Here is a 70,734-nt window from a genome sequence, read left to right on the forward strand (position 1 = left end):
ACTACGGCCCTACAGCCCTCTTTGAAAAAAACAGTGACTCAGTTCTTTTTGTTTATTTGTTTGTTTGTTTTTCAAAACAGGGTTTGTCTGTGCAGCCTTGGCTGTCCTGGACTCGCTTTGTAGACCAGGCTTGTAGGCTTAATTTTTTTAACCAATACATTTTATTACAACTTATTAACAAGCGTACGTCACTTACAACCCGACTAACCAAACCAATAGGAAAAGAGGATTAAGGAACACAATTAAAAAACCGTAAGGATATCAGTTCTGAGGAGCGATTCTCCTGGCACATAATCAGAAAGATTTCTTCTGCTGGAACCTGGAGTAACCAGAACCAGGAACCTCAGCAGGAGCCGGAGCCCCGAAGCCTTTCCTCGAGCAGTTCTCTCTAGGAGTGTCTCGAAGTGCAGCGATCAACAGCCAAAACTATCCGAAGTCTCCAGTTCTGGGCTCGTTTATATATCTCCTTCCAGAGTCTGTTCACGGGATCTTTTCAGCTGGCAACAATCAAGCTCCCGCACAAGGTGATTGGTCTTTTAGTGGATTAACCTAGCCTGTTCTCTCACAAGACTGTTTCGATCCCACACTTGAGCTCATAAAGAACAGGTTTATCTCTCCTTCACAGCTGGCCTTGAACTCATAGCCATTCACCTGCCTCTGCCTCCCTAGTGCTGGGATTAAAGGCCTGCAGCCTGTGACTCAATTCTTGACCAAAGAACATTCAACAGAAGAAAACAAGCGCCCCCTGGTGGTCATCCTGGGTCTAAAGGAAAATACCTCAATCTCAGAAAACTTTAGCCAGGCTCTCTTTCTCAAGGAAGACAGAGGAAGGGTAATGGCTCCTCCAAGACCTTTATAAACCCACTGCCTTCAGCATACTAGTTGCACATTTGGTCCTCAGTCATTACACAAACATTACTCCTGGTTGCCTTGAGCCAGGCTTTAGGCGTGGCTGGTCATGCTGCCCCAGCGGAGTGCCCAGCTCCTCCAGGAAGCCCGAGGCTGTCTTCTCCCCTAAACCTGATGCCCACCCTGGAGGAGCCAAAGCTCTCTCTCTCTAGGATGTCCTCTCTAAAAGCTTGGTTTTGTTCTGACTAATGAAATCTGGACAGCGCTGTCCTGGGAGCAAGGCTAAGCAGATGTCTCTGGCAGGAAGTGGTCAGCTGTTGTAATGGTGGCCGCTGCATGAAGTAAGTAAGAGCAGGACCGCAAATTGCCTGCTGAACTCACCAAACAAAGGCCCCTGGAGAGTGTGGCGAAGGCTGTGTCCACCTAGTGCAGGAGGACAATATTTGACTAGACTGGGCTCAAGAGGAATTGAGAAAAATTAAAAGAGACAACCGAAGACTAAACCTGAATGTTGAGCACACACTCTCTTACTGAGCCATGTTCCTAGCCATATAGGAAGGGGGAAATATGGTAGAAAGGGAATTAGTGTCAAGAGAAGGTGGGTTTTTGTTTGTTTGTTTGTTTGCTTGTTTGCTTGTTTGAGACAGGGTTTCTCTATGTATCCCTGGCTGTCCTGGAACTTGCTCTGTAGACCAGGTTGGCCTTGAACTCAGATATCTGCCTGTCTCTGTGGTAGGATGAAAGGCACATGCCACCATCACGGTGTTAAAATTTTTTTTTTTTTAACTTGATTGTGCAGTTTTCGGTTGTGAGCTGTAAATGACGTCACAGTGTCCCAACCATCAGAAGGTTGCATGTGCCTGCTAGGCTCTAAGTTCAACCCTGTTTGTTTTTGTTTAAAGCCATTAGTACAAGATAGAGAACAAATCCTATATGTAAAGGTCCACCAAGTCCCAGAGCTGGAAGAAATTCAAGTAACCGATACCCACATCCACAGAATGTGAGGCCAGAGAAATGGCTCCGAAGTGAAGAGTGTAGGGCAGAGTGGCACAGGCCCTTAATTCCAGCCCTGGGAAGGCAGAAGCAAGTAGATCTCTGTGAGTTCGAGGCCAGCCTCATCTACAAAGAGAGTCCAGGACAGCCAGAGAGCTCTGTGTAACAGAGAAACCCTGTCTCAAAAAGAAAAAGGGGGTGGGGTGGGGGGAAGAAGGGCAGGTAAGATGGTTCAGCAGGTAAGGTGCTCGCCACCAAGCTGGGCTGCTTGATTGAGTCTGACCTCAGGACACACACAGGGAGATAATTCACTCCCAGGAGTTATCCTCTATTCCCATATGCACACTGTGACAGACACGTGTGTTAACCCCCACATACTAAATGGAGGAGGGATGAAAACCGGGAGAAATGGAGAAGGTGAGACTGCTGAGGAGGAAAAAAGGCTCCTGTGCTCAAGCCTGCGCACCTGAGTCTAAGTCCTGGTATTAAAATAATGGAAAGCGGGAATTGATTTTCCCAAGTTGCCCTCTGACCTCCACATGTGCACCATGATACATACATACACACATTCAGAATTAAAAACAGTATGGGGCTGGAGAGATGTCTCAGCGGTCAAAAGCACTGGCTGCTCTTCCAGAGGTCCCGAGTTCAATTCCCAGCAACCACCACATGGTGGCTCACAGCCATCTATACTTGGATATGCATGCAGATAGAGCACTCATACATTAAACAAATAAATCTAAAAATAAAAAAATAAACAAAGTGTGGCCAAGTGGTGATACACACCTTTAATGCCAACACTTGGGAAGCAGAGGCAGAATCTCTGTGAGTTTGAAGCTAGCCTGACCTACACAGAGAGTTCCAGAACAGCCAGAGCTATATACATAAAGAGACGCCTCTCTTTTCCTTTTCTTTTCCTTTTTTTTCTTTCGTTTTTTTTGGGGGGGAGGGGGGAGGGATTTCGAGACAGGGTTTCTCTGTGTAGTTTTGGCTGGCTCGGACTCACTTTGTAAACCAGGCTGGCCTCAAACTCACAATGACCCAGCTGCCTCTGCCTCCCCAGTGCTGGGATTAAAGGCATGCACCACCACTGCCCAGCTAAGAGACTCCTTCTCAAACAAACAAACAAGTGAAACAGAACGAAAAAGGGTACCCAGGCACACCCTTTAATGCCTGCACTTGGGAGGCTGAGGTTGGCGGATCTCAAGTTTGGGTTGCTGCTGCTGCTACTGCTTCGGGTTTTTGGTGACAGGGTGTTACATAGCAGCTAAGGCTAGAATGGAACTTACTAGGTAGCCCAGGCTAACCTCAAACTCACAGAAATTCTGCCTTTGCCTCCCAAGTTGCTGGTTTTGAACTCCCTACCTGGGTCACAACCTAGTGTGACTCAGTCCTACCATAGTAGTTCTTCTCCTAGGTTTTGTTTCCTGGACAGAGCTCAATGTTGGTGCTTTCTAGACCCCACCTCCCAAAACTTCCTTTGTAACCCCTCCTTTCTCATGCTATGTGAGCCTAAGTCTCCATTTTTTTTTTTTTTTAAAGATTTATTTATTTCATATGCAGTGTTTTGCCTGCATGTAAGTCGTCCTGCAGACCGGAAGAAGGCACCAGATTCTCATTATAGATGGTTGTGAGCCACCATGTAGTTGCTGGGAATTGAACTCAGGACCTCCGGAAGAGCAGGCAGTGCTCTTAACCTCTGAGCCATCTCTCCAGCCCTTCCATTTTTTTTTTTTAAAGATTTATTTATTTGTTATGTATACAGTCTTCTGCCTGCTTGTACACCTGCAGGCCAGAAGAGGGAACCAGATCTCATTATAGATGGTTGTGAGCCACCATGTGGTTGCTGGGAACTGAACTCAGGACCTCTAGGAGGAGCAGCCAGTGCTCTTAACCTCTGAGCCATCTCTCCAGCCCAAATCTCCATTCTTAGTGCCAACCCCTAAACTCTTCAGCTGCCTCCTGGAAGCCAGGTGACATCCCAGCAGACAGACAGCAAGTGGAGGTCAGGAGTTCAAGGGTGTGTGTCCTCAGCTACACTTGGAGTTTAAGATCAGCCTGTGGTACATACATGACCCTAGCTCAAAACTCATACAATCCCTGCAGCAATTTTTAGCTTTTGGCAAAGCGCCACCATGTGTTTGAGTCACATTCTGGAAATCTTTTTTTTTTTTTTTTTTTTTTTTTAATTTTATGTGCATTGGTGTTTTGCCTACATGTATGTCTGTGTGGTAGTGTCCACTCTTGGAGTTACAGACAGTTATGCACTGCCATGTGGGTGCTGGGAATTGAACCCTGGTCCTTTATAAAAGCAGTCACTACTCTTAACCGCTGAGCCATCTCTCCAGCCCCTGAAAAGTCATTTTTTAAAAAAAGACTCTTCCCAGGCTGGAGAGTTGGCTCAGTGGTTAAGAGCACTGTCAGCTCTTCCAAAGGTCCCGGGTTCAATTCCCAGCACCCACATGGCAGCTCACAACTGTCTGTAACTCCAATATCTGACACCCTCACACCAATGCACATAAATTAAAATAATAAAAAGACTCCTCCTTCCCCCTTCCACCTTACCTCTCAGTTATCAAGAGTCAAGAAAACAAAAACAAAAAAAAAAAAAAAAAAGCCAAGGCAATCTATTTTCAAAGACTCCTGAGGTTACTCCCTTCCTCTTGACCCTGAGGCCTCAGGCTCAGGATCTCCCAGTCAGGGACAGCCTTCTGCTGATTCCTCAGACCTTTCCCCTTTCCCAATCTCACAACAAAATGGATCTTGTTATCAACCATCTCCACACCCTTTACGGCCAAACCCCTTAGCAAGCAAGACCTAAGCCCTTCGAGAACCATCTCATCCTCCAACCTGGATCCCTCACAGCCACTCCCTGTTGTAACTCGGCTGTAATTCTGTGGATCTCAGCTGTGGATCTGCAGCTGCTCTTCTCTCTGCTCCTTAGACAGCCTTCCTCACCCTCATGTGACCGTTTTCTAGGAACTCACGCCTTCCTGCTCAGTCCCCTCTAGGAAGTCCTCTTTCCCTCCCCACAGGCCTCTCCTTCTGCCCTTCCTCGAGTCCCTAACATCTCCAAAAAAGGCAACCATTATGGTGGTAATCCCATTGCTCTAAGGATCCTGCAGGAGAATGTGGAAGAAGCCTGTGATCCCAGCACTCAAGAGGCAGAGGCAGGCAGATCTCTGTGAGTTCCAGGTCAGCCTGGTCTGCAAGGCAAGTTCCAGCTCAGCCAGAAGTACATAGTGAGATTCTGTCTCCAATTCTAGATAGATAGATAGATAGATAGATAGATAGAGGGCTCCTGATACTTAGCTGCAGTGACTTTCCTTGACTCAGACCATTTAATTGTATATATCTCTTGACTCCTATTTAAATTTTTTTTACATTGTATCTTTTTTAAAAAATATTTTATTTTATTTTATTTTATGTGCATTAGTGTGAATGTGTCAAATCCCTTGGAACTGGAGTTACAGACAGTTGTGAGCTGCCATGTGGGTGCTGGGAATTGAACCCAGGTCCTTTGGAAGAGCAGACAATGCTCTTAACCACTGAGCCATCTCTCCAGCCCCATTGTATCTATTTTTATTTTCTGTGTCTGAGCATTTGCCTAATTTATCACAACTCCTGGGTCTGGAGTTACGGATGGTAGTGAGCTGCCATGTAGGTGTTGGGATATGAACCCATATCATCTGTAAAAGCAGTCAGGGCTCTTAATCACTGAGCCATCTCTCTGCCCTTTTGCCCTTTATTTAGACCGAAAGCTCAGTGGAACGTGGTGGCTCATACCTGTACTCTCAGAATTCAGGAGACACAGGACTACTAGTGTTTGAGGCTTGGGCTACAGAGGATGAGAATCATGGCTTCTTCATTTCAAGCAGTGAGCTTGTTCCAGTAAGGACCAGACAGACCTGCAGTGCAGTGCAGTGGCAGAGCACTGGAGCAACAGTGCTAAGCTCTGCATTTGACCCCCAGCACCAACGAGAGAAAAACAAGTCTTAAGCATTTGTTGAATAAGTAAACGAACTAATGGGTGAGTGGGCTCATTAACTCATAAACAGTGGGCTGCTGAAGCAAGCGTAATTGAGGAGCTATTTAAAACAGGGAGTAGAGTATTTGATGTTGGGGGAGGGTCCTACACAGGCCATGTGATCTATGATGGCAGGAGAGCTACAGGGCCAAGGGTTTCTGGAGAAAAGGGGGCTTCCTGGTGTGGAGGCTGGTGAGGCAAAGAGGAGCTAAAGCTGGGAGGAAGGCTATTTCCTGTGAAACAGGCTCCTGGTGTGGAGCCTGGGGCCTCAGCCTGTCAGTCTAGGCCTGGGCACAGGGGTAAATCTCCATCACGCTGGGAGGGGGAGCATGAGTTTGAGGTTAGACTGGTGAAATCCTGTCTTAAAGGAAACCGCAAGCGTGTGCGCGCGTGCGTGTGTGTGTGTGTGTGTGTGCGTGTGTGTGCCCTTCTGAAGTGGTAGCACATTGGTGTAACACTAGCACTTGGGAAGGGTAAACAGGAAGATCACAAGTTTGAGGACGGGAGGCTGAAGGATCGATAGCTCATTGGTTGAAAGCTCATGTGCTTTTCTTTTCTTTCTTTTTTTTTTTCCATGTGCTTTTCTAAAGCACCTGAGTTCGATTTCCAGCACCTTGTCAGAGGCTCACACTACCTGTAAATCCAGCTCCAAGAGGATCCAAATCCTCTAGCCTGTACAGGCACTTGTGTGTGCATGCACACCCATGAGCTTTGTTGGGCTGTGATGGCACATGCCTTTAATCCCAACACTTCGAAGAAGGAAGCCTGATCTTTGTGAGTTCTAGGCCAGCTTAGGCAGCATAGTGAGACCTTGTCTCAAAATAAATAAGCAAACAAATAAATCAAAACAACAACAACAAAAGGCAGACAAATAAATAAATAAAAACAAAAACTCCTTGTATTTTGTATTCCTCTCCCCTCCTCCTTCACAGCCAACTTCCATGAGCACATTTGGAACCAACCACTTTGTTCCCAGCCAAGTCATTTCTTTTCAGGTGATGAGTAGCTGAAGGTTCATCAGAAAACATTCCATGGCTGCCCATCCCTTTTCTCTTTTCTAGGCATCCACACTTTCTAGCGTCAGCAGCTTTATTCAGTCTTCCCATTCCCAGTCAACTGTGTATAATAGTATATTACACATTGTATGAATAAACATTGAAATAATTAAAAAAAAAAAAAAACTACCTTTGAAACAGACACTCAGGAACTCCTTTTTGCTAAAAAGCATTGTGTCTTCTCTTGAGTCTACAAGGTGACTGAAGCTGAACGGAAGCCTGGCGTTTCTGCCTTCACAGTGGAGGTGAGTAATTGGTTGTCCTTACTCTCTTTCTTCTGAGACACCCTGGATCCCTGGAACAGGAGAACTTCATAGGACAGACCCCTACGCACAAACACCACGAGCAAGACAGTCATCCACGAGGGTGGGACTGCCCTGGAGCAGAAGGAATCTTCTTCCAGATTGGCCCCTCAGGGATGCTGTGATGGCAGGTTAGCAATTTGCAGAATGCCGGACAGTGATGGGCAAGACCACATCTTAATCTGCTTCATCATGCATTCTTGCCCTCTATTTAAACCTAATTCGCATGTCAACACCCCAAGACAAACTTGAGGTCAATGGACTCCTTTTTATCATTTCTTCCCAACTTGGCCGTATTGAATAAATCTCTCTCTGCATTTTACTTGTCTCTTTAATTGACTCATTGAGACACTGGAGGCAAAGTGTGGCTAATGGCTCTATCCTACAAACTCTAGTTACTTTATTTTATTTTATTTTATTTTTTAACACAGGTGTCAATTTGTTACTCAAGCTGGTCTTGTATTTGAGGTTCCCATGCCTCAGTTTCCCGAAGGCTGGGATTACAGGCATACATCTGGTAAAATGCACTTTATTCTAGATTCATTTATGTGGAAGATGATTTTACTTACATGTATATACGTACACCACCAGGCATGCCTGGTACCTGCAGAAGTCAGAATAGGGTTTCTGATCCCCAGGAAACTGGAAATAGAGATGGTTATGTGGGTGCTGGGAACCAAACAGGGACCTTGTACAAGAGCACCAAATGTTCTTAATCACTGGATCATCTCTTTAGTCTTTTTTTTTTTTTTTTTTTTTTTTTTGAGACAGGGTTTCTCTGTGTAGCCTTGACTATCCTGGACTTGCTCTGTAGATCAGGCTGGCCTCGAACTCACAATGCTTGGCAGGGCAGTGGTAGGGCATGCCTTTAATTCTAGCACTTGGGAGGCAGAGGTAGGCAGATCTCTATAAGTTCGAGGTCAGCCTGATCTACAGAGTAAGTTCCAAGACAGCCAAAGCTACACAGAGAAACCCTGTCTCCAAAAACTAAAGCCAAAACCAAACATTGTTGTTGTTGTTGTTGTTTTTCAAGACAGGGTTTCTCTGTTAACAGAACCCTGGCCATCATGGACTCTCTTTGTAGACCAGGCTGGCCTTGAACTCAAAGAGATCCACCTGCCTCTTTCTCCTGAGCACTGGGACTAAAGGCTTGCACCACCACGCCTGGAAAAAAAAGTTGTTTTTTTTGTTTGTTTGTTTGTTTTGAGGCAGGATCCCACTATGCAGCCTTGGCTGGCCTAGAACTCATTATGTGGACCAAGCTGGCCTCAAACTCATAGAGACTTGCCTGTCTCTGCCTTTTGAGTGCTGGGATTCAATTAAAGCTTTGTGCTACCACTCCTGGAAAAAAAAATTTTTTTTGATAACTATTACTCAAAGTTGTATGTATTATTCCATACAACTATGGAAGCTTGTAATTTTCTCTTTTTTAAAAGATTTATTTATTGGCCGGGTGGTGGTGGCGCACGCCTTTAATCCCAGCACTCGGGAGGCAGAGGCAGGCGGATTGCTGTGAGTGCGAGGCCAGCCTGGTCCACAAAGTGAGTCTAGGACAGCCAAGGCTACACAGAGAGACCCTGTCTCAAAAAAAAAAAAGATTTATTTATTTATTTTATTATGTATACAGGTGCTCAGTCTGCATATACACCAACAGGCATACGATCACATTATAGATGGTTGTGAGCCCCATGTGGTTTCTGGGAATCCTCAGGACCTCTGGAAGAGCAGTCAGTGCTCTTAACTGAGTCATCTTTCCAGCCCGGAAGAGCTTGTACTCTTCACCTGCTGTTTTTCCCTTCTTTCTTTTCTTCCTCTTCCCCTCCTCCTCTTCCTCTTCCTTTTCCTCTTCTTCTTCTTCTTCTTCTTCTTCTTCTTCTTCTTCTTCTTCTTCTTCTCTCTCTTTCTGTCTCTCTCTCTCTCTCAAATAAGGCCTCCCTGTGGAGCTCTGGGTGTCCTGGAATTCACTAGCTAGACCAGACTGCCTTTGAACTCACAGAGATCCACCTACCTCTGCTTCCCCCTCTGCCTCCCAAGTCCTAGGATTCAAGGTGTATGCCACCATGCCAGGCTCATTTGTTTTTTGAGACAGGGTCTCAAGTACCCCAGCCTAGCCTAGAATTTAAAGTGTAGCTGGGATTACAAAAGCCAGATAAGCCTCTGCTTTTTAATCACTGGAGATGTGTTGAAAACTTTAGTACAAGGTAGCCATCAGATTTACAGTCAGAAAGACCAATCTGGGAGGAGTCAGGGCTTGAAAGCTCACCTGAACCCAGCCAGCAATCTGTTTTGTTTTTTTGTTTGTTTGGTTTGGTTTTTCTTTTTTTTTTTTTTTTTTTTTTTTTTTTTAAGATTTATTTATTTAGTATACAGTGTTCTATCTGCATGTAACACCTGCAGGTCAGAAGAGGGCAGCAGATTTCATTGTAGATGGTTGTGAGCCATCATGTGGTTGCTGGAAATTGAACTCAGGACCTTTGGAAGAACAGGCAGCACTCTTAACCTCTGAGCCATCTCTCCAGCCCTTGGTTTGGTTTTTCAAGACAAGGGTTCTCTGTGTAGCCTTGGCTATCCTGGACTCACTTTGTAGACCAGGCTGGCCTTGAACTCACAGAGATCTGCCTGCCTCTGCCTCTGCATGCGCCACCACACCCGGCCAGCCAGCAATTTGAAGAAGAGGACAGGGAAGTCCTGCTTCCTGCCTTGTGCCCCAGGAGGGGCAGGAAGTTTAGAAAGAGTATTTCCATTTGAGGAAAGTAGAGATGGGGCTGCCAGCCAGCTCTTCTAGAGCAAGAGTCCTGTTGGAGAGAGGAATGAATGGAAGAGTCCCATGAGCCCTCAGAGGACATCCATGTTGGGCTAACATCCACTAATAAGTGAATATATACCATGTGTGTCTTTTTGGGTCTGGGTTACCTCACTTAGGATGAGCATTTCTAGTTCCATCCATTTGCCTGAAATTTTCAAAATGTCCTTGTTTTTAATAGCTGAACAGTATTCCATTGTGTAAATGAACCACAGTTTCTTTAGCCATTCTTTTTTTGTTGTTGTTGTTGTTTGTTTTGTTTTGTTTTTCAAGACAAGGTCTCTCTGTGTTAGCCTTGGCTATCCTGGACTCACTTTGTAGACCAGGCTGGCCTCAAACTCACAGCAATCTGCCTGTGCTGGAACTAAAGGCATGCGCCACCACACCCAGCCCCCATCTCAGTATTTTGCCTGACATCTCCTGCTATCAGGCACAACCCATTTGGGAATGTGCACACAGACGCCTTACTTGCATCAATCCCAAGGCTAAGCGTGACATTAGATAAGAGGCTGGAGACACAGCTCAGTGGTTGTAAGAGCTCTGGAATGCTCCACAGCAAATCTGCTTTGCCATTTCCACCAATTCCACCCCCCCCACCCGAATTTCGTTTTAAGGCAGGGTCTCACTGTGAAGCCCTGGCTGGCCTGGAAATTTACTGTGTAGACCAGGTTGGCCTTGAACTCTCAGAAATTTGCCTGCCTCTGCCTCCCAAGTGCTGTGATTAAATGCATAAATCACCATGCCGGCTCCAACTAATGTTTTGGTTGGTTGGTTGGTTGGTTTTTTGAAACAGGGTGTCTCTGTGTAACCTGCTCTGTCAGGCTGGCCCTGAACTCAGAGATTCCCGTGCCTCTGCTTCCCCGAGTATTGGGATTGAAGGCATGGGCCACCACTGCCCAGAGATTATGATTTTCTTTGTGCTGTTAATGAAAGTGTTGAGTATTTGGGGTAACTTGAATCTGTGTTCCTAGGCCACAGTGACTCATCTTTGGCTCCAGAATGAACTCTTATTCTCTTTGAGGTGAGAGCTTTATTTTTGTATCTACAAGGCTGGTAGCCTGTTCTCCAAACACCATCTACAAAACTCATTACTCAGAACAACCAATACAAATATAGTTTATTTAATATAGATGAATCCTGGGGTCTCACTGGGCATGGTGACTCAGTATTTGTAACTTCAGTATTTGGGAGTTAAAGGCAGGAGAATTGCTGCAAATTTGAGGCTAGCCTGGCCTATGTAGCAAGTTACAGAGCAGGTAGAGTAAAATATAAAGCAAGATAAATGAGTTCCAGGCCAGCCTGATCTACAAAGTGAGTCCAGGACAGCCAAGGATACAGAGAGAAACCATGTCTCGAAAAACCAAAAAATAAAAATAAATAAAAATAAAGGGGGGGGGGGCAAGATAAAAAAGTCAGATCAGTAGTCTCCAAACCTGGCTGTGTTTCAAATAGTCTAGAAAACTTTCTAATTCTGCAAATTCCTGACAGGACCCCATACCAACCGAGGGGATCAGAATGTCTAAGAAGAAAACAGAGGCACTCTGTAATTGTTTTTAAAAACTGGTTGTGGTGGCCCATTCTTTTAGTGCAAGCACTGTAGAGGCAGAGGTAAGTGGATTTCTGTGAGTCCTAGGCTAGCCTGGTCTACATAATGAGTTCTAAACAAGCCAGGACTAGATATCTAGGCTTTGTGGAACCCAAACCCAAACCCAAAACAAAACAAACCCTTCCTTTGACCTGGAGTGGGACTGTTGACTTTAGCATGTAACCTTGGATTGACTCAGCATAAAACAGCAACGGATCTTCCCACACTGTTAGCCGGAAAGACACCTGTCTGCTGTTTTTTTTTGTTTTATTTTGTTTATTTGTTTTGTCTGCTGGTATTAAGCTATCTCTAAGATACATGGTGTGGAAAAAGCAAGGCAGCTAGGTTGAGGCTGTGTGTACGGTATGTTATTTTGTGTAATCCTGGTCTGTGTTGGGGATGGTGGCACATTCCTATAGCCCCAGCACTTGGGAGGTAGAAGTAGTAAAGCCAGAAGTTCAAGACTATTTTAGGCCTTGAGGCCAGGCTAGGATACATGAGACCCTGTCTCAAAAAATTGACCACTACAGCTGGAGAGATGGCTCAAGGATCAAGAGGACCCAGGTTCAATTCCTAGCACCAATATCAGACTGCTACCTGTAACTTGAACTCTGGGGCATGTGACATGCATCTGACTTCGGGCACTTTGCACATACACAGACTTATGTAGATGTACATAAATATTAATAAAAAACACTTTAAAGTAAACTTATCTATATAACAAAGTAAAAAAAAAAAATCGATCACTACCATCAACAAGCAACAAATATGAAGAATGTTAAAATAGCAACTGTGAGCCGGGCGTAGTGGGGCATGCCTTTGATCCCAGAACTCGGGAGGCAGAGGCAGGTGGATCTCTGTAAGTTCAAGGCCAACCAGGTCTACAAAGTGAGTCCAGGACAGCCAAGGATACATGGAGAAACTCTGTCTCAAAAAACCTAAAAACAACAACAACAAAACAAAATAGCAATTGTGCTTACTTAGGACTAGAATATTTATAGCCTTGAGTTAGCATGTTCCTCATCCCTAAATATAGATAATCTATTGTTATAAAATCCTTTGACCTCAGCACTTGGGAGGCAGAGGCAGGTGGATCTCTGTGAGTTCCAGGCCAGCCTGATCTACAAAGTGAGTCCAGGACAGCCAGGGCTACACAAAGAAACCCTGTCTTGAAATACAGGGGGGAAAAAAAAAACAGACAAAAGAGCATCTTATTTCATGACCTCATTATCTCTGAAGACTTTGAATAGTATTAAATTTTCTCAAATGACCTCTGAGAAAAAAATTTCAAGACAGGGTTTCTCTGTGTAGCCTTTGCTGTCCTGGACTCCCTTTGTAGACCAGGTTGGCCTCAAACTCACAGTGATCCACCTGCCTCTCCCTCCTGAGTGTTGTGATTAAAGGTGTGTGCCACCACGCCTGGCTGAGAATCTTTTTTATGATAAGAGAAATAAGCAAGTCAACTCATATAATGTTACTTAAAATCTGCTTAGTATTTACACATAGGCCAGGCAGTGGTCTTTAATACCAGTACTGGTGAGGCAGAGGCAGGTGGATCGCTGTGTGTTCGAGGCCAATCTGATCGAGGAGAGCCTGGTCCACAGAGCTAGTTCCAGGACAGCCAAGGCTACACAGAAAAACCCTATAAACAAAAAAACAAACAAACAAAAAATACCCACCACCAACAACAACAAAACCCAATTACTTATGTGTACTCAAATGTAGAACTCAAGGGACAACTTGCAGTTGTTTTTCTCCTTCTACAGGAATTAAACTCAGGTCAGCAGGCTTGGCTACAGGCATCTTTACCTGCTGAGCCATCTTTTTTTCTTTTTTTGTTTTTTTGAGACAGGGTTTCTCTGTGTGGCCTTGGTGTCCTGGACTCAGTTTGTAGACCAGGCTGGCCTGGAACTCCCAGAGATCAGCCTGCCTCTGCCTCCCGAGTGCTGGGATTAAAGGTGTGCGCCACTACTGCCCGGCTCTGCTGAGCCATTTTTTTTTTTTTTTTTTTTTTTTTTTTTTTTTTTTGGTTTTTTGAGACAGGGTTTCTCTGTGTAGCCTTGGCCATCCTGGACTCACTTTGTAGACCAGGCTGGCCTCGAACTCACAGCGATCAGCCTGCCTCTGCCTCCCGAGTGCTGGGATTAAAGGTGTGCGCCACTACTGCCCGGCTCTGCTGAGCCATTTTTATCAGCCCCATCCTTTGAGAAGGGTCTCAAGTAGCCCTACCTGGCCTAGAACGCCCTGTGTAGCTTAGGATGACTTTACATTACTTCTACCTTCCAAATTCTGAGGGTATAGGCATTTCTCATCTCACCCAGCTCAAATTACACCCTTGGAGCAAAGTAACTGAGGACACTGTAGAGTGGGGGCAGCAATTGTTGCTTACTTGGTAGTGTTTACCTAACTTGCACAAACCCCTAAATTCAGAGGTGTACTGGAAAATCAGTTCAAGGTTATCCTTGACTACAGAGAAAGCTCAAAGCCAGCCTGGCTATATGAGACACTGTCTCAAGAGAAAAATATACAGAGACTTAAGATGCCCATAACCCAGCACTCGGGAAGCAGAGGCAGGCGGATTGCTGTGAGTTCGAGGCCAACCTAGTCTACAAAGTGAGTCCAGCACAGCCAAGGCTGCACAGAGAAACCCTGTCTCGAAAAAACAAAAACCAGAAACAAAACAAAACAAAACCCCAAGAAGCCTAAAACCATGTCTCAGGAGGGTATCGTGGTTATTCATCTAAATAATGAATACATTCCCTAGCCTTGCTTCACTCTGGCTCCTCCTGAAATTATTTTTGTGACGTCATCAAGAATCTAAGCTCACTTGAATGGAGTCCCTACAGAGGAAGGCTGTCGGCAGCAGTGCTGGACTGACTGCATCCCTCTATCGACTTGAATGCAAAGAGGTAGGTGCTGGCAATGGAGCCTAAAAACCACAAACCTAGCCTGAGAGTTTTTGATGCTAGACTTTCTTCAGTAATAGTTAAATCTGCACCACATAAAGGGATTGCCTCCTGAATAAGCATGTAAACTTTCAGTGGCTCATGACACAGACAGCCCTTCCTATACTAATTGGCTCTATTTCATTATGTCTAGCCTTTGTTAACTCCTAACCATTCACAGGGGGGAGAAATTGGGCTTTTCTTGTGTGTGTGTGTGTGTGTGTGTGTGTGTGTGTGTGTGTGTAGGGGTGGAGGGAGGAGTGAGGGCATTGAGATAGGGTATGTAGCCCACACTGGTTTACAACCCTCTTACCTCTGCCTCCTGAGTGCTAGGACCATAGACCTGAGCTACCATATCAAGCCGATTTGTGAGTGAAATTCCCTTTTCTCCATCCTTTTGTTTGTTTTTTGAAACTCCATATAGATTTTAGGATTTTTTTTTTCTAGTTCTGTTCATGAGAATTGCTTTGCATCTGCAGATTGCCTTTATTAAAATAGCCATTCTTAGCCGGGCGTAGTGGCTCTTTAATCCCAGCACTCGGGAGGCAGAGGCAGGAGGATCGCTGTGAGTTCGAGGCCAGCCTGGTCTACAAAGCGAGTCCAGGACAGTCAGGGCTACACAGAGAAACCCTGTCTCGGGGAAAAAAAAAAAAAAAGATAGCCATTCTTTACTGTTGTTGGAGCCACCAGTAGTGCCAAGGCTACAAAATGAATGTGGTTATCCACACAGTAGGGTTATCCATAAGACGTGTAAGAATTAAATGAACTAAAACAGGAACTGTTACTCCTACTGCCTAAGCAGTAGGGTTGCCGCGAGTCTGAGGCCAGCCTGGGTTATAGAAGAGATCCCCATTTCAAAAATTAACTTAACATAATTATAGCCTGGTGGCACATGGTGGCAAGTGGATCTCTGAGATCAAGGCCAGCCCGGTCTTCAGCGTTGGTTCCAGGACACCGAGAGCTATAGAGAGAACCCCTGCCTTAGAGGAAAAGAAAGAAAGAAAGAAAGACAGACAAATAAAATAAGAGCCTGAAGGCTTGTGAAGGAAAAGAGGTATCTATGGTACTACATAGTTAGAGGAAGGGCCAAAGCCAGGTCCGATGGCCTTCTCTAGTCTCTACGTGTCCTAGAGTGCACAGCCCTAGGAAACTGAAGCTCACACAGGGTGTGTGATCCGCCCAGCGCGGGCTGTGGGGACTACATTACCCAGCATGCAACCGGAAGAGAGTGGGGGGGGCCTTTCCGTCCGGACTAGGGCCTCACAGGGAGTTTCACGGACTTCTGAGCTCCCTTCTCATTTCTGGTACCACCCACCTCTTCAGGCCTAGCCCCTGTCCGAGAGAGGGAGTGGCTTCGAGGAGGCCCGCGAGATACTCCCTCCTTTCCTTCCCATTGGTCCAGCTTAGCTGTCATTCGGGAGCGAGGAGAACTTTGCTTCTTCATTGGTGGACCCTGTTTGGCGCCAACTAGGAAAGGGGCGGGGCGGGGCGATCCTTGAGTGTGCAGCAATTAACGCTAAGGCCACTTTGGTGGTGTAGGAGGTGAGGGTTGCTTCTCTGCTAGTCCCGGCGGAGCAAGGAGGAAGGGAAAAAAAAAAGGGGGGGGGGGGAGTTCATCGAGGCGGTCGCCACAAGACTCTCGCCCGGCGGAGTTTGTTTGGATTTAATCTTGAGGTTGCAGGCGCCCGCGGGCCGCGCGGGGCTGAGAGGGGAAGCACCGGTGCTTGTGGCCGGCGCCTGCCGAGTCCCCGACGCTCTCCCGTCCGCGCCGCTGCCCGTGGCGGCCGCGTCTCTGACCCGCGGGGTCGTGTTTGTGTTTGACCCGCGGGCGCTGGCGGCGTGGCACGCGGCTGAAGCCGGTGCCAGCGGGGCGGGGCCCGGCGCAGCGGAGGCGGAGGAAGACGGAGCGGGAGTCCGGGCAGGCCCGGCGGCGCCATGGAACTGGGCCCGGAGCCCCCCCACCGCCGCCGTCTGCTCTTCGCTTGCAGCCCCACTCCTCCTGCGCCGCAGCCCACGGGGAAGGTGCTGTTCGGCGCCTCGGCTCCTGACGGTCTGTCCCCTGTCACCAACCTGACGGTCACCATGGACCACCTGGAAGGGCTGGGCAGGTGAGAGACCGGCGAGCGATGCCCCAGGCCGCTGGCCTCCGGTCGGCCCTGGGGATGATCGAGCAGGAAGCAGAGTTTGTCCGGCTGGTTCCGATGCTCCGATCCCGAATGGCCTGGCCAGGGCCCGCCATGTGCACCCCCTCCCCCGGGCGGAATGTTGGGCGGGAGAGGCCGTTCGGATAGTCTAGGGCTATCCTCAGCCCGAGCCAGACCCAGGAGCTGGAGAGGATGCTGGGCTAACTAGCTTGTTCACCCCTTTCAGATTTCCCTGTACTCTGGCTCTATTCCAGGGAGCTTTTGGAATCTACCCCCACGGGGGAAGATGGGTCCTCCTAGGCCCTCTCTCCTACTCTTAGCTGAACAGTCGCGCCGGATCTCTGTTTCCTGTAAGCTTTGTTCCTTCTCAACAAAGAGACGTGGCATTTTCTTGCATTTGTGCAAAATCTATGCCGATACTTGGCCGGCGCGTTTCTTATCTACCGGTCCACCTTCTTATGGCTAGCTCTTTTTACATAACTTTCTATATTGGAAATCTTCCTGGGGTTCCTTAACTTCCAGTTAAGCCCACAAACCTAACTGCCCTACCTCACTAACAAAAACTCATTTCACTGGTTTCCTTTTGTTGCTTTTCCTTCAGTGCTGGCCATTTCTAAATATGCTTTTTCCAAGCCCTTGAAAAGCTGGGAGTCCTGTCCCTAGTGACCTTTGCCCTTACTTAAACCGAGGCTCTCATTTAAGGAAACAACCCAGCATTTGCCACAGGCATGTCCTACAATGTGGTCCAAGGTAGACTCCTTTCTTTGTTCAAATGCCAACTGGGGTAGTATTCTTGGTGGCCATGTGTGAGTGTGGGATGTCCTTGGCTTTGTCTCATAATGATAGTTTGTGGCAGCCTGGCAACCTCATGGCCCATCTTCTGCTGTGACCTTTTTTAGTTATGACCTAGAAATGGCTCATATGGAGGTATTTCTTTTGGTTTCAGCGAGTATGGGAAACCAATGGAGGCGAGAAGCAGCAGCAGTCTACAGAGAATGGGCTCCTCAGAATCGACTGACTCAGGTATTTTTGTCATTTGTGTGTGTGTGTGTGTGTGTGTGTGTGTGTGTGTGTGTGTGTGCGCGCGCGCGTGCGTGTAGGCAGGTCCCTGCCAAGATTAGAAGACATCAGAGCCCCTGAAGCTGGAGTTCCAGGCTGCTGTGAGCTGATGTAGCTCACCTTGCCTCTTGAGTGTTGTGGTTAAAGGTATTTGCTCAGTCTTTGCCATTCATCTTGACTCAGCCACGTGGGAAGCAATAGATTTCATTTTATATATGTGGGTGTGTTTGCCTGCATGCCGTTCATGTATGGACCATGTGGCTACATTTCTGTGAAGGCCAGAAGAGGGTGTCAGATCCCAGAATTGGAGTTACGGGCATTAGCAGCCATGTGGTTGCTGGGCCTTGAACTCAGGTCCTCTGTAAGAGAAGAGCAGCTGTGCTCTTCTGAACCATCTCTCCAGCACTCTTGTTTTAAAGACATGATTTCACTGTACGCAGCAAACTAGCCTCTTGAAATCCATATCTAACTGGTTGTATTTTTCATATCCCTAAATTAGTTGTATTTACTTTTGTTTGTTTTGTTTTTGAGACAGGGTTTCTCTGTGTAGCCTTGGCTATCCTGGACTAGCTTTGTAGACATTGCTGGCCTCGAATTCACAGAGATCTGCCTACCTCTGTCTCCCCAAGTGCTGGGATTACAAGTGTGAGCCACCACAAAAAGTTATATGGGTCCTATCCTATCTGAAAAAGCAGTCAATCTTGATATTAATTGGCCTTGTTTCTCTTGATGGCATTTGCAAGTAGAAGAGGATCCATGGGTGTACTTAGAAAATGTTATTTAACAGAATGTGCGTTATACCATGCTGTGGTTGCACACTGCTTTAATCCCAGCACTACTAGGGAGGCGGATCTCTGAAGTTTGAGGCCAGTCTGGTCTACAAAGTTAGTCCAGGACAGCCAGGGCTGTTGCACAGAGAAACCCTGTCTCAAACAAAACAAAAAACAACAACAACAAAACAAGAGAAAAAGCCAAAAAACAGAATGTGTGTTATTTCATAAGAATTTTGTTTTTGTTTCTCAAAGGTTTCTGTTTAGATTCTCCTGGGCCCTTGGACAGAAAAGAAAAGTATGTATTCATTGCTTTTAAATTTTATACTTAGAAGCCTAGTAGCCGGGCGTGGTGGCTTACGCCTTTAATTCCAGCACTTGGGGAGGCAGAGACCAGCCTACAAAGTTAGTCTAGGACGCCAAGGCTACACAGAGAAACCCTGTCTCCGAAAAAGAAAAAAAAAGAAGTAAGCCTAGTGGCACAGCCCTGTAGTCTTAGCTACTCAGGAAGTTAAGGCAAAAGAATCAGAATTTCAAGGCCTGTCTAGGCAATTAAGTATAAGCCAGTGATAGGGTGCTTGTGTGGAGGATGTGAGGCAGTACATAGGTTTAGTTCTCAGAATCACCAAAAAGAAGAGGAAAGAAACTTGTTTGCCAGTTTTTGGTATGGGATCTTGTTGTGAAAGCCCCAGCTGGCCTGGAGTTCAGATCTGCCTGCTTCTGCCTTCTGGGTGCTGGGGCTAAAAGTGTGTGTGCACTGTTACTAGTAGTGGTCAAACTTGGTTAGTTCTTAAATGAAGTTCTTTATACACTGGATTAGAGCTCTGCAGTTCGCTGTTCATAGAGAGTTGCTTGGATCCTAGAAATACTATTAAGACAATATTGTTTGGGGTGCTCCTGAGACAGGGAAACTGTAGATTGCTGTTCTTGTATATCCTACAGTGAGGACCTGACTTCCCTGTCCTACTCTCATAGGCTAAGCAATGTGAATCTGCTGATTCAACTAACCCTTCATTCTGATATTTACCTTTTGATCTCATTACAGCCTTGAAATTTCCCTGAGGAGAATAAATTCCCTACCTGTAAGTTCCATTGTCGTTTTGAGCTAACGCCTGTAAACTGCCCACGCTAACTGCCAGCTTCCCTACATTTAGGAAGTGGACGTTGCTTTTCTGCATTCTTGTAAGCACTAGCACAAGGCAGTAAGACATTACCCAGAGCAACTTGAGTAGTGGCTGCCTCCTGTGGACTTTGTCCTCAAACCAGGAAAGGTTCTTTTTATGCAAATGTTACTAGGGAGGTGGTATGGCGCTATATTATAGCTGCCAAGAGGGCTACAGGCCTTGGGTAAATAGGTGGAGGACCATTCTGAGTTACAGCAGGGTGGAGCCCTAGGCACATTTACTGGATACATGTTGCAGTATGTTCTAAGCTAGCTCTTCCAACCCCTGCTTCATTTCTTTAAGAATGAAATTTTGGGCTAGAGAGATGACTTAGAGGTTAGAAAAGCACTGGCTGCTCTTCCAAAAGTCCTGAGTTCAATTCCCAGCAAGCACATGGTGGCTCACAACCATCTATGAGATCTGGTGTCCTCTTCTGGTATGTAGGCGTACATGCAGTCAGAACACTATATATATATATATATATATATATATATATATATATATATATAAATAAAATAAATAAATCAATCTTTAGAAAGAAAAATAATTGGGAGCTTTAAGTTTGGTGCCATATGCCTGTAATCCCAGCACTCTGGGAGGCAGAGGCAGATGGATCTCTGAGTTCGAGGCCAGCCTGGTCTACAAAGTGAATATGGGATAGCTAAGGCCACACAGAAACCCTGTCTCAAAAAGCCAAAACATTTTGGCTGGGTTTAATGGGTAAGACCTGTAATCCTAGCACTTGGGAGGCTGAGGCAGGAAGGTTATCTCAAGGTCAAGGCCAGCCTGAGCTTCAGAATGTAACCTTATCTTTAAAAAAGCGAAAGGAAAACTGGGTTTTCCATTGTGTTCTCTTGTGTGAACTCACTTTCTCTTTTTCACTTTGGCAGCAGAAGCTCTTGGGATGTAGCCCAGCGCTGAAGAGGAGCCATTCTGATTCTCTAGACCATGACATCTTTCAGCTCATCGACCAGGATGAAAATAAAGAAAATGTGAGTGTAGCATCATCATGGTAACCCAGAATGGAAGGGAAGCCTCTAAGTGCTTACAAGTGACATGGCTAGGTTGCCACTAAGTTACGGAATCTTGCTTCTAACTAGCTTTGAGAGCTGCCTGCCTCTGCCTCCCATGTGCTGGTATTACAGGCGTGTGCCACCATGCCCAGTTTTCAAGGATGATGTCGTTTATCCAGAGGTCCATGGTCCCTCCCATGACTTTCCCTCTTAAACAGTACAAGGTGTCTTGTCTAGAATGGCCAGGTTGGTGTTGGTTTTGGTTTTGGTTTTCCAAGACGGTCTCTCTATGTTAGCCTTGGCTGTCCTGGACTTGCTTTGTAGGCTAGGCTGGCCTTGAACTCACAGCAGTCTGCCTGCTTCTGCCTCCTGAGTGCTGGAATTCCAAAGGCGTGCGCCACCATGCCCAGTGTCATGCTGGCTGTCTTGGACTCACTTTGTAGACCACGCTGGCCTCGAACTCAGAGTGATGTGACTGCCTCTGCCTCCTGAGTGCTGGGATTAGAGTTGTGCACCACCACACCTGGCTTTTGTTTCACCTCTTGCTCTATTTCCATATTTTATTTTTTATCATTCCCTGCTAAAATGCTAGCGTTTATAACCCTTGCAACTTCTATATTTAATACAAAACCAGTGGCTTGTATGAACAGATTTCATTTGGCTACTTTGGGGGATGTCATGAGGTATCTGTGGAAATGGATCCCTCCTGAATGCTTGGAGCAGTTTGTCAACCTCTCCAGTACTACTGGACCAACACTATATATCTGGCTCTTGGCTTCTCCCAAGGTTGCCTCCTGGATGCTTTGTTTTAAAGGAGTAATAGCACAGGTTAAATAACTTTCTGGCTTCAAGATCTTAGGCACACCATTTAACCTGTAAGACCTAGTTTCCTTACTTGTAAAATACAAACAGTCGGGTTATATTTGATGGTTAGACAAGCTTATGAAGGTACTTAGTACTTAGTAATATAAAAACTGATATTAGCAGTTACTGCTTTTAGTGCTTGATAACAAGTGCTGGTATAACTGTTTAAGATAGCAGGCGTACATTTTTATGCTTATGGGTGTTTTGCTTTCATGTATGTCTGTGTACCGTGTGTGCCTGATGCCTGCAAAAGCCAGAAGAGGGTATCAGATCTCCTGGAATGAATTACAAATGGTTGTAAGCCACCCTGTGGGTGTTAGGAATCAAACCTGGGTCTTTCAGAACTGTGCTTGCTGGGTGGTAATGGCGCACACCCTTAATCCCGGCGCTTGGGAGGCAGAGGCAGGTGCATCTCTTGAGTTCAAGACCAGCCTGGTCTACAAAGTGAGTTCAAGAGAAAGACTGCTGGTGGGAGCAGACCACAGTACGCGTGTGGAGGGCAGGCCAACTTTGAGAAGTCTGTTCTTTTTCCACCATGTGGGTCTTGAGGATGGAATTCAGATCTTCATGCTTCTCAACAGGTGTATTTATCTGCCAGCCATCTCATTAGCCTAGAGCTGGTTTTTATAGACAGTAGAGAATATATCAAATTTGTTGTTTTGCAGGAAGCATTTGAATTTAAGAAGCCAATAAGACCTGCATCTCGTGGCTGCCTGAATACACATGTCCATGAGGAGAGTAAAGATCTCTTCACACACAGGCAGAACTCTGCCCCAGCTCGGATGGTATGTGTCTTGGCTTTCTTCCTGCGGGGGGAGCTCATCATGGGAAGAGAACTTACAGGACGGCATGTGTGTGCTGTACCACCTGAACCTTGGTAATGCATGCCTATAAGCCAAGTACTGGGAAGACGGAAGCAGGAGGAATTAGGTGGAGTTACCTCATTTGGAAGATTAGAAAGTTTAACTAGAGAAGTTGATTTATTTGTTGAAAGGCATGTAAACAGCAGGCTGGAATTTAGCTGTAGATTCCCTAGTACATGGTGACAGTTTGAAAATAGTTCTGAAATTGAATATATTTGGTGGGTACTTAGGAATCAGAATGTCAAGATTTTCTGCGATTGCTTGATTCTTCTTTTCTTTCCTCCCCCACCCCCCCCCCCCCACCTCCGCCCCCCCCCCCCCTTTTTTTTTTCTTTTCTGAGACAGGGTTTCTCTGTGTAGCTTTGCCTGTCCTGGACTCGATTTGTAGACCAGGCCGGCCTTGAACTCACAGAGATCTGCCTGCCTCTGCCTCCCTGAATGCTGGGAGGCAGCTGAAGGTGTCAAATAGATGAATATGGCCTTGGTAGCCTCTTAAGCATCAGTTTCCTTTTACTAAACATGCAAAGGATTATTTGGATATGTTAGCACATGTAGTCCCAACTACTCCAGGAGCTGAGACAGGATGAACATTTGTGACTAGGAGTACTTAGTCTCCAGGAAGAAAGAAGGGGTTGACTAGTAGTGTGTGGTGTGGCTTAGATGGGATTTTATAGTTGTAAAGATTTTGTTGATGTCCCTCATTTATGTTGAATCATTTTTATTTTTAATTATGTGGGGCAAGGTGGTATGTGCACATGAGAGCAGATGTCTGAGGAGGCCAGAGGCTGGAGCTACAGGCAGCTGTGAGCTGTCTGAGGTAGATGCTGGAAATCAAACTCAGCTTCTGTGAGAGCGATATTTGCTCTTAACCACTGAGCATCTCTGTCATTTTAATCCAGAAGAGGTGGATTAGAGGCTAGGCTGGGTAGTGTGCACCTGCAATCTCAACATTGGGAGCTGGAAGAAAGAGGTTCATAGCTGTGAGCTCAGCCTGGACTGCCCTGTCCCCAGAAATAAAAAAGGAGTAGGGTAGACTTCGGAACAGGTTCCCCTTGTTTCCATCTGTCTGAATGGAGTTTCATAGGCATTCTTGAACATTCTTTGGTTTGCTATTTTGTGATCTCCATAGACACTTGTATTTTCAACAGATGTATACTCTCGCAGCCTTCACATGGTATGTATATGGCTTTGGTTCTCGTTGCAAGAATTGTTCAAGAGCCAGGGAGTCCATGCCCTCTTCAGACCTCACAGTGCCAGGTTCACACATGGTGCACATGCATACTGTTTGTTTTGTTTTTTAAAAGGTTTCTTTATCATGTATACAATATCCTGCCTGCAGGCCAGAGGAGGACACCAGATCTCATTATAGATGGTTGTAAGCCTCCATGTGGTTGCTGGGAATTGAACTCAAGACCTTTGGAAGAGCAGTCGGTGCTCTTAACCTCTGAGCCATCTCTCCAGCCCCTTGTTTTGTTTTTTAAAGCAGTCCAGCTAAGCAAATCAAAGTGGACTAGAGTTCTTGCTAACTTTGTCTTTCAGCTATCTTCAAATGAAAATGATAGCAGTGGATCAGGACATTTCAGTCCTCTCTTTACAGCCCAGTCACCTGTGAAAGCCACTTTGTCTGATGAGGATGATGGCTTCATAGACCTTCTGGATGGAGAGAATCTGAAGGTAGCACTGGGGGTGTGTGGGGTGTACCTACTCATCCTAACCACCCTGGAGAAGTAAGCAGTTACTCGGGGTTTCAGCTGACTGAATGGTAGTTCATATTGTGAGAATTTATTGAGACTCTTCTCCCTGCTTGACTAAATCCCGTTTTGGGGTAAGAGGTCAGATAATACTGGTAAGCTCTTCTTCCCTCTCACCCTGGGACACAGCCAGGCTTTCAGGAGTAGGGAAGGATGGGTGTGTCGAGTCACTTCTGGACTAAGATATGGCATAGCGGCAGAGCAAATGCCTACCTAGGGTGTGCAAGGCTAAGAGATTTTGGTTCAGTGCCTTGTACCAACAAAAAAAGAGATACCAGCCTGCCCTGGTGGTCCATGCCTGTAATGTTAATATTCAGTGTGCTGGACGGAAAGAAGTATTGCCATAAGCCAAAAGTTCAAGACCTACCTGTGCTACACGTTAACGTTCTATCTCCAAAAACAAAACAAAAAGCTTCTTTATTCAGGAGAGTTACATGCAAAGCATTTACACTAACACCAGTCTCCTCTGGGTCCTTTTTTTCTCAGCCCCTCTATTGGGTCTATTTTAAAGCAGTTTTTCTCTTACTCTAGAATGATGAGGAGACTCCGTCATGCATGGCAAGCCTCTGGACTGCTCCCCTTGTCATGAGAAGACCTACAAACCTTGTAAGTTATTCTGGTATGTGGAGTTTTGAGGAGTTGAGCCTTTAAGCAAAGTACTCCTTAACTATGTTGACTGGAATAACATGGGACTTAGGACCTGGGTTTTAGACTAATTGCTATTCAAGTGGTCAACTTTTAATCCAAGGTGGATCTGTCTCTTTTACCCTAAGGGCAATCAGTGCAGGCTGTTTGACTCCCCTTTGCAGTGCAGCTCCAGCAGCAGCTCCAGCACTCGGGCAGTGTTAAAGAGAGCAGACCGGTCTCATGAGGAGTCTCCTTGGGGAAGCACAAAGCGGAGGAAGAGCATGGGCAGTCCTGTGAAAACAGATGCTGTAGAGCCAGCCCAGGAGGTCAGTTAAGTTCTTTTTTGGTCTAGAGAGATACCTGCCTTTCAGATCTCAGCATTTCTATTTGGTGGCCCTGTCCTTACCAAACCTTACTACTTTTTTATTTCTGAACAGTTTCTCTATGTATCCCAGGCTGTCCTGGAACTTACTTTGTAGACCAGGCTGGCCTTGAACTCAGATCCAGCTGCCTCTGCCTCTTGGGTGCATATTACTCAAGTGCTTGGTCACCAAGCTCCATCTCTGCTCTAATGTCTATATTATTTATTTAGGGATAGGGCTACATACCACAGTGCACATGTGGCAGTCACAATACAACTTGGAGACAGTATTAGCATGTTCTTGTTGGATTGGCATGTTTCACCAAGCAACTTAGGCTATCTTTTTTTTTTTTTTTTTTTTTTTTTTTAACGTTCCAACACTGGGACTTTTGGCAGGTTTTTTGTTTTGTTTTGCTTTTTGTTTGTTTGTTTTTTGAGACAGGGTTTCTCTGTGTAGTCTTGGCTGTCCTAGACTTGCTTTATAGACCTGTTTTTGTCTTTTGAGACAGTGTTTCTCTGTGTAGCCTTGGCTGTCCTAGACTTACTTTGTAGACCAGGCTAGCCTCAAACTCACAGTGATCCACCTACTTCTGCTTCCCAAGTGCTGGGATTAAAGGTGTGCACCACCATGCCCAGCCCAGCTTGATCTTTTAGCGCGCGCTTGTGTGTGTGTGTGTGTACACATGAACCTGTTTATAAAATAGAGTGCCTCCACCTTCGGATATTACTAAGCAAAGGATGGATATATTTTGGTTTAAGGCAGAACCTATGTAGCCCAGGTTGACCTTAAACTCAGGATCCTTTTGCCTCCTGACTGCCAGGATTTGTGCTTCTTTATTTATTTTTGAGAAAAGGCCTCAAATTCATTCTGCTTCTCAAGTGCTGGCATAACCAGCTTCTTTTTACTTTTCTAGTGCAAGTGCATACCATAGCAAATATGTATAGGTCAGCTATTAGCTTTCAGGAGTCTGTTCTAGCCTTCTGTCGAGTAGGTTCTGGGAACCCAATTTAGGTCATTTGGCTTGGCAGCGGGCACTTTTACCTACTGGGCCATCTTGTTGCCCTGCGTCTTCTTTTATTTTATTTTTTTAATTAAAGAGTTCTTTTTTATTATGTATACAGTATTCTGCCTGCATGTATACCTGCAGGCCAGAAGAGGGCATCAGATCACATTATAGATGGTTGCAAGCCACCATGTGGTTGCTGGGAATTGAACTCAGGACCTCTGGAAGAGTAGTCGGTGCTCTTAACCTCTGAGCCATCTCTCCAGCCCCCTGTGGCTTCTTTTAGTGGGAAATCAGGTTTACATAAAATGCTGTGTCCTCTAAGCACATCTGTGCGACAACGATCCTCTAAGTTGATTTTAGTTTTTTGAGACAGGTTTTCTCTGTAGCTTTGGCTGTCCTGGAACTCCCTTTGTAGACCCGGCTAGCCTCAAGCTCAGACCCACTTGCCTCTGCCTCCCCAGTGCTGGTATTTAAAGGCGTTCACCTTTAAAAACCTAAAAAAGAATTCCCTACTTTTTAATTGATTTTTTTATTTCCCTACTTTTTACTTTTTAATTCCTTACTTTTTAATTGATTTTTTTAAAAGAAAGTTCACCTTCAAAGACTGCTCTGTCTTGGTGTCTCAACTTTCACCTGACAGGCTGGGCTTGGCAAAAAAATCTTTTGGTTTTTTGAGACCAGGTTTCTCTGTGTAGCTTTAGCTGTCCTGGACTCACTTTGTAGACCAGGCTGGTCTCGAACTCACAGTGATCCGCCATACTCTGCCTCCCGAGTGCTGGGATTACAGGCGTGCTGCACCACGTCTGGCCCTTTGGCAAAGAATCTTAATGTGCCCACCCACCTCCACCCTCCTTTTTAAAAATACTATTTGGGTGTAAGACCTGTGTGTGCCATGGCATGGGTAAAGGTCAGAGGACAGTGTTCTAGCATTGGTGCGCTCTCTATCATGGGTTGAAAGATTCACAACTCTGTCCTTGGAAGAGAGAAAGGGGAAACAAAAATAAATGGTTGCTTCAAAGTCCCAATCTTCCTTTATGGATATAAGTGTTCAGGTTGCCTCTAGATTACCAGTTCTCAGGAGTGCTTACACAGTGGCTCCTTGTGTAGCTGTTCAGCAGTGCTGTGCCAGCCTGCCAGAAGAAAGCCCAGCTCACAGAAGGCTATTCATTTACAAGCAATCCAAATATCTTTACAACTGAGATTCGTGTTTTCTCACAAAAACTTCCTTATCAGAAGTTCAGGGGTTCTACTGAGATAAAGTAATTATGTTTTATTTTGTGAGACACGTGACAATGGTCTTTTGTTTTGATGTCAGGTCCGGTTTTTATTATAAGGCAGATTCTTGCCATGTATGCCTGGCTAGGCTCAAAATTGTGTCAGTCCTGCCGCCTCTGGGATTACTATTTCTCACTTGATAGTTTTCATTATGAACAATAAAAAAGGAAAGGTGCTGGGTATGTTGGCATGCCTATAACCCCTATTGATTCTGAATTTGAGACAAACCTGGTCTACATTAGCGAGTTCCATCTCAGCCAGAGATACATGGTAAAGTCTGTCTTTAGAAATGATAGGGTTTTTTTTTTTTTTTCAGAGCAATTCAATTAGTTAATGAATAGTAGGGTCTATCTTTTTCCTTCTAATTCAATCATATTAGAGAATCCTTTACTTAATATAGGCATCCATATTTCAGTTTCCTCCTTTTGACATGGTCAAGGTAAATGTTTTCGTCAAAACACTGGTCTTACTCTCTACCTTTGATTTGTTACAGCTTCTACACCAGTCTTTATCCCTGGCATCTTCCCCGAGAGGAACCATTGAGAACATTTTGGATAGTGACCCAAGAGACCTTATAGGGGATTTCTCCAAGGTAATTGCAAGCAGAGGTACCCTACTTGAAAGGTACTGGCAAGTGGGGTGGGGATAGCTAGAACCCCACTTAGCCTTTCCCCTTCAAGGTGGCTCCTGGGATGCCTCCAAGGCAGTAAATTAAAAAGTTGAAGGGTCCGTGCGTGGTGGTGCACACCTTTAATCCCAGCACTTGGGAGGCAGAGGCAGGTGGATCTCTATGAGTTCGAGACCAGCCTGGTCTACAAAGTGAGTCCAGGACAGCCAGGGATAAACAGAGAAACCCTGTCTCAAAAAAGAAAGAAAGAAAGAAAAAGGAGCAGTTGAACTTCTCGTGGCGAGGTACATTTTGGTCTTTGAGACTTGCAAATTCAGTGGTTTCCTGTACGGTTACCCACCTCCACTGTGACCCACAATGCAGGTTTTCTGGGAAGTGGGCTTCTGACTACGGATAGATAGTCAGGTGCATACAGCCGCACCTTGAGTATTTGTGTGGAAACAGTGTCTTGGAAGGTCCATGTTTGACCCTAAATTGTTCCAAATGTTCAGAGCCATGGCCATGGAGGGAGTGAGTCTTGAAGGAAGTCATGGTGAGCTAAGATGAGATGGAAGCAACTGCCTTTAAGAAGTAGGGTTTGGGAAAGCCTGAGCCTGAGCTGTTGACACATCAGTCAACAGGTGGGTTTTGAAAGAGTGGGCAGCTGGGTGTGGTGGCACATGCCTGTAATCCCAGCAGTTGTGGGGCAGAGGCGGACAGCCTGGTCTACATAGTAAGTTCCAAGACGATGGGGCTATATAGAGAGACACTAAGTAAATAAATAGAAAGAACAGGAGGTTTGAGGGAAAGAACAAGCAAAGCCCTTGTGTAACTTTAAACTTGAATTGAAGTTGTGGGCGGTTTGTCTGTGGTCATGGGTATGGACTTGCTTTTTATTCTGCCTGTTGTCCTCTAAGTAGCATTGATGTCTGTCTGTCTGTCTTCCTTTAGATTTATTAATGTATGAGTGTTCTGTCTGCATGTACATCTGCAGGCCAGAAGAGGGCATCAGATCCCAGTATAGATGGTTGTGAAGCTAGCATGTGGCTGCTGGGAAATTGAATTCAGGACCTCTTGGAAGAGCAGACTGCTCTTAACAGCTGAGCCATCTCTCCAGGCCTCTTTCTTTCAATATTTCTTATTATAATTTAGACTACATCCCGATTGTTACCCCCTTACTTGTATCTTCCCGTTCCCCTCCCTCCCCTTTCCCCTAGACCTCTGACAGAAGGGAATCTCCTCCCCTACTATATGACCATAGCCTATCAGGTTCCGTCTAGATCGCCTGTTTCCCCTTCCTCTGTGTGCGGCAGGGCCTCTCCACCAAGGAGAAGTGATCAAACTGTGGGTGCCACAGTTCATGTCAGAGGCAGTCAGGCACCGCCCTCCCCACAATTGTGGAGAATGAGCTGTCTATTGGCTATATCTGAATAGGGGCACTAGGTTTACTGCATGTACTGTCCTTGGTTTGTGCAGTCGTTTGTGCAGGCCTCCTGGGTCCAGATCTGCCATCTCTTCCTTCCTTCCTTTCTGTTTGTTTTGTTTTGTTTCAACACGGTTTTTTTCTGTGTCGCAAGTCCAGGCTGGCCTTGACTGCACAGCAGTCTGCTTGCCTCTGCCTCCCTGAGTGTTGGGATTAAAGGCATGCACCACCAGGCCTTGCTGTCTTCCTCTTTTTTGTTGTTTTTGTTTTTCAAGACAGGGTTTCTCTTGTAGTCCTAGCTGTCCTGGGCTCACTTTGTAGACTACGCTGGCCTCAAACTCAGCGATCTGCCTGCTTTTGCCTCCTGAGTGTTGGGATTAAAGGCGTGTGCCACCATGCCTGGCTTGTGTTCCTCTCTCTTAAGGTTGGGCCAAGATTGCTTTTCCATTCTTACTACCTAACACCATACTAGGCAACCAGGTGTTCATCGAATGTGCAAATTGTCTCACCTCCAAGGCCCAAAGGACCTCAGATACAGTTCTCCTGCCTCAGCCTCCCAGTGCTGGGGTTATGGTATAGAGTGCCATTCCCACTCCCTCATGGTGTTTTTATTTGTTACAGAATCTCATATCCCAAGTTGGCCCCAAACTCACACTCAGTTGGGGTTGATCTTGAACTCATGATCCTCCTCCCAAAGAGTGTTCCTAGAGACCTGAGCCACCACATCTACTCTCCTTGCTGCGTGTATGTGTATTTGCTTTTGTTTTTCAAGACAGGGTAGCCCTGGCTGTCCTGGAATTTGCTCTGTAGACCAGGCTGGTCTCGAACTCAGAGAGTTGCCTGCCTCTGCCTCCGGAGTGCTGGAAGTAGAGGCTTACGCCCCTGCTACTGCCCCTTCTCACTGCAGTTTTAATGCGTTTCCTACTCTAGCTTCTAAAATGAGAGGTCCTAATAAAAACAGAATAAGTGCCATGTGGCTATGGTGACACCTTCAATCTCACACTCTAGCAGTGATGGGGGAGGGGGTGTGTGTCTGAGTTCGAGGCCAGCCTGGTCTACAGATTGAGTTTCAGCATAGCCAAGGTTACACAGAGAAACTTTGTCTTACGAAACAGGGGTAAGCCGGGAGTGGTGGCGCACGTCTTTAATCCCAGCACTCGGGAGGCAGAGGCAGGCGGATCGCTGTGAGTTCGAGGCCAGCCTGGTCTACAAAGTGAGTCCAGGATGGCCAAGGCTACACAGAGAGACCCTGTCTCAAAAAACAAACCAAAAAAACAAACAAAGAAACAGGGGTAAGAGTCGGGCGTGGTGGCACACGCCTTTAATCCCAGCACTCGGGAGGCAGAGGCAGGTGGATCGCTGTGAGTTCGAGGCCAGCCTGGTCTACAAAGTGAGTCCAGGCTGGCCAAGGCTACACAGAGAAACCCTGTCTTGAAAAACCAAAAAAAAACCAAAAAAAAAAAAAAAACGGGTAAAAAAAGAAAGAAGAAAAGGGAAATCACCTGTGGTTTCCGTGTTCTAATCTAGTTTAAGGATTACTAGTTCCAAACCAGCCTCACCTCTACATGTAATAAGACTCTGCCTCAGAGGCCAAGCATAGTGCTTACTCCTTTAATCCCAGAAGCAGACACATCTCTTGAGTTTGGAGCCAGAAGTCTATATGATGAGACTATATATCCTTAAACAATAACAGTTAAAAATCCAGATGTCAACTAAGTGCATAGCAAGGTAATTAGTATATACTGTTCACTTATGCTGCTTGTTTCTGGGTTTGTTTTTTGAGCTGCTTCCTACCAGCTGGGCCCCAGGGTAAGTTTGTTTATAAGCTTTGACTTTCCCCTAAATATCGTCTATTTCTTTTTTTTTTTTAAAGGGTTATCTCTTTCATACAGTCTCTGGGAAGCATCAGGATTTGAAATATATTTCTCCAGAAATTGTAAGTCAGGCTTGTGGAACTCACTCTGGTTGGGGAGTTGGAATCTTGTTACCCAGCAGCCAACATTGATGACCCCCCCCACCCCTTTCTCTTCATTCTGTCTTCATAGATGGCATCTGTTTTGAATGGCAAGTTTTCCAATCTCATTAAGGAGTTTGTTATCATTGACTGCCGATACCCCTATGAATATGAAGGAGGTCACATCAAGGTTCGGACTCGTAAGACTTACTCTCTTGGGAGGCTTAGCGGTGGGATGGTGACACCTCTCAACTGATGATGAGGATTTAAAACAAGCCAGTAGATGTGAACTGAGTGAATGTCTCCCCCAGTTCCACCCCACTCCCTCATACTATCTGTGTCAGAGCATGTGTAGGTGGCATACCTGATGTCTAAGCTATTCGGTGCAGCCATAAAGGATTCCATAGCATTTGAGATGCTTAAATATGAATGTTTGAGGACCCTAGGGCTCCTGACTAAAAGAAGCCAGTCTGGCAACATGTCCTGATGCCCATCCCAGGCCACTGCTGTTCAGTTACGCTGTCCAACGTGAGGAGGGACTTGTTAGAACACATGTTTCTAGAAAAGAGGTGGTCTCGCTGGGCATGGTGGTACATGCCTGTAATCCCAGCATTTAGGGAGGCAGAGGCAGGTGGATCTATTGAGTTAGATGCTAGTCTGGTCTATGACTGGAGTCCAGAACAGCCAAGGCTACACAGAGAGACCCTATCTCAAATAATAATAAAAATAAAAGGAGCTGGTTACACCACTTTACATCTTAAAAAGCAGTATGATAAGGGGAGTTAACTTCTAGCTTTATGAAGTGGCATTTAGAATTTTCAATTCTCACACGTGTTACTGAATGCCCAAAGTATATAGACCTCTACAGAGAAAGCCTCTTTGAAATACCAAAGGCAGGCCGGACGGTGGTGGCGCACGCCTTTAATCCCAGCACTTGGGAGGCAGAGGCAGGCAGATCTCTGTGAGTTCGAGGCCAACCTGGTCTACAAAGTGAGTCCAGGACAGCCAAGGCTACACAGAGAAACCCTGTCTCCAGGGTCGCGGGGGAGAATACCAAAGGTAGGTGGTCTGCTGGACTGCTATGCTATGAGACCTGCAGAGCCACTAATTGGTCTCAGGTGCAGGCTCCTTTGCTGAGTCCTTGCAAGCGTAGCTCAGCAGGTGTTCATAATGTCTGGTCTCTTTGCAGGGTGCTGTGAATTTACACATGGAAGAAGAGGTTGAAGACTTCTTACTCAAGAAACCTATTGTACCTACTGATGGCAAGCGGGTCATTGTTGTATTCCACTGTGAGTTTTCTTCTGAAAGAGGCCCTCGCATGTGAGTACCACAAAGAATCAGGCTTTGGGGCAGAGGCTTCATGATGATGGAGAGTGGTAGTGTGTGCTTTTTCACTAGGGCCGTGGCATATCATAGCATCCTGTTGTGTGCATCACAAGTCATTCCGATGCCTCAGCCTACACGTAGAAACCTGGCCTTTGTGAAAACAGTCATTCCTTTCATAACACTTTCCCTTAGTTGTGTTTATCCAGTGATTTGTCTTGCAGATAGCTGTTTTGTTGTTGCTGTTTCGGAGTTGTCGGTTCTTTTGTTTTTGTTTTTTTCCTCTCAAAGAAAAGGGTTTCTCTGTAGTCCTCGCTGTCCTAGAACTCACGTTTAGGCCAGGCTGACCTCAAACTCCCAGAGATCCACTTGCCTCTGCCTCCCAAGTGCTAGGATTAAAGGCGTACGCCATCATGCCCAGCTTGTTTGTTTGTTTGTTTGTTTGTTTGAGACAGGGTTTCACTATGTAGCCTTAGCTGTCCTGGACTCACTTTGTAGACCAGGCTAGCCTTGAACTCCCAGCGGATTTGCCTGCCTCTCCCTCCCAAGTACTGGGATTAAAGGTGTGCACCACCATGCCCGGCTAGTTGATGAGCTTAACCTTACCTTTTCAGTTGTGCTGAGCATGGTAGCGTACACCTTTAATCCCAGCACTTGGGAGGCAGTCAATGATAACAAACTCTTTAATGAGATTGGTAAACTTGCCATTCAAAACAGATGCCATCTATGAAGAGAAAGGACAGAATGAAGAGAAAGGGGGTCAGTGTTGGCTGTCAGGTAACAAGAATCCAACTCCCCAAATATTAAGCCCAGCACAAGCCTTATCCCAGCCTTTGGGAAGCTAAGGCAAAAGGATTGGGAGTTGAAGGCCACACCGAGCTACATGAGCTCCTGTCTTCAAAAACGTACTGACCGGCTGGGAGTGTGGCTTGGGTCTGATAGAGCGCTTCTCTCATATTGTGATGTCCTGGGCTGAAGCATCAATTTCAGTGCTCAGGCAGAGGCAAGTGGATCTCAGAATTCAAGAGCAGTCAGGACTACATAGTGACAGAATCAGATTTTATCACACACAAACTCACCTGTGGCACGCCTTTAATGCCAGCACTAAGGAGGCAGAGGCAGCCTGGTCTACAGAATGTGTCCAGGTCAGCCAAGGTGACACAGAGAAACCCTATCTGGAAAAACAAAGCAAAGCCTCACCTTTAACACAGGAGAAGGAAGCCAGGCTTGGTGGTACAAGACAGAAGTGGGTGGATTGCTGTGAGTTCGAGGCCAGCCTGTTCTTCAAAGCGAGGCCAGCATAGCCAAGGCTACACAGAAAAACCCTGTCTGGGAAAAACAAAAACAAACAAATGAGAAATTAACAGTAGCAGGACCTGAATGCTCACACCTGAATGGAAATAGCAGGCTTGCTTCCCAGTCTCAGATTCTCCATACAGATGCTCTTCTAAGTACTTAGAGAATGTTAGCAATAACAATAACACCTGTTACTACCCTGCCTCAAAAAAAAAAAAAAAGTTTAGGTCACAGGTGGGAAGGACATGGGCCAAAGAGCAAGGAGACCAAAGTGGGGGGAATGAGATGCCATGGGGGACAGCACACATAGGATACTGAAAACTACAGCTTGTACACAGGTTTAGGCAGAGATCTGCCTGCCTCTACCTCCCTGAGGGCTGGGATTAAAGAAAGAAAGGTGTGTGCTGCCATGCCAGGCTGAGATGGAAACTATCATTACTCAGTCCCACCATGGGGTTCTAATAGCTGTTCTTAGAAGTAGAAGGCCTAGCCTATTTAAGGGCACAAAAGGAAGAATTCTGTTTACATAAAAGGAGCTGAGTGGGGGACCATAGGAAGGAATAGAGAGCCATTGACTAGGAGCTATAGCTACAGGAGTGTTGAGGAGACAGGTGGATGAAGCACCCAGACCACCACTGTTCTTATTGACTCTGTTGTCTCAGGTTCCTATACTGAAGCGGGTGGCCTGACTTTTTCCTTCATTCTCTTCACTAGGTGCCGATATGTGAGAGAAAGAGATAGGCTTGGCAATGAATACCCAAAACTCCACTACCCTGAGCTGTATGTCCTGAAAGGAGGATACAAGGAGTTCTTCCTGAAGTGTCAGGTGAGACACCTGTGAGCGTGTCTCCAGCTTCCATGCTGGACCAATGGTTGTTGTGACCGCTGCTCACCAGGGGTCTGAGGGCAAGATAAGCTAAGGACCAGGTCCTCTCTCAGCCTGGCAGCTCTGGACAATGAGGAAGCCAGATTGTGTGTCTTGACTTTGTCCTCTCCTGTCCCTTCAGTCTTACTGTGAGCCTCCCAGCTACCGACCCATGCACCATGAAGACTTTAAAGAAGACCTGAAGAAGTTCCGCACCAAGAGCCGGACCTGGGCGGGGGAAAAGAGCAAAAGAGAGATGTACAGTCGCCTGAAGAAACTCTGAAGCCATGTGACAGCAGCCTGAGCTTCCCCTGCCTCTTCCCTTTTTCCTTCGCTGCAGAGCAGTAAGCAAAGGGGTCGGCTGTGCGGTGGTACGTGGAGAAAGAACTGCGGCTTCTGTGCCTTGAACCTGTCTCCTACACTCCCAGGTTGGAGCCCAGCGCATGCTGTTAAATTCTTCTGTCCTTAAGACTCCTTCCCTGTCAGGACTGTCTGCCAAGCTGGACATGGTGCAGTGCAGACTGGAGTGTATACTCTGGAGCATCGTGTCAAGCTGCTCTGACTGAGTATCCCATGAAGAAGTAGTTGGGGCCTTATTGAGCAGACCCTGGCCTCCTGTCATGAGGAGAGAGAAACGACAGAAGTGCTGCTGGCCAAATACCAAAGATAGGCTGGAAGGGAAAGGTCCTCGTGAATGACCCATAACTTTAATTTATTCAGCTTCGTCAATTATTTTATTATTTTTAAATTCCTCAAAACGTTACTGCTTCATTAAGTCAAAATACTGCCATTCTAGGTAGTTTTATCATCCTAGAAACTACCTCTACTTTTAATTTAAAAAAAAAAAAAAAAAAAATGGGGCAGGAATAAAGAAAAGGCAAACCTGTTAAGTTGTGGACAGCGCTAGGAGCTCGGTCACCCCTAGGAGGCTCTGTGGACTGGGATTGCTGCTACTCAAAGTCAAGGACTGAGATGCTGGTAAGAACCTGCACCAGATCCAGGCTTGGCTATAGGACATAAGCTAACCATTCCTGACCTACCTCTATCCTTTGTGATGTCCTTGGGGAAAAGTCTTACCTCTACTCCTCACCTTGTGTCCCCATGATCGTGGTTGGTGTAGGAGTCACAGGAAAGCACTTGAGACAGCTTCCATCAGGCCCCCCTGGCCAGTACTGGAATGCTGTAGTGTAGGTGCCTCAAGGTGTGAGTGGGGAGGCATGAATGAGTGGAATCCACAGGGTGAGGGGGGAGCATGCTCACTGAATGTTCTTTTTAAAAAAAAAAAAAAAAGTCATTTTATGAGTCAAGGAATGTCAAATCAGTGTTGGGTGGGCACCCAAGGGTTAGGAGGGGGCCGGAAGCCCAGGCCGTTAGGTGGAAGGAATGGGTCCTGGCCTGCAGATACTGTAGGAGTTCTCAAGAGGGAGTGGTCAATTTTGAAGTAAAATGTTGTGGGTTTATCATGTTGTAATTTGAGGGACAGGGAGTGATGAATCACACCAGTTACCCCCTTACCAAACCCCATGGAAGTGAGGCTCTCGGGACACCTCCCATCTGAGGAGCTGGGCTGTTTGCAGCCTGCTTGGGTGCCTGTCCATTAATATCGTCAGGCACCAACCTCCTTGCCATCTTTCCTCCATTGGGGTCTGGCCAAGTTTTTGTTAGGAAAACTCTCCCCTCTTACCTCTGCTTTCTATTCTGGGGGTGGGGAGGGAATCAGTGATATTGAAGATGGCTAGTTGCTTTGTTGTGGGTTTGGGTTGCATTTGGCTATAAACAAATCTTGTTGGAAAATACATGGAGAGCAAGGGAACAAGCAGCTTCTCCCCCAGTGTGTTGAAATATGTCCCAGTTGGTCTCTGGTTTGTAGAGATTCTGTTAGTTGAATGCCTTGAAAGAGACAGTTTTTGGGTTGTACCAGCTTAGCTAGCATTGTTAACCAACTGTTGCAGGCCCTGCAAATAAAAGTGATCTTGAACCCATGTCCTCTGCCTAGTTCCTAATATACTCAAATGGGAGTGTCATTTGCCTTCAGGGTTCCAGGGTCACCTAAAATTAAGGTAGCTATATTTCCTCGAGTGTAAAAAAAAAAAATGATGCAATTTGGCCAGCAGGTGGTGGCACACGCCTATAAACTCAGCAGTCGCAGAGGGAGGGGCAGATGAGTCTCTGAGTTTGAGGCCAGTCTGGTCTACAAAGTGAGTCCAAGACAGCCAAGGCTACACAGGAAACCCTGTCTTGAAAAAAAAATAAATAAATAAAGGATAGTTTACCACTAAAGCCCAAAAACATATTTAATGATTAACAGGATGAAATAGGTGTGTGCTTTATTTATTTGTTTATTTATTTATTTAATTTTGGTTTTTTTTTTTTTTTTTTTTTTTTTTTTTTTTTGGTTTTTCGAGACAGGGTTTCTCTGTGTAGCCTTGGCCATCCTGGACTCACTTTGTAGACCAGGCTAGCCTCGAACTCACAGCGATCCGCCTGCCTCTGCCTCCCGAGTGCTGGGATTAAAGGCGTGCGCCACAGAGATCCACCTGCCTCTACCTCCCTGAGTGCTGGGATCACAGGCCTGTGCTTTCTCGACCAGAGTGTACTTTTACCTTAGGCAGAGCAGTGCATACCTTTAATCCCTGTGCTCCAGGTATAAACAGGTAGATTTCTCACTTCTAGGCTAGCCAGAGTCACATGATGAGATCCCATCTCAAAATAGTTTTCTTTGCTGCATGTGACCTGTCAGCCTAGTCCTTGGGTGAGTGGGGGTAACGATCAGAGTATTGGAGGCCAGCCCCATTGGTGTATCCCTTTAATCCCAACACTTGGTAGGCAGAGGCAGACAGATTTTATAAATTTGAGGCCAGTCTAGTCTACAAAGCAAGTCCAGGATATCCAAGGCTACACAGAAACCCTGTCTCAAACAAAAAAGAGACAGACAATGCCCTGAGCAGTCCTCTGGCTTCCACATAGTCTGTCCCTGCCAAGTAATTTCTCGTATGTAAATCCCTTCAACTCCAGCTAATACAGGAGGGTGTTCACGGAGAAGTTCAAGATATGGCTGGGGTGTAGCTCAGTGGTAGAGTACTGTCTAGCGTGTCTGCTACACAAACTAGTCCCTGGTCGGTGGCAAGTGTTGGAGGAGCAGGAGAGAAATTCGGTAAAGGCTATAAAGAGGGTGTTTGTTGTTTTTTCCAGACAGGGTTTCTCTGTGTAGCCTTGGCTGTCCTGGACTCACTTTGTAGACCAGGCTGGCCTTGAACTCACAGTGATCTGCCTGCCTCTGCTTCCTGAGTGCTGGGATTGTAGATGTGCACCACCATGCCCGGCTCTATAAAGGGGGTCTTTATTCTGGCAACTCCGGCTATATTGTGTTTGATATTTCAAAGGAAATATTGGGGGGATGTGGGGACCAGGGTGAGTCTGAGCAGTGGCCTGGCCAGGTGCCTGCATTGCCTGGGTTGGGTATGAAGAATACTGTAGGGAAATAGCCAGGCTGGAAACAATAGCTCATCCAGGCAAACCGGGGCAGGTGTCAAGTGTCAAGAGAGGAGCCAATGGCACGGTGGCAGCTCATGTAGAAACTGAATGCAGATAAGCCGTGCATGGGTCTGGTGGTGGTGGTGGCCCCACCTTTAATCCCAGCACTCCCAGGGGAGGCAGAGGCAGGCGGATCTCTGTGAAGTCGAAGCCAGCCTGGCCTACAAAGAGAGTCCAGGACAGCCAGGAAACCCTGTCGGGCGGGGGTGGGGGGTGGGGGGGGGAGGCCAAGATGGATGAGCTGCCATTCTTAGCTCTATGACCTTGGGTAAGCAGGACTCGTAGAAGGGCAGAGCCCTTGGCTGAGCATGGGCTCCTAGAACAGCGCAGTCCCATCCTGGGACTCTTGGGAAGCTCTCCCAGCTGTCTAGTCAGCCTCCCCTCACAGGTCTCCCTTTTGTCTTCTCAGATTTCAGTTGCCTGCTGCCATAACTACACTGTGACCATCAGATGGTGATGGTGCCCCAGGTTAGCTCAACGGCAGCTGTCTTCCTAGTCTCCCCACAAAGGCAACTGAAGTGAAGCCTGGGCCCTACTTATAGTTGTAAATTTGCTAGCTGCTTACTCCTCAGCCCTTGAATGGCACAGGGGTAGGCTCCACTTCAACTTTTCTTTCTTTCTTTCTTTCTTTTTTTTTTGGTTTTTCGAGACAGGGTTTCTCTGTGTAGCCTTGGCTATCCTGAACTCACTTTGTAGACCAGGCTGGCCTCGAACTCACAGCGATCTACCTGCCTCTGCCTCTGCCTCCCGAGTGCTGGGATTAAAGGCGTGCGCCACCACGCCCAGCCTTCTTTCTTTTATTTTATTACTATTTATTTATTGGTTTTTCGAGACAGGGTTTCTCTGTGTAGCCTTGGCTGTCCTAGATTCACTCTGTAGACCAAACTGGCCTTGAACTCACAAAGATCTGCCTGCTTTTGCCTCCGGAGTGCTAGGATTACAGGAGTGCACTATCACACCCAACTCTTTTTTTTTTTTAAATCATTTATCTTATTTATTTGTTTGTTTGTTTCTTTCTCTAGTGTTTTGCCTACATGCATGTGTGTATGAAGGTATCAGATCCCCTGGAGCTTGAGTGAAACAATGAGCTGCCACGTGGGTACTGGGAATTGAACCCAGGTCCTTTGTAAGAGCAGTCGGTGCTCTTAACCACTGAGCCATCTCTCCAGCCCTCACTTCAGCCTTTTCAATGTCTAACTTCAAAGTACTTGGGAGGCTGAGACAGACAGGATTTGGAATTTGGGGCAAGTATATATTTGAGATACATAGATAACTGCTTTCTTTCTCTAAGCCTTTTTTTTTTTTTCCAAGAATAAAATAAATCCTTAAAAAGAAATGCTAGTCCAGGTAAGTTTGGGAAGACTTGGGGTCTGGTTTTGTGTCCCAGGACTTTAGTATAGCCACTGATTGTTGGTTTGGTGTTGATGCTGGTTCCGACTGCCCACGTTTTATGAATGGGAACACCCATGCTCCCTTAGTGATTGAGTTCCTTCTGCTTACTCATTAACAAACGGCGGAAGTGGGAGTAGGGCCTTGCTCTCCAGGTCCAAGTCTGAGAATCTTTCCTGACCTTCTCTTGCTTTCAAGTCGCCTTCCACGAGCTTTCTTCTTGCTTGGGTAGTATAATACAGAAAGGGAACTTCTGCAGCATGGGTCAATTGAGAGACCCTGCCTCAAAGAATACAATGGGGAAAGTTTTTTTTTTCAAGCTGTTTCTATCTTCTTACTGCTAAAATACTTTCACAAAGAACACTTCCTTCACCTAACATGAAACAGCACAATCTGAAGGGCAGGTCAAAAGATTAGGGTGGGATGGTGTGCTGAATATTGGGATATGTTCCTCGTGTGTGTGTGTGTGTGTGTGTGTGTGTGTGTGTGTGTGTTAGGGCCTTTTTTGTGTGTGTGTTAGGGCCTTTTTAATTTTTTTTTAATTTTTTATTATTATTTTTTTTTTTTTTTTTTGAGACAGGGTTTCTCTATGTAGCCTTGGCTGTCCTGGACTCGCTTTGTACACTAGGCTGGCCTCGAACTCACAGCGATCCACCTGCCTCTGCCTCCCGAGTGCTGGGATTAAAGGCATGCGCCACCACGCCCGGCTGAGTTAGGGCCTTTTTATGTAGTCCTGGCTATCCTAGAACTCACTCTGTAGACCAGGCTGGCCTCAACTCTGTGTAGATCAGGCTGGCCTCAAACTCAGAAAGATCCATCTGCCTCTGCCTCCGGAGCACTGGGATCAAAGGTGTGACCCACCACAACAGCTTGGGCCTCAGTTCTTTGAGGACCTTGTCTCTGGATTGGTAACTCCAGTGATGAATTCCTATGATACTTAATTTTCTAACTTCTGACTGGAAGATCCTGCTTTCCTCTCTTATTCCTGCTGGCTCCTCATAGGAGAGGTCTGAATACAGAAAGAGGATGGTCCCCAGAATGCCATGGCTATTCCCAGACCCACCTGACCATGCCCCAGCTTTTTGTTGTCCTGAGTCCCAGTTCTAGGTAGGTGTGTGCCCTGATTCGGCTGAAGTCCTCTGCTCTCCTGACCTCGGGACACACCCCGCTTCTCCTCTGCTCCCTGCCCCATACGTACCTTGCACGGGAGGGCAAAAGGGTAAAGCTGGTGGAAACCGAGGCACGTCACCTGCCTGGCATTTGTCAAACAACTGGGTGTGCAGGAAAAAGGATGACAAGCTTCGACAGCTGCCAAACTACATACCACGGGGAGGGAAGCTGGTCAGGCTGGGCTGAAATAGGGTGTGGTGTCTGGCTGCCTCAAAAAGTCCAGATGTGCAGACATTTTGGGATGACCCAAAACACAGGCTGCTGAATAGCTTGTGGCCCCAGGATTTAGTAAGCTGTCAAGCAGATAAGAGGATGGGTAGATAGAAGCTTCAGATTTATGATCCCCGATATGCAGAGAAATAATGGAGAGGCTAGAGAATTGGGTGATGTGATACTTAGTGCCCTTCCAGTAAATACTCAATAATCTCAAACATAGTCGAGATGGGTCCAGCACTCAGGGTAAGTTCAGTGCTGACTCAGCTCTTATCCCCTACATATCTGGAAAACAGAAGCCAACAATCAAGACGGCTGCAACAATATTTTAGTGAGTCCTCCCATTTGCAAATGGACAAACAGGCCCTGAGGAGAGGCTGTGATTCACCACACCTGACCAGCCCAGGCTGAGGCACGCAGTGACTGCCCAGTCTCCAGCCTGGTCTATATTCTGGCTTACAAAGCTGGTTTTCCACTGGGCTTTCCTCCCTCCACCTTCTCCTGCCACCCACCACCTAGTCATAGAAACCTGCTAGGACAGGAATGAGAACCACCTTCCATTTTGATTTGATTTTTTTCTTTTTTTTTCTTTCTCTCTCTCTCTTTTGTGTGTGTGTGTGTGTGTGTGTGTGTGTGTGTGTGTGTGTGTGTGTGTGTGTGTTTGGGTTTTGGTTTTTTGAGAGAGGATTTCTCTGTGTAGTGTTGACTGTCCTGTACTTGTTTTGTATACCAGGCTGGCCTCGAACTCACAGCAATCAGCCTGCCTGTGCCTCCCCGAGTGCTAGGATTCAAGGTGTGCGCCACCACACCCGGTTGCCTTGATTTTCTAAATGTTAGGATTGCAAGCACACACCAACACCTCTCATGGGGCTGATGAGAACTCTCCCAGATAAAGAAACAAGACCCTGAAAGGTGATAGGCCCAGCATAGAGCTGACTGGCATTCCTCCCAGTCCGTGACCTCATTACATCCCTCTTCTTCCTCCTTCCTCTCCCTCCCTCCTCTCCTTCCCTCCCTCCCTTCCTTCCGGATCTTCCACATGTCTATTCCAGCAGGAGTTCCCCTCAGAGGCTCATTAAGCTGGAAAGAGCTCTAAGGAACTCACCCTAAGGGGAAGTGGATGGAACCCTCTTCCAAATAACTTTAGGGAGCCAGAGACAAGGGGTTGATAATTTCCTGCAGATGTTACTCAAAGTCAAAACACCTGCCCATGGTGTTGCAAGCCTGTGATTGCAGCACCAGGGAGGCAGAAGCCAAAGAATCATTGCAAGTCCCAGGGCATCCTGACTTATGGTGTGAGACCTCATCTCCCGGAGGTAAGAGAAGCCCAAGGATGTAGCTTAGCTGCGAGAGTGCTTTCTTCATGCAGGAAGCCTTGGGTTTGAGCCCCAGTGCTACATAAACCCACTGTGGTGGTGCATCCCTGAAATCCCAGTACTAGGGAGGTGGGTCAGGAGGATCAGAAGTTTAAGGCTAGCCTTGGCTATACAGGGAATTTGAGGCCATCCTGAAATATATGAGGTTCTGTCCCAAAATTTAAAAAGGGGGGAACAAGGGCTGGAGAGATGGCTCAGTGGTTAAGAGTGCCGCCTGCTCTTCCAAAGGTCCTGAGTTCAATTCCCAGCAACCACATGGTGGGTCACAACCATCTATAATGTAACCTGATGCCTTCTTCTGGCCTGCAAGCAGACAACACTGTATACATAATAAATAAATCTTTAAAAAAAAAGGGGGGGAACAAAAGTAAAGTAAAAAGGGGGGCTGGGCATGGTGGCACATGCCTTTAATCCCAGCACTTGGGAGGCAGAGGCAGGTGGATCGACCTGAGTTCGAGGCCAGCCTGGTCTACAAAGCGAGTCCAGGACAGCCAAGGCTACACAGAGAAACCCTGTCTCAAACAAAAAAAACCCAAAAAACAAAGTTTGCTAGGCAGTGGTAGCACATACCTTTAATCCAGCACTCTGTCTCCTTCAATAATAATGATAATAATAATAACAACAACAAATAATAATATTTTCCTGGCCAGGTGGTGGCAGCTCATGCCTTTAATCCCAGCACTCAGGGAGGCAGAGGCAGGTGGATCTTTGTGAATTTGAAGGTAATATTGTCTACAGAGCTAGTTCCGGGACAGCCAGAAATACATAAAGAAACCCTATCTCGAAAACAACAAAACAAAGCAACATAAAAAATAATATTTTCTTGTATATATGCCTGTATGCTTGTTTATCCACCGTGTGGCTTTGAGGTATTGAATCTACTGAAATACATGCAGTTGTGAACTGCCTGATGTGGATGCTGAGAACTGAACCTGGGTCTTCTGGAAGAACAATGCTCATTCCTAACTGCTGAGCCATCTCTCCAGCCCATTGTTTAATGTGTGTAGCTTTGTGCTTGTCCCTGATTGGGTTGATGAAAGGATGAAAAAAACCGACAGACACACAGATACATGTGCAGCAAAGCTGGGCTTGGGTGGGCCATACACTCTAATGGAGATGAACCAGCAACAGCCAGGAAATCAGTGCGTTTATTTTACATGTCTTTATCCAGGAGGCAGAATTATTGTATATGGCTGAACAAGGAGGCAGGTTTAGCTAATCTTAATAAGAAGTCTCTGTAGGGAGTATACACATCCAGGAGGAAGCTGTGGTTGATACCCTCTCCATACACTGTCAGCACGGGACTCTGCCATTCTTAAGGATCTGTTGTTATTGTTGTTGTTTTGGTTTTTCTAGACAGGGTTTCTCTGTGTAGCCTTGGCTGTCCTGGACTCCCTTTGTAGACCAGGCTGGCCTCGAACTCACAGTGATCCACTTTCCTCTGCCTCCCAAGTGCTGGGATTAAAGGCGTGCGCCACCACGCCCAGCCATTCTCAAGGATCTGGGGCATCGGGGTCCTTGACATGGCTCTGTTCATGTCAACACCACACATTCACTCAGGGCTTCATTGGCTCCCCACATGTGACTGTTTGTGTGCACATGAGAGAGCATGGGTGCATGGCATGTGTGCAGAGGTCAGAGGTCATGTTGGTCCTCACTTCCTACCTTGCTTCCTGGAAGTCTTCTGGCTTCACGTCCCATCTTGACTCAGGTGTTCTGGGATTGCAGACAGACACGCAGGGCTACATTTGGCTGTACAAGGGTTCTGTGGATCCAAACTCAAGTCCTCTTGCTTCTGAGGCAAGCACTTTATCCATGAAGTCATGTCCTCCACCTGAAACACGTTCTTTTCCTGCAGTGCTACCTGTGGAACCCAGAGCCTTGCTTGCCGCTGAGCTATGTTCCCAGGCCTTCTGCAGTTTTATTTCTCATCCCAAATGTTGATTTCTCTTCCAAACCCAAAGCTTTCTCAAGCTTCCAAGCTGTTTAGTCTGTGCCTGAAGGTCACAGCAAGGTCTTGTGTTCCGTTTTCCCCTGCTGGCCTTTCCTGCCTTACTTCCTGTCTCCCTGTCCAGTCTCTGGTCCAGCCAGATTTCTCAGCATTCCTCAGCCACTTGTCTGTTGACAGCTCAGTGTCCTTGAACATGCTGTACCCTCCGGAGAGACTCCTTTCCCACTTCTTGGCAGGTCAGACTTGCCAGGCTTTTCTGACCAGTTCAGTCCTCCTCCCGAGACGCCCGGGGTGGCATCTGTGACCCTCTCCTTGCTCTCCCGACAATTTAGCCATACACTTATTTATTTAATCCATCACTTCTCTGCATTTTGATTAAGAATGATTAAGAATGGTAAAGTCTTTAGTTAGATAGTTTACAGCCAAGGTTTTGCTATGCAGCCTAGGCTGGCCTCAAACTCATAATTCCACTTCCTCGGCCTCTTTTTTTTTGTTTGTTTGGTTGGTTGGTTTTTCAAGACAGGGTTTCTCTGTGTAGCCTTGGACATCCTAGACTCACTCTGTAGACCAGGCTGGCCTTGAACTCACAGTGATTCGCCTGCCTCTGCCTCCTGGGTCCTGGGATTAAGGGAATTTTTCTCAGTTGAGTTGCTAGGATTGCAGGCTACCACAACTTGCCACATATACAGTTATTCTCCTAGCCTCATCCTCCTCTCTTTCTTCTTCATCTCTCTCTCTCTCTTTTCTTCCTCTTTTTCCATCTCTGTCTTTCTCTCTCCCTCCCTCATTTACTATCTCTTTCTTCTACCCAAGGGCTTCATCTAGTTTCGTCCTTTATAATTTTTTTTTTTTCCGAGACAGGGTTTCTCTGTGTAGCCTTGGCTGTCCTGGACTTGCTTTGTAGACCAGGCTGGCCTCAAACTCACAGAGATCCGCTTGCCTCTTAGCTTAGCCCTATATGCAGCAGGAGATGAGCTTGACCTTCTTTCCCTCCTGTATGAAACCTCTCAAGATGGGGGATTACAGGCTTGTGCAGCTAGCGGCTTTCTCCCTCTTCTCTAGGAGTCTACTCCAGAGAACAGTGGTGGGTAGAGAAGTCCTGCACTTTTTAAGATGTCAGAGTTTGAAAACAGCACCATGCCATAGAACCTGCACCTAAAGGGGGCGGCCCTGTTTGTTGGAATGCTCACCCTCAGGCTTGAGAACCCTCCCAAAGTTGATGTCTCCTTGTAGAACACAGCCTGCTTCTGGGCACAGAGGCTCCTGTGCGCCTGGGAGTGGTTGTCACGATGAATCTACTCATACACTCAGACTGGGCAGGGCTACAATGTCATGTGTCTCCATTCCTGTGCAGGGTTAGGTCACTGTCCAGGGACAGCTCAAAGTGTTCTTTTTATTAATTTTCTTTTCTTTTCTTTTTTTTTTTTTTCTTTTTAGGCAGGTGATGGTGGTATTGGCAGCACATGCCTTTAATCCCAACACACAGAAGGGCAAGGCAGGCAGATCTCTATGAGTTCAAGGCCATCCTAGTCTACAGAGTGAGTTCCACGAAAGCCAAGGCTACACAGAGAAACCCTGTCTTGGGGTAGGGGGGAATTGTGACAGGCTGGAGAGATGGCTCAGAGGTTAAAAGCACTTATTGTTCTTGGAAAGGACCCAGATTCTTTTTGTTTGTTTGTTTGTTTGTTTTGTTTTTCAAGACAAGGTTTCTCTGTGTAGCTTTGGCTGTCCTGCACTCATTTTGTAGACCAAAATGGCCTTGAACTCACAGCGATCTGCCTGCCTCTGCTGGGATTAAAGGTTGTGCCACCATGCTCAGTTTAAGGACCCAAATTCTATTCCCAGCACCCACATAACAGTTTACAAGTATCTCTAAGTCTACTTCCAGGGTTTCTAACAGCCTGTTCTGGCATGTGTGGGCACCAGGCATGAATATGGTACACAGGCATTCATTCAGGCAAAAACTCACATACGAAAACAAACAAATAAAGCCAGGTGTAGTGGCGCACGCCTTTAATCCCAGCACTTGGGAGGCAGAGGCAGGTGGATCGCTGTGAGTTCGAGGCCAGCCTGGTCTACAAAGTGAGTCCAGGATGGCCAAGGCTACACAGAGAAACCCTGTCCGGAAAAATTAAAAAAAAAAAAATAAGAAAACAAACAAATAAACAAAAAACCTCCTGGATCTGCCGGACGTGGTGGCGCACGCCTTTAATCCCAGCACTCGGGAGGCAGAAGCAGGCGGATCACTGTGAGTTCGAGGCCAGCCTGGTCTACAAAGCAAGTCCAGGACAGCCAAGGCTAACACAGAGAGACCCTGTCTCGAAAAAAACAAAACAAAACAAAAAAACCTCCTGGATCTATATGTAGACCAGGGTAGCTTTGAACTCATAAAGATCTGCTTGCCTCTGAGTACTAGGATTCAAGGCATGTGCCACCACTGCCTGGCTTAATCTTTTTTTTTTTTTTTAAATTTACTTATATTTATTTATTGAGGAGCACGCCACAGTGTCACTGTGGAGGTTACAGGACAGCTTGCAGGTGTCAGCTCTCTTTATACCTTATGGGCCCAAGGGAACACTTGGCAGCAAGTGCCTTTACCCACTGAGCCTTCTCACTGGCCTCTCGGAGGTCTTCTTGGCCAGGAATTTGTCTGGGCAACTTTGGCCATTAGAATTCTTAGACCTTGGCTCTGAGACCCCTAAGGACAGGGAGCCTCCTAGATAGGTTTCCTTTATTTCAGGCTCCATGCACACTGGTCTGCCTGCCCACACATTCTGACCGGCCCATTTCGGGTTCATTCTGGCTCCTGTGCTGGAGACTCTCCTCTCAGGGTCTCCCTGCCTCCAGACAGAGGGTAGACTTTGTCTCCCACTTTGTTCCTAGCTGCAACTCTACCCGTGTTCTTGACCCTCCTGCTCCGTTGCTGGCAACTCAGCTTGCTGATGGACATCAACATGACTGCATACCTATTGTGGGCAGATTCCTAGGTGTCTCAGGGCCGCCTCTGCCTTCCAGGATCCTGTGAGGGGTAAGGCATTTGCAGAGACAAGCACCTCTAAGGAAGCGCTCAGGGACAAGCCACAGTGAGGGGAGGTGTTCAGTGTCCTGAGAGCCTCAATTATGGAGCCTCACAGGGAGGGGCCCGAGCTTACTCATTTATTAATTACCCCATTCTCTTGTAGGAGGTGTCCTGTAAAATGAACTAGATTTCAGTGTCAGCGGGCCTGAGGCCGAGTGTGGCTGGGCACTTTTTACTTGGTCCTGTGGGTGAATCATCACATCGGAGGACCCAGTTTTCTTTTCTTTCTGCCTTGAAGGATGTGGCCAGCAAGGCCATACTTGTGAAAGAGCTTCAAGAAGTCCAAGCATTGTATAGGTCTTCACTTCTGTTTTTTTTTTCTTCCTGGCGCGTTTCCTAGATTCTGACATACACTGAGCATTTGGAGGCTTCTCTTTTTTTTTTTTTTTTTTTGATTTTTCGAGACAGGGTTTCTCTGTGTAGCCTTGGCCATCCTGGACTCACTTTGTAGACCAGGCTGGCCTCAAACTCACAGGGATCCACCTGCCTCTGCCTCCCGAGTGCTGGGATTAAAGGCGTGCGCCACCACGCCCGGCTTTGGAGGCTTCTCTTGGGTGGGCAAAGGGATAAATGAATTGGCAAAGAGTGCCTGAAGCTGGGTAAAGAGGTACAGGACACCTGTAATCCTAACAGTCTGGAAGTGGAGGTGGGAGGACCAGGAGCTCAAGGCTAGCCTTCTCTACATAACAAGCTTAAGGTAAAGACAGCCAGAACTATAAGAGACCCTATCTCCAAACCAAAACTACAAACAGCAACAACAAAAAACCCACCACTGGATGTTATTAGAAATAAAAATGAACTGGTCATGGTGGCACACACCTGTAATCCCAGCACTTGGGGAAGCAAAGGCAGACAGATCTCTGTGAGTTTGAGGCTACTAGTCTTACAAAGCAAGTCCATGGCTACACAGAGAAACCCTGTCTCAGAAATCAAAATAAATAAGAATGGCATCTGTTTTTTTATTTATTTACCTTTATTTTATGTACATTGCTGTTTGCATACATGTTTGCCTGTATGTAAGTCTATGTGAAAGTATCAGATCTTGGAGTTACAGATAGTTGTGCCTGCTATCTGAGTGCTGGGATTTGAACCTGGGTCCTCTGGAAAAGCAATCATTGCCCTTAACTACTAAGCCATCTCTCCAGCCCTCGGCATCTGTTCTCATCAGTTTACTCTATTGATATGTCCTCTATCTGAAGACAATATAATAAATGACATTTTAGAACTAGGAGATGGAGTAAGAAAGTCTACACCTGGGCTTAGAATTACAGTGCTTACGCCCCCACCCCCGAGACAGGGTTTCTCTGTGTAGCCTTGGCTGTCCTGGACTCCCTTTGTAGACCAGGCTGACCTCAGACTAACAGTGATCCACCTGCCTCTGCTTCCTGAGTGCTGGGATTAAAGGCATGCACCACCACCGCCCAGCAAGACGTGCAGTCTTTATTTTTGACCATTAGTTATAATCTTCTTGTGCCAAACACATAGGTATTGAGGTTTTGCTGCTGGGCCCAGGACTTTGAGCACGCTAAAATTCATTCTACCGTTGAGCTGGGCTAAAGTTATCTGCTGTTACTATAGAAACTGTAGCTCGCACTCTGATACAGGGCCAGTGTCTGACTCATTCATTAAGCAGCAAGCAGAGAGTGGCTGCCTCTGAGAGCTGCTTCCCCAAAATGCCTTCTGTTGTCACCCAACTGAAAAAAAATTTTTTTTTGGTTTTTAGAGACAGGGTTTCTCTGTGTAGCCTTGGCCATCCTGGACTCACTTTGTAGACCAAGCTGGCCTCGAACTCACAGCGATCCACCTGCCTCTGCCTCCCGAGTGCTGGGATTAAAGGTGTACGCCACCATGCCCGGCTCCCAACTGAAAAGTTTAATTGCAGTTTCAATTACTTGAAAGGCAGAAGATTACGATGGCACAAGTGTGTAATCCCAGTATTTGGGAAGTGAAAGCAATGGGGATCAAGTGTGCAAAGTTATCCTCAGCTACAGGTTGAGTTCCAGGTTGTGCTAAAATCCTATTTTAAGACCCACCCAGCGTGGTGGCACACACCTTTAATCCCAGCAGAGGCAGGAGGATCTCTGAGTTTGAGGCCAGCCTGGGCTACTAGAGTGAGTTCCAGGACAGCCAGGGCTACCACAGAGAAAGCCTGTTTTGAAAAACCTGTTTCAAAACAAAGCTGGCAAGAGGGTAGGTAAAGGTCCCTGTTGAGCAGGAACCACAGTGTCGAAGGAGAGGACTGACTTTTCCAAATTCTGAACTCTAACCATGCAAATGTATACACAGAGAGACATACATCACACACACACACACACACACACACACACACATGCACACAAATTAAATAAAATGTAATTTTTCTTCTTTTTTGAGACAGAGTCTAACTGTATAGCCTGGAACTCATTATGTAGATATGTAGACCAGGCTGGTCTCAAACTCACAGAGATCCACCTGCCTCTATCCCTGAGTGCTGGGACTATGTGTATGCCCTTGCTGGGCCCACAAAATGTAAATCTTAAAAACCTCAAAAGAAAAACTCCCTACCACCAGCTTTAATTCAAACTATGTATAGCTTTTGGGTAATGGGGGCAGTACTGTGGGAGATTTCATCTTAAAGGCTGAGCTGCTAGGCCCTCCTGTTATGCCTGCCCCAAGGAGCAGGCAGGCTGAAGACCATCTTTCCAGACTGAGCTCAGGAGCCTAAGGCAGGGCTTACTTCAATCTGCATGAGAACATAAATCCAGACCTTAGCTATGAGACCAGAACCTTCTTTACCAAGTGGCACAGTGTATGGCTAGAGCCCAGACACTGCCTGGTCATGGGAGAAAGCCATCAACTTCAATGAGGAAAAAAAATGGTCCCTGGCTTGGAGCAAAGCGTAATTGTTCCTTGATTTCTTTGAGCCACTATGAAGGACTGTGTTTGTATACAGGATCTCCTAACACGGTCCTGTTTTACGCCCTTCCATAATCCCTTAAAAAGACCTCAACAGTAAAACAGAGGTGAGTGTTGTAGCTCATACCTATAATCCCAGCATTTAGGAAGCTGAGGCAGGGGGATCACAAGCTTGAGGCCAGCCTAAGATACACACACACACACACACACACACACACAGAGAGAGAGAGAGAGAGAGAGAGAGAGAGAGAGAGAGAGAGAGAATATCAAAACATCAAGGGCTGGGTGTGGTGGCACATGCTTTTAATCCCAACACTCAGGAGCCAGAGGCAGGCGGATCGCTGTGAGTTCCAGGCCAGCCTGGTCTACAAAATGAATCCAGGACAGCCAAGGCTACACAGAGAAACCCTGTCTCGAAAAACAAAACAAAACAAAACAAAAAATATATATGTATATAACTGTCCCGACCACTTATATACTGGGGTTCGACTAAAGCTCGGGAGGAGAATCACCTGAATGAGGGACACAACACAAGACACAAAGGAGGAGAGCAAGTCTGAATATTGATCAAGCTCTCAAACTTTTATTTTTCAGGCAGCAGTTTTTATAAGGCAGGAGACAAGGAAGCATATTGTCATGGCAACCCAGCTTCAAGCTATCTCAAGAAATGGGGAATCTCAAGGCAGGGGCATATGTTCTGCCACACAGAATATCTTGCTCTATCTTTGTCTAGGATAACTGCTAAACCGTAACAGGGTCAACTAGTTTCTGGTAAAAGGCAAGCTCTGGGAGAAACAGAAACTTAAAGGTGCAGGCTTGGACAAGATGAGACCCTGGTCGTATAGCTCATGGCCCCCAGCATATAACACAAGAAAAAGGACAGCTGGGCGTTGTGACACATGCCCTTAATCCCAGCATGCCCAAGGTGAGGCAAATGAAGCTCTGTGAGTTTGCACCCATCCTGTTCTATGTATCAAGTGTCAGGACAGCCAGAGCCACATAGAGAAAGCCTGTCTGAAATGCCCTCTCCTCACACAAATCTAGCAAATGAACAGAAACACTATCCTCCCCAGCCCCAGGATGTGCCTGCAATGCCAGAGCGACAGGCGAGGCATTTTAACACAGAGTCACTCTAGCCAGGGAAGCCAGAAACTAGCAGTAAATCAGAGGGCTGCAGAAGAAAGCTGCATTTTGGGTCCTGGGTTTGTCTCTGGCCCTGCATGTAGACAGCATGCTATTTTTGGATCAAAGGAACACTGCAGGCCTAGGGGTGCTCAGAGGGATGAAAAGCTCATATGGGTCAATCCTGTTACTGCTCACATCCTGGCCACTTTGAGAAAGTTCATCAAACTGAAAGGCAAAACCCTCCAATCCCAGCTTTAAATCCCAGCATAACATTTCAGCAGGGACAATAGGGTGAGCAAAGCTCTGGGGGACAGTTTCCAGGCTAGTTGCTGAGGAAAAAGCTAGGGGCTCCCATCTCTCTTCGACTCTTAAGTCAGAGTCTCGTGTAACCTATATGTCGTTTTTCCAAATACTCAGCCCACAGAATACTTTTAAAAGTGTATGACTGAGCCGGGCGTGGTGGCGCACGCCTTTAATCCCAGCACTCGGGAGGCAGAGGCAGGCGGATCGCTGTGAGTTCCAGGCCAGACTGGTCTACAAAGTGAGTCCAGGATGGCCAAGGCTACACAGAGGAAACCCTGTCTCGAAAAACAAACAAACAAACAAAAAAAAAAAAAAAAAAAAAAGTGTATGACTGATCAGCCAGGTGTGGTGGTGCACACCTTTAATCTCAGCACTCGGGAGGCAGAGGCAGGAAGATTGCTGTGAGTTCTGGGCCAGCCTGGCCTACAAAGTGAGTCCAGGACAGCCAAGATTACACAGAGAAACCCTGCCTTGAAAAACCAAAAAGAAAAAAAGGGTGTAACTGTTTTGCCTACACATACATACCTGATGCCTAAAGAAGCTAGCAGAAGGGACTGGACTCTTGCAACTGGAATTACAGATTTTTGTGAGTGATCATGTGGATGCTAAGATTAGAACTAGGATCCTCTGCAAGAGCAACTAGTGCTCTTAATCACTGAGCCATCTCTCTAGCCCTGATGCAAAACTCTTTATGCAGTTAGTGGGCTCCAGGTACATGAAATGTTTAGAATCTCAGCCGGGCGTGGTGGCGCACGCCTTTAATCCCAGCACTCAGGAGGCAGAGGCAGGCGGATCGCTGTGAGTTCGAGGCCAGCCTGGTCTACAAAGTGAGTCCAGGATGGCCAAGGCTACACAGAGAAACCCTGTCTCGAAAAACCAAAAAAAAAAAAAAAAAAAAAAAAAAAAAAATAGAATCTCAGAGGCAGGAAGCACAGCAGAGGCTGCTGGAGCTTTGAGTAGACCGTGGGCTTCATCACAGGTGGGCGGGCCACAGGTGGGAAGGTAACAGGTGAGCAGGGCACATGTGGGCAAGTAACAGATGGGCTGGTCACAGATGGGCTTAACGGATGTCTGAGATTGTGGTGGGATGCTAATGATGTACATGTTTATAACTTTGTTACGACTCATCCCATTTGGGGGCTAGAGAGACTATGCAGTGGTTAAGAACACTGGCTGCTCTTCCCGCCGGAGGGCCTAGTTTCAATTCCCAGCACCTACATAGTGGCTAACAACCATCTCTATCTCCAGTTTCAGGAAATTCAACACCTTCTTCTGGCCTCTGAGGGCACACAGATGGTTGCAGAGATATAAATGCAAGCAAAACACCAATACGCAGAAAATAAATAAGAATATGTAAGCCGGGCGTGGTGGCTCACGCCTTTAATCCCAGCACTCGGGAGGCAGAGGCAGGCGGATTGCTGTGAGTTCGAGGCCAGCCTGGTCTACAAAGTGAGTCCAGGATGGCCAAGGCTACACAGAGAAACCCTGTCTCGAAAAACCAAAAAAAAAAAAAAAAAAGAATATGTGAAGACCTTCACATTTAATGCATGTGTCACAGGGCCCTGTTGAGTACCCATGTTGGGAGTAGCTTGCATATCTGACAGCCCTTCTGTTCCTGCCTACAGTGAAAGTCCCTGACAGTCCACATTCGTAACACAGTGGTCAAGCCAAGCGGTGCTGGTACACACTTTTAATCCCAACACTTGGAGGCAGAAATAGATTTCTTGAGTTTCATGCCAGCCTGGTCTACACAGAGAATTTCAGGCCAGCCAGGGCTACACAGAGAAGCCCTGTCTCAACAAACAAACCTAAGTGCTGAGCCTGGACCAATACGTAGAAGTTCTTTAGAGATAAAAACCTTGAGCTGGGCCAGGTGTGGTGGTGCACGCCTTTAATCCCAGCACTTGGGAGGCAGAGGCAGGTGAATCTCTTGGGAGGCAGAGGCAGGTGAATCTCTGTGAGTTCGAGGCCAGCCTGGTCTACAAAGTGAGTCCAGGACAACCAAGGCTACACAGAGAAACCCTGTCTCAAAAAGCAGAAAACAAAAAACAAAAAGACCTTGAGCTGAAGAGATAGGTCGGTGGTTAAGACCACTTATTGCTTTTCCAGAGGACCTGGGTTTAGTTCCCAGCATCCCCATGGTGGCTCACAACCACCTGTAACCCCGGTTCTAAAGGATCTGATGCTCTTTTCTGGCCCCCATGGGTACTGCAAGCACATGAGGCACAGACATATATGCAGGCACTTATGCACACCCACATACCTAAAAATAAATCTTAAAAAAGCACACTCATTCTGGCTGAGCCAGAGGCTCTGGTGGTGTGACTCAGCAATCTGAGCATTAATAACCCTCTGGGAATCTGCCCTGGGCTCAGACTTCAGAGCCAACATTCATCGAAAGGAGTAAAGAACTAGGAGAAGTGCCTAGTGTGTGCAGCGCTGCCCCAATGCGAGCAGCATCCACGGCACTGGCAGGAGGTGTAGGGAGGGGTCAGGAGGATTACAGTAAACACAGCTCCTTCAGGTTTTATCTGGGAACAACGTGTGGCTATAAAGAAAGAAACATGAGCAACACACTCACCATGGCTCAGTGTTTTCCTCAAGGCCCAGGCAAGCAGCCTTTGTTTAAAGTTGTATTGTTTACTCCCAAGGGGTCAGGGAGCGGGGGAAATTAGAAGTAGCGCTTGGACAGAAGCCCAAGAGGTTTCAACTCAGTTCCTTGGGAGCCTGATTGGGGACACAGAGCGCTTGGGACTTAGGGATCCTGGCCAGGGATAAGGAGAGCCTCTGGGGACCCAGGAGGGCGGGACTGTGGTTTCCAGATGCAAGGATGACATAATGTCTGCCTGGCCTGCAGACGCCAGTTTCTGCTAGAGTGGCCTTTCCAAGGAGTAGGGACCTAGATCTTGCCCCAGGTTTTGCCCTGATGCTCTGAGGGTAAGTTTCTCTTCTTCACAAAACTGCTTGGGAAACTGAACCCACCACCTGAGACCTCCTGCTTAAACCCAGGTCTGCCCAAACTCTAGCCTGTCTCACGCAGGGTCACCTTCACCATTCAGCACAGGTGGTTTGCACACCCTCACAAGAGTTGCCACAGCCTGCTTGTCCCACCTTTGGGGTGTGTGTGTGTGTGTGTGTGTGTTTGCTTTATGTTTATTTACTTTTATTTTGTGTATGTATGTCTTAAGTGCCATAACCTACTGTGCCATCTCAACAGGGTATGTGTGTGTGTGTATGTGTGTATACACATGCATGCATGCAAACGTGTGCCACATAATATGTGTGAGAGGTCAGAGAACACCCTTACAGAATTGGTTCTGTCTATTGGGAATAAGATGATAATGAATTAAAGAAACTAGTGAAAACAAAGCAATTTTTAACATATAATTCTGCAGAAAGGATCAGTGCATAAGGAAAAGGTGAAAACAGCTGCTGTGCTGATTTGCTACAAAGATTGTTGGTATTTTTTGGTTTTGGTTGGGGATTTTTTTGTTTGTTTGTTTTTGTTTTCTTTTTTTTTTTTCTTCCCCCCCCCCCCCCCCGCCTCCCCTTTGAGACAGGGTCTCAAAGACAGGCTTGGCTGTCCTGGACTCACTTTGTTGACCAGGCTAGCCTCGAACTCACATTGACCCGCCTGCCTCTGCCTCCCGATTGTTCTTTTTTTTCAAGACAGGGTTTCTCTTTGTGGTCTTGGCTGTCCTGGACTTGCTTTGTAGACCAGGCTGGTCCACCTATCTCTGCCTCCCTGAGTGCTGGGATTACAGTCACGGGCCACCACGACCTAAGTAAAAAGAAAAAAAAAAAATGAACTTTAACAATCTGTTTCTTGAGCCGGGCGTGGTGGCGCACACTTTTAATCCCAGCACTTGGGAGGCAGAGGCAGGCGGATCGCTGTGAGTTCGAGACCAGCCTGGTCTACAAAGTGAGTCCAGGATGGCCAAGGCTACACAGAGAAACCCTGTCTTGAAAAAACAAAAACAAAACAAAACAAAAAACCAAAAAGAAACAATCTGTTTCTTTGTTTTTGTTTTTGATACAGGGCTTCTCTGTATAGCTTTGGCTGTCCTGGACTTGTTTTGTAGACCAGGCTAGCCTCGAACTCACAGTGATCCACCTGCCACTGCCTCCCAAGTGCTGGGATTAAAGGCATGTGCCACCACGCCCAGCCTAACAATCTGTTTCTTACATCTCCTTCTACCATGTGGCCCTGAGAACTGAACTCAGGTTGTAGGGCTGAGTGTCAAGCCCCTTTACCTGAAGAGCCATCTCCCCAGCCTGGCCACTGTGGTCATTGTTGCCTGTCATCCAGGTGAGAAGGGAACTGCTCTGGGCAAGGGCAAGGCCAGAACCCTGCCCCCAGGGCCAAGGCGCTACTTAATAACAGTGCATGGCTTCCATACACTTCTTACAAAGTGCTGGCATGGGCTTTTCTCCCTTCGCCTTGTGAGACTGAAAGGTTATGACCTCCAGTTTTATAGAGGAGCAATTGGGGGTTTATAGCATTTAACCAGCTTGCTTCCACTAATAAGTGACAAAGCCAGGGCTCATGGCCAAACGCTCTGCTCCCAAACTACTTATCTCACACTTCCTTCCTCCCAGGTCATGTCAGCAATACCCCAGTGTCTGGGAGTCCAGAGAGGAATTCAGAGCAATCACAGGAGGCCCCGCCTCTCAGGTAGCGCCTGAGAGCGTCTTTTCTACGCCTTCTCTTTATCTTTTCCTCCTTTTTCCGTCATCTTCCTTCTCCTCTTCCTTCCCCTTCTTCTCCCAGAGTCTCGTCTTCCTCTTCACTTTCCTCTTTTTTTGTTCATTTGTTTTGAGACAGAATCTCACTGTGTATCAGATGAGGTGATGACCTTGAACTCCTGATCTTTTTGCCTCCACTGTCACCTCTCTTTTTTTTTTTTTTTTTTAAGTTTATTTTATATGCCTTGGTGTTTTGCCTACATGCAAGTATGTGTGAGGCTATCAGATCTTGATACAGTTGTGAGCTGCCATGTGGGTGCTGAGAATTGAAACCCTGTCCTTGGAAGGGCAGTGAGTCTTGACTGCTAAGCCATCTCTCCAGCCCCTCTCATGAACAGGGTCCTCACAAATGACGTCTGTATCCCAAACTTAAGCTAGGAAAAAGCTGCCTATGTCCTGAGGCCTGCGGACAATGTAGAAATGGTTCTCCATTCCTGTCCACTCTTCTCTTTCCCATTAGTGTTTTAGGTTTCTTTTCATGCTGTAGGTTGAACACTCCATAACAACAACACAAACCCATAACTGAGGATGTGGCGGTGCACACCTTTAAGCCCAGGACTTGGGAGGCTGAGACACAGGCACATCTCTGTGAGTTCGAGGCCAGCCTGGTCTACAGAGTGAGTTCCAGGATAGCCAGGGCTACACTGAGAAACCTTGTCTTAAAAAGGCAAAAAAAAAAAAAAAAAAAAGCAAACCAACCAACCAATCTGGTAACTGCCAGGCAGGGGAGTGCACATGACTCCAGCACTCCAGAGATAGAGATGGGTAGATCTCTGTGAGTTCCAGATGTAGGGAGACCAAGTGAGACCCTGTCTCAAAAAACAAATGAACAAATAAATTCCACAACCCATTATGCCCCAGCTAGTCTCCCTTATATAGAATCTGCACGCAACAATGACAGTGATAGTGACGAGGATGCTCTTTTTTTTGTTTTGTTTTTTTGTTTTTCGAGACAGGGTTTCTCTGTGTAGCCTTGGCCATCCTAGACTTACTTTGTAGACCAGGCTGGCCTCAAACTCACAGCAATCCACCTGCCTCTGCCTCACGAGTGCTGGGATTATAGGAGTGTGCCACCATGCCCGGCTACATGAGGATGCTTTTGTTCCACTTAAGCACATATGCAATTCTGGTGCCTTTCATATGTCTCCTACAGGTGTCACAGCCCATCAGTGAAAGGTCCTGGAGTGAGACCCAAAACAGGTTAATGTTGGACTATATGACACCCCACCCACCCTCTCCCCAACTCAAATTATTGCTTGGTTTGGGTTTGTTATTGTTTTGGTTTATGTGTAGGAATTTTTAAAAAAGATTTATTAATTTATTATTACGTATAGTGTTCTGCCTGCATATACACCCACAGGTCAGAAGAGGGCACCAGATGACATTATAGATGGTTATGAGCCACCATAGAGTTGCTTGGAATTGAACTCAGGACCTCTGGAAGAGCAGTCAGTGCTCTTAACCGCTGAGCCATCTCTCCAGCCCCCAGGAATGTTTTTCCTACATGTATGTATGTGTACCACATACATGCCTGGTATTGGAGGAGGTCAGAAGAGGACATCAGAGTCCCTGGAACTGGAGTCTGTATAGATGTTTGTTAGCTGCCATGTTGGTGCCAAGCACTGAACCTGGGTCCTCTGAGCCAGCTCTTCAGCCTACTCTTTTTTTTTTTTTTAAATAGAGTCAAAAGAAAGAAAGAAGAAAGAAATCTGGGCATGGTGGTACCCCCCTGTAATCCCAGCACTCAGGGAGGCAGAGGCAGGTGGATCTCTGTGAGTTTGAGGTCAACCTGGGGGGCTGGAGAGATGGCTCAGATGTTCAGAGCAATGCCTGCTCTTCCAAAAGACTTGGACTTAATTCCCAGCACCCATATGGCAGCTCACAACTGTGTGTAACTCCAAGATCTGACACCCTCACACAGATATACATTCAGCTAAAACACCAATGCACATTAAAAAAATAAAATAGAAAATTTTTTTTGGTTTTTCGAGACAGGGTCTCTTTGTGTATCCTTGCCTGTCCTGGACTCACTTTGTAGACCAGGCTGGCCTTGAACTCACAGCAATCTGCCTACCTCTGCCTCCCGAGTGCTGGGATTAAAGGCATGCACCACCACGCCAGGCTCAAAAAATAAAATAAATTAAATTAAAAAGGGGGGGGGCTAGGTTGGTCTATAAAGTAAGTTTAGGACATCCAAGGCTACACAGAGAAACTAGTTTTTTGGTCTCGAAAAAACAAAGCAAACAAAACAAACACACATGCACACACAGAAGGAAGGAAGGGAAGGGAGAATGAAAAGAATGGAGCCTTTTTTTAAAAAATATTTTTTTAATCTTTATTTATTTATTTATTATTGTGTATACAGTGCAGGTGTACATGCAGGCCAGAAGAAGGCATCAGATCACATTATAGATGGTTGTGAGCCACCATGTGGTTGCTGGGACTTGAACTCAGGACCTCTGGAGGAGCAGTCAGTGCCCTTAACCTCTGAGCCATCTCTCCAGCCCAAGAATGGAGTCTTATGTAGCTCTGGGTGGCCTAGAATTCCCTGTGGAGATCAGAATATATGTGTATGTTTGTGTGTGTGTGTGTATGTGCACGCATGTGTGCCTGAGTGTATGTGTATATGCATATGCAGGTCCAGGTGCGGGGGCACATTCAGAATCTAGAAGAGGGTATCAGATCTCTTGAAACCAGAGTTATAGGTGTTTGGGGGAGATTTAAGGATTGTTCTGAATGCTGGGACCTCAACTCCAGTCCTTGTGATCATACAGTGAGCGCTCTCCTTCCACCCTATGGGTCCCAGGAAGCCAGTTCAAGTTGTTAGGCTTGACAGCAAACACCTTTACCCTGAGAGCCATTTCACCTGTCCCACCTTCATGGTTTTGGGTTTTGTTTTGTTTTGTTTTTTCTTTTGGTTTTTTGAGACAGGGTTTCTCTGTGTGTGTGTGTGTGTGTGTGTGTGTGTGTGTGTGTGTGTGTGTGTTTTAATGGTTTTTTGAGACAGGGTTGGTTTTTTTTTTTTATTGAAACAGGGTTTCTCTGTGTAGCCTTGACTGTCCCGGACTCACTTTGTAGACCAGGCTGGCCTCGAACTCACAGCGATCCGCTTGCATCCGCCTGCCTCTGCCTCCCGAGTGCTGGGATTAAAGGCGTGCGCCACCACGCCCGGCTCTAGCTTCATGTTTTTAATGAAGAGTGCTGAACACACCTATGGGTCTCAGGTGTGGTCTGGGCAGATACAAAACCCGGTTGCATGGTGCCAATTCTCTGTGACAGGAGCTTTGCTGCAGAAACCAGTTAAACAAGCCCCTGGGCACTATTTTTCTCACTTGGGTGACCTGTAGAGGCAACTTGGCTGCTCTTCCCTCTCTGTAGCCTGGGTCCTGGATCTGAGTGCTGGGTTCTTGGATTCCCCACTGATATCTGTGTTCATCTCTGGCTGGGTTTTAGGGTGACGTGTGCCTGGAAAAATGCCTAGGGGCAGCTTTTACCCAGCTGGCTTGGCCAGGGAGGGGCGTGGCCTAACTTGATGCAGGAGTCCGATGTGTCTAGCTGTAGCCATGACTCTTAATTCATCTTCACTCATCTCTAGCCTTCTTGTGAGTCTGCTTAGGCCAACAAAGTGTATTCAGCCCTCCCCGGGGCTAGAAGCAGCGAACGGTTGCTGGGGGATGGGGGCGGTAGTGGTGGTGGTGGTCATTTTCTTCTGTTGCCCACACTTTGGTAAAGAAACCGCCACCCAAGCTCTCTGCCAATTACCTTAATTAAACTCAGTAGGTAAGCACTGTGTGTGTGTGTGTGTGTGTGTGTGTGTGTGTGTGTGTGTAAGAGAGAGAGAGAGAGAGAGAGAGACAGAAGAGGAGGATTTGTACTGAAATAATAAGCAGACAAAGATGACCTAAAACAAAAAATAAAATAAAATAAAAAACCCACCAACAACAACAATAACAACAACAACAACAACAACACACACACATACACACACACACACACAAACACCAGCCAGATAGAGTGGTATCCAACTATAATATTGAGAGGTAGAGGAAATAGGATTGCAACATTACCACGCAAGCCAGGGCTAGAGGGCTAGATGCTGAGATACTTTCAAAAAGCCAGAAAAACAAATAACTAAACAATTCAAAGAACTGAGGATAGAGCTCATCGAAATACCTGAAAAGGCTGAATTTGGTCTGAACATCTTGAAAACAACAAAACTCAAGCCAACAAATAAGAACCAGGGCCAGTGGGATGGATCTGTGGTAAAGGTGCTTGCTGCCAAGGATGCTAAGCAGAGTTCAGTTCCTGGGAACTACACCATGGAAAGCTAGAACCGACTCCTGCAAATTGTTCTGTGTCCACATGCATGCCACTGCATACACCGGCGCGCTCTCTCTCTCTCTCTCTCATACACACACACACACACACACACACACATACATATTCATAAATGAATAAATGAGCCGGGTGTGGTGGCGCATGCCTTTAATCCCAGCACTTGGGAGGCAGAGGCAGGCGGATTGCTGTGAGTTCGAGGCCAGCCTGGTCTACAAAGCGCGTCAAGGGCAGCCAAGGCTACACAGAGAAAACCCTGTCTCAAAAAACCAAAAAAAAAAAAAAAAAAAAAAAAAACACAAAACAAACAAACAAAAAAAAACCCCTCCTGCACTCCAGCACTCAGGAGAAAAGCAGATCCAGGCAGACCTCTGAGTTCAAGGCCAGCCTGGTCTATTGAGTGAGTTCCAGGAAGCCAAGACTTCACAGAGACACCCTCTCTCAGGGAAAGGGGCGGGGGGGGGGGGGAGGAAGGAGTGGCGGGGGGGGGGGGAATGAGAAAGGAAAGAGAGATGAGGTAGGGAGGGAGGAAGAAAAAGAGAGAGAGAAAAGACAGCTCAGCAGGGAAATGCAGTTGCTGCCAAGCCTGATGACCTGCATTGGATCCCCAAGACTCACAAGATGGACAGACAGAACCAACTCTTGCAAGTCATCCTTTGACTTGCCCCCCCACGATAAAATAAATACTTGTAATAAAAATTTTTTCAAAAGAAAGAGAGAACAGCAACAACAAAGAACACACAGACACAAAAAGGAAGGAATCAATTATGCGTTGTCTGGAACTGTAACTTCCGAAGGCTTGACGAAGCCTGGGGGATCCCCTTTTAGGAGACTCACTCCCTACTTCCTCCTCACAGGGACTCAGTCCCACAGCTGCTGAAGTACCCTTATGACACACAACGACCGACTTCTCTAAGCGTGAGCCATCAAAAAGGGAAAGAAACCAGAAGGAAGCTGTAATTCCTTTTTACATACTTGCCTCTGGCACATACTATGTATTAGAAGTCAAGAGAGGGAAAAAACCAAAACAACAACAACAACAACAACAAAAAACCCAGGTTTCTCCCTTAGAAAGCAGAATTTGACAAAGTAGTCTTGGCCATCCTGGACTCACTTTGTAGACCAGGCTGGCCTCGAACTCACAGCGATCCGCCTGCCTCTGCCTCCCGAGTGCTGGGATTAAAGGCGTGCGCCACCACGCCCGGCTCAACGGTTTTTGTTTTTCATAACTGGGTATCTCTGTGTAACAGCTCTGGCTGTCCTGGAACTCGCTCTGTAGTCCAGCCTGGCCTTGAACTCATGGAAATCCACCTGCCTCTGCCTCCCAAATGCTGGGATTAAAGGCATGTGCCACCACCATCTGGTTTGGCTATAGATTTTTTTTATTTATTTACTACGGTTACAGTATTCTTCCAGGGTGTGTGCTTACATGCCAGAAGAGGGCGCTAGGTCTCATAACAGATGGTTGTGGAGCCACCATGTGATTGCTGGGAATTGGACATGGTAGCTCGCAACCATCTATAATGAGACCTGGTGCCCTGTTCTGGCATACAGGCATACATTGCGTCAGAATAGTATATAAATAATAAATTAATTAAAAAAAAGATATCTTGGTGCCAGGCAGAGGAAGGGGGTGCTGCAGAGACTGAGGCACCAACCAAGGACCATGCATGGTGAGGATCTAGACCCTCTGCTCAGATGTAGTAGCAGGCAGCACAGTCTCCTTGTGGGTCCTGTAATATGGGGAGTAGGGACTACTTCTGACATGGACTCTGGCCCCCACACATTGATCACTTCCCCTTATCAGGGCAGCCTTGCCGGGCCACAGAGGAAGAGAATACAGGCAGACCAGATGGAAGGTCAGATGTTAGGTGAGGAGGCCTCCCCTTTCTGAGGACTAGGGGAGGAAGGGTGGGATTGGGAGGCAATGAGGGATCTAGATGTAAAATGAACAAATTAAAAATTAAAAACAAATTTATTATTATTGTTATTATTACTATTATTATTATTTGGTTTTTTTGATACAGGGTCTCTCTGTGTAGCCTTGGCTGTCCTAGACTCGCTTTGTAGACCAGGCTAGCCTTGAACTCACAGCGATCCACCTGCCTCTGCCTCCTGAGTGCTGGGATTAAAGGCGGGCACACCACTATGCCAGGCACCTAAAAAGAAAAAGAAAAAGAAAAAAAAAAAAGGTATCTTGGTAGTACATTTCTTGGCTTTGACTGTGTGGCCTTGGAGAATTTGAACGACCTCTCTGAGCCCTGGGTTTCTGATTCGTAGGAGGAGGAGTAAATACAGCCTCTGTAAAGGATGGCTGGCCCTGATGTGTGTAAAACTTTGAGTTCTTCCTTGAGCTCAAAGTTCAGATAATGGGGCCTCTCTGTCCATGCTCCTTGTGAGAGACTGTGGGAGGACCAGAAAGGAGATGTTGCAGTTTCCTAATAAAGGAGGACCGTGACTATTCTTGGATTTTTTTATTTTTTTCATTTTTTCTCAGAAAAGATCTTTGGAGAGGCAAAGAGCAGAGAGAGATGGCTCAGCAGTTAAAAGTGTTTGCTGCCAAGCCCAACAATTTGAATTCAACCCCTGGAGACCTGCCCCTCCCCAATACATAAATAAGTACAAGCTCTTTGGAAAGTGGGAGGAGGGTACAAGGTAGGAACCAAATGCCCCAAGCCTTTTTTTTTTTGGAGACAGGGTTTCTCTGTGTAGCCTTGGCCATCCTGGACTCACTTTGTAGACCAGGCTGGCCTCGAACTCACAGCGATCCGCCTGCCTCTGCCTCCCGAGTGCTGGGATTAAAGATGTGCGCCACCACCGCCCAGCTTTCCTTTCTTTCAAGACAGGGTTTCTCTGTGTAGTCCTAGCTGTCCTGGATTTGGGATTAAAAGTGTGTAGGAGAGATGGTTCAGTTATTAAGAGGACATGCTGCTCTTATTGAGGACCCAGGTTCAGTTCCCAGCACCCAGTAGGGAGGCAGAGGCAGGAAGGTCACTGTGAGTTTGAGGTCAGCCGGGTCTCCAAGGCAAATCCAGGACAGCAAGGCTACACAGAGAAATCCTATCTTGAAAAATCAAAACTGGGCTGGAGAGATGCCTCAGTGGTTATGAGCACCACCTGCTCTTCCAGAGGTCCTGGGTTCGATTCCAAGCAACCACATGGTGGCTTAAAACCATCAATAATGTGATCTGATGCCCTCTTCTGCAAATAAAGCACTCATATACAATAAATAAATAAATAAACCTTAAAAAAAAAGAAAAACCAAAACCAAACCAAACAACCAAACAAAAAAACCAAACCCACACACAAGAATTTATTTATTTATTTTAATTTAAAAAAGAAGATGAGGGCTGGGCGTGGTGGTGCATGCCTTTAATCCCAGCACTCGGGAGGCAGAGGCAGGTGGATCACTGTGAGTTTGAGGCCAGCTTGATGTACAAAGCGAGTCTAGGACAGCCAAGGCGACACAGGGAAACCCTGTCTCGAAAAACCAAAAAAAGAAAAAAGATGAGGCATGGGGGAGGGGGGAGGGAGGTAGAGGGAGGGGGCTATGATTGGGATGTAAAGTGAAGAAAGAAAGAAAGAAAGAAAGAAAGAAAGAAACAGAAAGAAAGAAAGAAAAAAAAACTTTAAAAAGGGGAGCAGGTAGAATGATCAGGCTAACACACCCAATTTCCTCCTGAGGATATGGGGGTGCAGCTACAGAAGGGGAGGAAAAGATAGGTGCAGCTAGGGAAGGTAGCAAGAACAGGCAAGCATGGAAGATAGTTTCCAGACTCCCTGAGGGCTTTGGTGGTGGCTGGTGGCCAGAGGGACAATCCAAGGCCAGCCTAGAGCTACAAAAGGGAACAGGATGTATTGGGAGAGGGACTGAGATTAGAACAGATGGAGTTATCTTGCTGACTTGCCTCTGGGAAGATCACATTGTGAACACTTTTCTGTCATAAAAACTTGCCTTCTTGGTCTGCTTTGTTAATAAGTCCAGAGCTGGGGCAGGGAGGTGGGTATGGTAAAAAAAACAAACAAACAAACCAAAACCATCCAGAGCTGGGAGTGGTGGGAGGTGCACTGTGGTGCACTGTGGAGCATAGAAATATTTGAGGCCAGAGTTCACAATCACTTGGATAATATAGCAAGACTGCTTCTATTTTAATATTTTTTTAAACCCGTGTGTGGTGATGCATGACTTGAATTCTTTTTATTTTATTTTATTTTTACTTATTGTATATGAGTGCTTTATCTGCAGAAGAGGGTATCAGATTACATTATAGATGGTTATGAGCCACCATGTGGTTGCTGGGAATTGAACTCATAACCTCTGGAAGAGCAGGTGGCACTCTTAACCGCTGAGCCATCTCTCCAGCCCCATGACTTGAATCCTATCAGAGGCAGGTAGATCCCTGTGAGTTTGAGATCCACCTAGTTTGCATAGTGAATTCTTATTCTTATTTATCCCCCCCCCCCCCCCCCGAGAGTCTCTCTGTGTTAGCCTTGGCTGTTCCGGACTCACTTTGTAGACCAGGCTGGCCTCATGAATTCTGTATCTAGAGACCGTCTCAAAAAAACAAACAAAAAATCTGTCTGAAACTAGGGCGTGGTGGCGCACACCTGTAATCCCAGCACTGGAGAGGTAGAGGCAGGCAGATCTCTTTGAGTTTGAGGCCAGCCTGGTCTGGAAATTGACTTCAGGACAGCCAGGGCTACACAGAGAACTCCTGTCTCAAACAAACAAACAACAGTTGTGATTTTCCAGGACAGGGTTTCTCTGTGTAATAGCCCTGACTGTCCTGGAACTCTTTTGTAGACCAGGCTGGCCTCAAGCTCACAGGGATCTGCGTGCCTTTGCTTCCTGAGGGCCGGCATTAAAGGCGTGTGCCACCATGCCTGGCTTTTGTTTTTTTCATTTTGTGTACATTGGTGTTATGCCTGTATGTATGTGTCAGATGCCCTGGATCTGGAATTAGAGACAGTTGGGTGCTGCCGCGTGGGTACTGGGAATTGAACCTGGACCCCCTCTGAGCCATCTCTCCAGCCCCTATTTTTAATTCTCTTAAACAGGGTTTCTCTGTGTAGCCTTAGCTGTCTTGGAACTCACTTTGTAGACCAGTCTGGACTTATATTCACAGAGATTCACCTGCCTTTGCCTCCCAAGTGCTGAGATTAAAGGTGTGTGCCACCATGCCCGGTGATGCCTTATTTTTTTATTTATTGATTTATTTAATTATTTTTTTTTTTTTTTTTTTTTTTTGAGACAGGGTTTCTTTCTCCAGCCTGAGCAGTCCTTTGGCTTCCACACAGTCTGTCCCTGCCAAGTAATTTCTCATATGTAAATCCCTTCAACTCCAGCTAATGCAGGAGGGTGTCAAGTTCAAGATATGGCCTGGGGTGTAGCTCAGTGGTAGAGTACTGTCTAGCCTGTCTGGTATACATACTAGTCCCTGGTCGGTGGCAAGTGTTGGAGGAGCAGGAGAGAAATTTGGTAAAGGCTATAAAGGGGGTGTTTGTTGTTTGGTTTTTCCAGACAGGGTTTCTCTGTATAGCCTTGGCTGTCCTGGACTCGCTTTGTAGAGCAGGCTGGCCTTGAACTCACAGTGATCTGCCTGCCTCTGCCTCCCAAGTGCTGGCATTAAAGGCATGTGCCACCATGCCAGGTGAGACAGGGGCTTTTTGCGTAGTTCTGTCTAGCCTGGAGTTTGCTAAATAGTCTAGACCAGACTGGCTATAAGAGATCTGTGTACCTCAGTCTGAGAGCTGGTATTAAAGGGCTATGCCATCATGCCTGGCCAAGATGCTTTTTTAAAAATTGCATTTTATATTTATTATTTAATTGCATGTATGTAGGTCATAAGACAACATTCAGGAATTAGTTCTCTCTAGTGTGTGTGTGTGTGTGTGTGTGTGTGTGTGTGTGTTGATAAAACTGAGGTCATCAGATTTGGCAATAACTCCTGTAGGCCATCTCCCCAGCCTGATTTATATTTGTTTATTTATTTAATGAACATTTTAGCTTACCTCTGCAATCTCAACTGTTGGGAGGTGGAAGCTGGAGACTCACAGGAGTTCAAGGTGGGTCTCAATTAAATTTTTTTTTTTTTTTGAGACAGGGTTTCTCTGTGTAGCCTTGGCCATCCTGGACTCACTTTGTAGACCAGGCTGGCCTCGAACTCACAGCGATCCGCCTGCCTCTGCCTCCCGAGTGCTGGGATTAAAGGCATGCACCACCACGCCCGGCTCAATTAAATTTTTTTAAGGGGGGCAGATTCCAGACAGGGTTTCTCTGTGTAGCCCTGGCTGTCCTGGAATGTGCTCGGTAGACCAGGCTCGCCTCTGCAGAGACCCACCTACCTCTGCCTTTGTGCAGGGATTAAAGGAGTGAGCCATTAGGCCCAGCTGTGAACAGAATGGTTTTTGTTTTTCCAAGACAGGGATTTTCTGCGTAGCCTCGCCTGTCCTGGACTTGGTTTGTAAACCAGGCTGGTCTCCAAATCACTGAGATCTGCCCCCGGCTACCTCCCTGAGGGCTGGGATTACAGGTGCATGCCACCACTACCGGGTGACGAAATGTTTTTAATAGCCCATTTACAAGAAAATGTCTAAACCACAATTTGTCCATTTGAAGACTTACTAGTTTTTATCTTATATGTGTGAGTCTGCCTAGACATATGTGTATGCACTATGTACATGCCTGTGGAAGGATTGTAGACAGTATGCCAGGTGAAGGCAGTCTAGGCGGGTCTTGCCTCGGGTCCCGCTGCTTGGAAACACCACCCATACCCCACTGAGATGGACATTATTGAAAACTGGGAGGAACCATCCTGGGTCCGGAATTCAGGAAATGGACGAGAGATTCCAGCCAGGTGATTGTGTTTCTAATCAAACATGGATGGGAGGAGGGATCGTGGGAGGATCCCGCCGCCGTTGTGCGTTGTGCGAGAGAGACAGATGCAGGCGAGAAAGCTGCAGATTCGGACTGTGCAGGAGCGCATGTGGATGGGGAAAGGATCAGCGCGCAGGCCAGAGACACCTAGGGACCTGTCCCGTGGAGCAGACACAGGAAGGTTTATTTTTGTTTCTCTTTAGCCTTTTTTCCCTCTTGTGTAGGATAGCTGGGTAGTCTAATTGTTAAGAAACAGAGCCAACACATGCCTGGCATGCAGACAGGCTGGAAGAGGCTGTTGGATTCCCTGGAGTTGTCAGAGGTGGTTGTGAGAGGCAGTCTCTGTGCTGGGAACTGAATCTGGCTCCTCCATAGAGCAGCCGGTGCTCTTAGCCACTCAGCTGTCTCCAGCCCCAGCCTGACCGTTTGCATACTCAATCAGTGTTTCTAATATGATGAATCCTTACAATTGACAATCTGCCAGAGTCAAGGGATAGCTGCACTTACCCCTAATCCCTGGCTGTAGCTAAAAACTGCAGATTAGGGGAGTTCTGGCTCCTGTGCTCCGCAGCGAAAGCTGCATTTTCCAGAGGCTGCATTTCAGGTGTTTCCAGTGCTCAGGAACCCACACACCCTGGAGAGAGGAGGTTTTTTTTGTTTTTGTTTTTGTTTTTTTTTTGGTTTTTTGAGACAGGGTTTCTCTGTGTTAGCCCTGGCTGTCCTGGACTCAACTTGTAGAGCAGGCTGGCCTCGAACTCATAGAGATCCTCCTGGCTCTGCCTCCCAAGTGCTGGAATTAAAGGCATGCACTAGAGAGAGGAGTTCTTAAAGGTTGTTTTTGTTTGTTTTTTTGAGACAGGGTCTCTCTGTGCAGCCTTGGCGGTTCTGCACTTGCTTTGTAGACCAGGCTGGCCTCAAACTCACAGCAATCTGCCTCCCTCTACCTCCCAAGTGCTGGGATTAAAGGCGTGCGCCAACATCCCCGGCTTCTTGAAGCTTTTTTAAAAATAATTTTTATTTATTTATTTTTATGTACATTTGACATTTGGTATACATGATTATCTGGGGGGGGGGGCAGGTCCACTAAAACTTGAGTTACAGACAGTTGTGAGCTGCCATGTGGGTGCTGGGAATTGAACCTGGGTCCTCTAGAAGAGCAGCTAGTGCTCTTAACCACTAAGCCATCTCTCCAGCCCCTCTTGAAGGTTTTTGTTGTTGTTGTTTTTGTAGGGTTTTATGTAGTCTAGTGACCTCAAGGCCACTATGTTGCCAAGGACAAACCTTGAACTCCTGATCCCCTACCTCCACCTCCCAGGAGCTGGTATTCTAGCCACCATCCTTGGCTCTCATTTTTGTTTTTTAAGATTTTTTTTTTAGCCGGGCGTGGTGGCGCACGCCTTTAATCCCAGCACTCGGGAGGCAGAGGCAGGCGGATCACTGTGAGTTCGAGGCCAGCCTGGTCTACAAAGTGAGTCCAGGATGGCCAAGGCTACACAGAGAAACCCTGTCTCGAAAAAAAAAAAAAAAAAAAAAAAAAAAAACCAAAAAAAAAAAAAAAAAAAAAAAAAAAGATTTTTTTTGTTTTGTTTTTTGTTTTTTCTTTTTTTGGTTTTTTGAGACAGGGTTTCTCTGTGTAGCCTTGGCTGTCCTGGACTCACTTTGTAGACCAGGCTGGCCTTGAACTCACAGCGATCCGCCTGCCTCTGCCTCCCGAGTGCTGGGATTAAAGGCTCCATAATACATTTTTTAAAATCTTAAAAAACAACAACAACAAAAACAAGAGCTGGGCGTGGTGGCGCATGCCTTTAATCCCAGCACTCGGGAGGCAGAGGCAGGCGATTGCTGTGAGTTCGAGGCCACCCTGGTCTACAAAGCAAGTCCAGGACAGCCAAGGCTACACAGAGAAACCCTGTCTGGAAAAACAAAACAAAAAAAGAAAAGAAAAACAAAAAAAATTTATTATGTATACAGTATTCTGCCTGCACGTACACTGCACACCAGTAGAGAATACCAGATCTCATTATAGATGGTTGTAAACTAACATGTGGGGTCTGGGAAATGAACCCAGGACCTTTGGAAGAGCATCCAGTGCTCTTAACCTCTGAGCCATCTCTACAACCCTGCTCTTGTTGTTTGATTGTTGTTTTTTGTTTCTGTTTTTGTTTTCGAGATAGGGTTTCTCTGCGTAGCCTTTGCTGTTGGGACTTGCTTTGTAGACCAAGCTGGCTTTGAAATCACAGAGATCCACCTGCCTCTGCCTCCCGAGTGCTGAGATTACAGGTGTGTGCCACCACTGCCTGACCTTTTTAAAAATAAAGTGTATTTATTGTATGTACATGTCTGGGCATTCGCATGCCATAACCATAGCACATGTGTAGAACTGAGATGAAATGTATGGAGAATGGGTCCATTCTTACTTGTAGAGACAAGTAAGTTCTGGGGATTGAACTCAGGTCTTCAAGCTTGACAGCAGGTGCCCTTACCGGCTGAGCCATTTTACTGGTCCTTCCTTTTTTTTTTTCTTTTTAAGACAGGCTCTCAGAGCCGAGCGTGGTGGTGCATGCCTTTAATCCCAGTGCTCTGGAGGCAGAGGCATGTCAGTCAAGGGTGGTAGTACATGCCAACAATCCTAGCACTCAGCAGCTTGAGGAGAGAGGATCTCTAGTTCGGGTTAGTATGGAGTAAATTGGAAACAAAACGAAACAACAACAACAAAGGTACAACACTCCCCAAACGCTGTAGGTCAGCTGTAGAACAGTTCCCTAGCATTATAAAGCTGTGGCCTCAGAACCACATAAAACTGGTGTGGTGGCTCAC

The 70,734-nt window shown here is 46.5% G+C and overlaps 1 protein-coding gene across 3 annotated transcripts; it reads left to right on the forward strand.

The window, feature by feature from the left end:
* Nucleotides 1-16,332: 16,332 nt before the first annotated feature.
* On the forward strand, nt 16,333-35,427 carry Cdc25a (cell division cycle 25A). 3 transcript variants are annotated; one of them, XM_051140276.1, is made up of 15 exons: nt 16,333-16,667; nt 17,650-17,726; nt 18,788-18,830; nt 19,578-19,614; nt 20,586-20,687; nt 22,238-22,357; nt 23,975-24,109; nt 24,718-24,792; nt 24,996-25,139; nt 27,950-28,048; nt 31,360-31,422; nt 31,532-31,630; nt 32,630-32,760; nt 34,774-34,885; nt 35,067-35,427. In XM_051140276.1, exons 1-15 carry the CDS (start codon nt 16,495-16,497, stop codon nt 35,205-35,207), a joined length of 1,551 nt encoding a protein of 516 aa, XP_050996233.1. In that variant the 5' UTR covers nt 16,333-16,494; the 3' UTR covers nt 35,208-35,427. The 3 variants fall into 3 exon arrangements, with proteins under 3 accessions (XP_050996233.1, XP_050996232.1, XP_050996231.1); XM_051140275.1 differs by having other exon boundaries at nt 16,337-16,667; nt 20,589-20,687; nt 24,960-25,139; XM_051140274.1 differs by having other exon boundaries at nt 16,353-16,667; nt 24,960-25,139.
* Nucleotides 35,428-70,734: the final 35,307 nt, after the last annotated feature.

This window comes from Acomys russatus, chromosome 32, assembly GCF_903995435.1.
Source record: "Acomys russatus chromosome 32, mAcoRus1.1, whole genome shotgun sequence".
In the NCBI taxonomy this organism is placed as follows: Eukaryota; Metazoa; Chordata; class Mammalia; order Rodentia; family Muridae; genus Acomys; species Acomys russatus.

Excerpts from the sequence above, each read along its gene's own strand:
- Cdc25a (XM_051140274.1), top strand. The coding sequence starts at position 16,495 with ATGGAACTGGGCCCGGAGCCCCCCCACCGCCGCCGTCTGCTCTTCGCT. Across the intron at positions 18,831-19,577 it reads CCCTTGGACAGAAAAGAAAA|CCTTGAAATTTCCCTGAGGA; the intron begins GTATGTATTCAT and ends ATCTCATTACAG. Across the intron at positions 31,631-32,629 it reads ATGAAGGAGGTCACATCAAG|GGTGCTGTGAATTTACACAT; the intron begins GTTCGGACTCGT and ends GTCTCTTTGCAG.